The sequence below is a fragment of the Muntiacus reevesi genome, chromosome 1 (genome assembly GCF_963930625.1).
Source record: "Muntiacus reevesi chromosome 1, mMunRee1.1, whole genome shotgun sequence".
Lineage (NCBI taxonomy): Eukaryota > Metazoa > Chordata > Mammalia > Artiodactyla > Cervidae > Muntiacus > Muntiacus reevesi.
In genome coordinates, this window is record NC_089249.1 from 187,524,331 (window position 1) to 187,596,419 (window position 72,089).

Genomic DNA, 72,089 nt, shown 5'->3' on the forward strand with positions numbered 1-72,089 from the left:
ACATAAAAATATTTGAGAACTGGTTTCCAAGCCAGTTCCAGTATTCTCATCAATACACTCCACAAGGACCTGAGACTGAGCCTGACAGCTCAATAGGGTGAGACCTAAAACCAAGGGGAGAAAACGGCGGCTTTAAAATTCAAACCGCTCCCTCAGTCAGGCCTTACAAGCAGTAAAGCCTTAGTCATCTGAGCAAGCAACTTTAATGTCCTCCAACTGTTTGTAAGCTAGTAAGTTTATATTGTAAACTTACAATGTAAGTTTTCATTCAAAGTAGAACCTAAGTCCAAGTATGTTTGTCATTAATTAAAATAGAGTTAAACGGTATTAGCTGTGGAGGGATGTACAGTGATGTAGCAAGTTTTTCTAGCAGAAGCATATTTAACTATGATGAATAAGATCCAGACCTAGAATGCTGGCAAACATTTCCCTTGCAACAGCAATTGATGAGGTATACATTTCGGTGTCTCCACCCTCTTAATATACAAATTTTAAAAAAATTATTACATCAAAATTTTATGCCAAAGAGCTTACCCTGCCATTATTTAATTTCCAATAATATTAAATATATGTGTAGAATCATTCATTTCAGTTCAGTTGCTCAGTTGTGTCTGACTCTTTGTGACCACACGGACTGCAGGACACCAGGCTTCCTTGTCCATCACCAACTCGTGGAGTTTGCTCAGACTCATGTCCATCAAGTCGGTGATGGCACCCAACCATCTCATCCTCTGTCATTCCCTTCTCCTATCTTTGATCTTTCCCAGTATAGGGATCTTTTCCAGTGAGTCAGCTCTTCGCATCAGGTGGTCAAAGTAGTGGAGCTCCAGCTTCAGCATCAGTCTTTCCAATGAATATTCACAACTGATTTCCTTTAGGATTGACTGGTTTGATCTGGTAGAATCATTAGCCCATTACTGTTACCTTTTAAAACTGATCAGTCAAGTTCTTTGCTCTCATGTAGGAAATTCAGCATGTTTTTGCTCTTGTTTTTAATTATTATATGCTTTCAAATTAGGAATTGGATTTTTATGATCAAGATTGTTGTTTGCCCTTAGATATGTCATAATGTCTACAATTATTTGTGCAGAAATTCTGAGAATTTAAAATTTTGTGTGGTAAAATCTGTGTCAGTCATCTTATGCTCTCTCCAATATTTTTTTAGCTGAAGGAGTTGAGCCATCACTCAAATATTCTTCACTTGCAGATCCTTGCCTTAACAAAAATGAAAAAGAATGTTCTTCATACGTGGTGCAAATACATCACACTTTTGCATACTTTCAACTACTTTCCACATTTCCTATTCCTTATGGTCCTTTCATTCTAAATCTATTCTAAAAGTTGCACATGATGGCAGGGTTAAAGCCTCAGGGCCACATATTATGATTCTTTGATCAGATTGTGAAAATGACACTTGCTCCTTCTGCTTATTGCTTGTTATTTCCATTTCTTTGATTTAAACCTCTCTATACAATTTCAGCAACTAGCTTCATTAACTTTTTCTACTTTCCTAAATTGATTCACTATCTTAAGTGAAATATATGGAAATGCCCATGTATTTCATAAGACTGCGCACATCTGCTAAGAATAATTTCTTTGTGAAATGCTATACATAGTTCAGTTTAGAACCTTGGTCATGTGTAACTCTTTGCGACCCCATGGACTGCAGCAAGCCAGACTTCGCTGTCCATCACCAACCCCCAGAGCTTGCTCCCAGATGATGAGATGGTCAGATGGCATCACCAACTCAATGGACATGAGTTTGAGTAAATTCCAGGAGTTGCAAAAAGTCGGACACAATTGAGCGATTGAACTGAACTGAACTGAAAAGATTATCTGGGAAGGAGAATATATCAGGGTCATTTGTCCTTGGGCTGAAGAAATGCCCATGATAGCATGGCTAAAGCTTTGGGGTCACCTCTTGTGATTCTTTGATCAAACTGTGGAGATAACACTTGCTCCTTCAAATTATTACTTGCTATTTTCATTTCTTAGATTTCGACTTCTCTATGCAACTTCAGTAACTTACTTCATTAGCTTTTCTATTCTGCCATCTATGCTTCATCTTTTGCCATTTTTCTTCTCTCCCAAATTGATCTCTCCCAATCTTAAGTGAAGTAAGGTTGTGAGTATGTATCTCATAGACTTGATGTATCTCCTAAGAATGATTTCTTTGTGAAATGTTATATACAGATCAAATTGATTTCATTTTACTGAGTGAATAATCATGAGTTCTGTTACCTTTTTGGAAAAGAAAAACTACCTTGGTGACTAAACCCGGTGACATAATTTCATGAATGTAAGTATGATACCTCAGATTATCACTTTTGGTTCATCATTCCTGTGTATATCACTACTGTGATTTCTCTTCCCCTAAAATGTAGACGTTAGCATATAGTGTGTTTCCTAGCAAGGCATTCCATTTGATCCCCTCTAGGATCTCGCTCTTTAGCTCAGTGTGCATGTAGGTTACCAGTGCACGCTCAGTTGCTCAGTTGTGTCTGACTCTATGACCCCATGGACTGTATGTAGCCCACCAGACTCCTCTGCCTGTGGAGTTTTTCAGGCAACAATAGTGGAGTGGGTTGCCATTCTCTACTCCAAGGGATCTTCTTGAGCCAGGGATCCAACCTCCAGTTCCTGCATCTCCTGCACTGCAGACAGATTCTTTACCTGCTGAGCCATTGTTATCAGAGTCACTAGGAAACCTGATCATCGATGCATGTCGCCAATGCTAGTCTATGTGAAACCCAAATTTCAGTAGAAAGTTTGACATAATAATGTCTAGAGCCTAAGATGACCCTAATGAAAATGAAGCACATATTTATACCAGATTTTAACTATGAAATTTATTTTTTCTGGTGTACATTTACTTACCAATGTATGTAACATCAGTGTCCATATATAAAGGGGTTTATCATTGGTGTGAAAGATTGGTATACTTACATTTTATATTGAATTATCTTTCTTCCTCTGCTTGAAAGCTTGCATTGTTACCTATAAATATGATTCCTTCCATTGTTTTAAATGAAATATCTTCCCCTTTCTAAATTTTATCATAACCACTAAAGGATACTGAATGAGCAATATAAATATCATATATAAGTGTGTGTGTTTGTGTGAGTGTGTGATTGTGAGTGTGTGTGTTTGTATGTATATCTCCAAATTCCAGTTCACTAGGGAGTTTAAATTCCTTCTAGTCCTATGATTCAGAGTCACAGATTTTTGAACAAACAGGCACATCCTTTTAACCTGGCATGGTTACCTGCAGGAAAACCTCAATGGAATCACTTTCTAATTCAGTTATATGAAATAGACTTGAATAACTGAGTAATTATAAATGCTATTCAAATATCATAACAAATGCCTAGAATGAGAAGCCATACATGATTATAATTTCACTCAGTTCTGTTCATAACAAGTTAAAATTTCATCCTGAAAGCAAATGGTTTAACATAATGTCTTTACTCTCAAACAAGAATACACTATGGGGATCTGATCTGAGTTCTGATAGTCTCTTCTTCATGGGTCTACTGTCAGCTGTCTGGCTCTATTTTGTATTTTAAAGTCTCCTCCATGATGGTGTGTGCAGTTGTAGTACTCTTCTGTTTTGAGCCATTTTATACCAATTTATTCTTTTTATATACATAGGTCCATCTTTGGTTTACAAGAAAAAAGCTGAAATGGTGCTTCAGTGTCAAATGGTATCAAATGATAATTTCTTCATATCAGTATCACTATTCTTATATCCATATATAACACTTTTTTTGTGTGTGAGACTCAACAACATGGGCTTTCCTTGTTACCCTGAATATGCAAAGCCAGATGTTTTAAACTCTCATCCCTTGAAGAGTAATTATATACAATAAGCCACTAGGTTTTAAAGCATACTATTTGCTGAATTTCAAAAATTGGCTGTAAATTCTACCTGGTTCGTTTCTTTAATAGCTCAAAAATGCACAAGTTTTAACTTCTTTGAAAGGTTATTGTTAATAATGTGATTGACCTGAGTCTCAGGTTTAATTACTTCAGAAGAAAAGTTGAGATGACAAATCCAAACTTCACATGGATGCTGTGAAGAATGAATGAAATGTATAGAAACACTTTGCTGAGTCCTTTCTTTTAGAAAAGTCATTTCTGTTAGAAAAGTCGTTGGCTTTTCCAACCTAAGTTTAAGGTTAGATGTATATGTATGTATATATGTCCCTGCATCTGTACACACCTTTCTCCGAAACAAATACACCCACACTTGTATGCACATGCCTACATTCTCACTTGTAAGTCATTCCAAGTTGAAAGAAAACTTGAGAGGGAGTTAGAATTATTGAAGTGAACAGATGCTTGAACTAACGGAAAATAGAAAGGATTTAGAAATTTTGACAGAAAACTTTTAAGCAGAATGTGTGCCCGTAATATTAATAATGATTTACGTTTCTCATCTTCAATCCGCAGAGACCTCACAGTTAGAACTGTATTTACATTTAGGCAATGAGAAATTCTCTCTAGCAGCTCATGAGTCTGAATACCTCAAAAAGGACTCAGTTGTCTCCTTCTTTTTGAGGTAGGATTTCACCACAAAATACCTTTAGATAAGGGAAGCCCACTGATTGAATTGAAAGGTTTAAATTCAGCTCCAAGAACAATATCTGATTGGACACATATCTGTATTAGATTACTATTGCCCCTGCAAGAGACGCAGGTCCATCCCTGGTTTGGGAAGACTCCCTGGAGGAGGGCATGGCAACTCATTTCAGTATTCTTGCCTGGAGAATCATCATGGACAGAGGAGCCCTGTAGACTATAGTCCATGGGGTTTCAAAAAGTCAGACACCACTGAAGTGACTTAGCATGCATGCATGCTCTTGTAACAAATTACCACACTAGAGGCTTAAAACGAATATCTGTCTTAAAGTTCTGTAACAAATTACCATGCTTGTGTCTTAAAACTCTTCAGAAGTCTCAAGTCTCACTGAGCTAAAATTATGATGTCTGCAGGACGGTGATCCTCCTGAACACTCCAGAGGACAATGCGTTCCCTTTGCTGTTTTACTTCTAGTTGCCACCAGCATTCCGTGGTTCATGATCTTTCCTCCATCTTCAAACACAGGGGCAGAGCATTTAAAAATATCTATCTAACTCTAATTCGTCTTCCTTTCTCTTCCGTATTTAGAGGATCACTGTGATTACGTTATTCCAAGCTGAATATACATGCCTATCTGATATCAAGATCAATGATTATCCACTTTATTCCATTTACTAATATAATCTCAGGCTTCACTGGTAGCTCAGCTTGTAAAGAATATGCCTGCAACACAGAAGACCCTGGTTCAATTCTAGGGTTGGGAAGATCCCCTGGAGAAGGGATAGGCTACCCACTCGAGTATCTCCCTTGCTACGTAGATACGATATTCAAAAGGTCTTGGGAATGGTGTGTGGTTATCTTTTGAGTATCTCATTCTGCTATTAAAGTGTCTTTTCATTAGGTAGATATACTCCTAAGTATTTTATTCTTTTTGTTGCAATGGTGAATGATATTGTTTCCTTAATTTCTCTTTCTGTTTTTTCATTGTTAGTATATAGGAATGCAAGGGATTTCTGTGTGTTAATTTTATATCCTGCAACTTTACTATATTCATTGATTAGCTCTAGTAATTTTCTGGAAGAGTCTTTAGGGTTTTCTATGTAGAGGATCATGTCATCTGCAAACAGCGAGAGTTTCACTTCTTCTTTTCCTATCTGGATTCCTTTTACTTCTTTTTCTGCTCTGATTGCTGTGGCCAAAACTTCCAACACTATGTTGAATAGTAGTGGTGAGAGTGGGCATCCTTGTCTTGTTCCTGATTTCAGAGGAAATGCTTTCAATTTTTCACCATTGAGAGTGATGCTTGCTGTGGGTTTGTCATATATAGCTTTTATTATGTTGAGATATGTTCCTTCTATTCCTGCTTTCTGGAGAGTTTTAATCATAAATGAGTGTTGAATTTTGTCAAAGGCTTTCTCTGCATCTATTGAGATAATCATATGGTTTTTATCTTCCAATTTGTTAATGTGGTGTATTATGTTGATTGATTTGCGGATATTAAAGAATCCTTGCATTCCTGGGATAAAGCCCACTTGGTCATGGTGTATGATTTTTTTAATATGTTGTTGGATTCTGTTTGCTAGAATTTTGTTAAGGATTTTTGCATCTATGTTCATCAATGATATTGGCCTGTAGTTTTCTTTTTTTGTGGCATCTTTGTCTGGTTTTAGAATTAGGGTGATGGTGGCCTCATAGAATGAGTTTGGAAGTTTACCTTCATCTGCAATTTTCTGGAAGAGTTTGAGTAAGATAGGGGTTAGCTCTTCTCTAAATTTTTGGTAGAATTCAGCTGTGAAGCCATCTGGTCCTGGGCTTTTGTTTCCTGGAAGATTTTTGATTACAGTTTCGATTTCCTTGCTTGTGATGGGTCTGTTAAGATCTTCTATTTCTTCCTGGTTCAGTTTTGGAAAGTTATACTTTTCTAAGAATTTGTCCATTTCATCCAAGTTGTCCATTTTATTGGTATAGAGCTGCTGGTAGTAGTCTCTTATGATTCTTTGGATTTCAGTGTTGTCTGTTGTGATCTCACCCTTTTCATTTCTTATTTTGTTAATTTGGTTCTTCTCTCTTTGTTTCTTAGTGAGTCTTGTTAATGTAGTATACCTACCTAAAGAAACAAAAGACCTATACACAGAAAACTATAAAACATTGATGAAAGAAATCAAAGAGGACACAAACAGATGGAGAAACATACCGTGTTCATGGATTGGAAGAATCAATATTGTCAAAATGGCTATTCTACCCAAAGCAATCTTTAGATTCAACGCAATCCCTATCAAGCTACCAACGGTAGTTTTCACAGAACTAGAACAAATAATTTCACAATTAGTATGGAAATACAAAAAACCTCGAATAGCCAAAGTAATCTTGAGAAAGAAGAATGGAACTGGAGGAATCAACCTGCCTGACTTCAGACTCTACTACAAAGCCACAGTCATCAAGACAGTATGGTACTGGCACAAAGACAGAAATATAGATCAATGGAACAGAATAGAAAGCCCAGAGATAAATCCACGAACCTATGGACCCCTTATTTTTGACAAAGGAGGCAAGGATATACAATGGAAAAAAGACAACCTCTTTAACAAGTGCTGCTGGGAAAACTGGTCAACCACTTGTAAAAGAATGAAACTAGAACACTTTCTAACACCATACACAAAAATAAACTCAAAATGGATTAAAGATCTAAATGTAAGACCAGAAACTATAAAACTCCTAGAGGAGAACATAGGCAAAACACTCTCTGACATAAATCACAGCAAGATCTTCTATGACCCACTTCCCAGAATATTGCAAATAAAAGCAAAACTAAACAAATGGGACCTAATGAAGCTTAAAAGCTTTTGCACAACAAAGGAAACTATAAGTAAGGTGAAAAGACAGCCCTCAGATTGGGAGAAAATAATAGCAAATGAGGAAACAGACAAAGGATTAATCTCAAAAATATACAAGCAACTACTGAAGCTCAATTCCAGAAAAATAAATGACCCAAGCAAAAAATGGGCCAAAGAACTAAACAGACATTTCTCCAAAGAAGACATACAGATGGCTAACACACACATGAAAAGATGCTCCACATCACTCATTATCAGAGAAATGCAAATCAAAACCACAATGAGGTACCATTACACGCCAGTCAGGATGGCTGCTATCCAAAAGTCTACAAGCAATAAATGCTGGAGAGGGTGTGGAGAAAAGGGAACCCTCTTACACTGTTGGTGTGAATGCAAACTAGTACAGCCACTATGGAAAACAGTGTGGAGATTTCTTAAAAAACTGGAAATAGAACTAGCATATGACCCAGCAATACCACTCTTGGGCATACACACTGAGGAATCCAGATCTGAAAGAGACACGTGCACCCCAATGTTCATCGCAGCACTGTTCATAATAGCCAGGACATGGAAGCAGCCTAGATGCCCATCAGCAGATGAATGGATAAGGAAGCTGTGGTACATATACACCATGGAATATTACTCAGCCATTAAAAAGAATTCATTTGAATCAGTTCTAATGAGATGGATGAAACTGGAGCCCATTATACAGAGTGAGGTGAGCCAGAAAGATAAAGAACATTATAGTATACTAACACATATATACGGAATTTAGAAAGATGGTAACGATGGCCTTATATGCAGGGCAGAAGAAGAGACGCAGAAGTACAGAACAGACTTTTGAACTCTGTGGGAGAAGGGGAGGGAGGGATGTTTCGAAAGAACAGCATGTATATTATCTGTGGTGAAACAGACCACCAGCCCAGGTGGGAGGCATGAGTCAAGTGCTCAGGCCTGTTGGGCTGGGAGGATCCAGGGGAGTCGGGTGGAGAGGGAGGTGGGATCGGAGACCGGGATGGGGAATTCGTGTAACTCTGTGGCTGATTCGTGTCAATGTATGACAAAACCCATTGAAAAATTAAAAAATAAATAAATAAATAAATAAAGTGTCTTTTCAGCCTCCAACTAATGAAAATAATTGAAAAAAAAAATAAAGTGTCTTTTCTCAGATATATATCGCGATGTCACTCAAAAGTTCTTTTTAAAAAGTTATTTTAACTGGAGGATAATTACCACACAATACTTCTGATGGTTTTGCCATATATCAACATGAATGGGCCATAGGTATACACGTGTCCCCCCCATCCTGAACCTCCTCCCACCTTCCTCCCACTCTATCCCTCTGGGTTGTCCCAGAGCCCTGGCTTTGGGGGCCCTGCTTCATGAATCAATTTTGCCCTGGTCATCTGTTTTACATATGGTAATGTACATATTTCAATGTTAGTTTCTCAAACGATCCCACCCTTGGCTTCTCCCACTAAAAAAATCAAACAAAATTTACCGCTGCTTGCAAAAGTGAGTGAGATGCTCAAAATTATTTACATGGAAGATTCTTGATGAAGACCTAAAACTGTTTCTGCCTGACTCCAACAGAATCATTTTCTTGCTAACCAGACAAAGACCTGCAGCGTCAAGACCATGTAGAACATTGTCAGAAATGCAGAGTCTCTTGTACCTTGAATAAGACCTGCTGGGTCATAATTTGCATGTGAATTATAGTCCTTGGTAATTTTTAAGAACAGTCAACTTAGGAAAGTGCTATACTAGAATAAGTTCTATTCCTTTTCACTGATGGTATTTGAGGCAGTAAAATTATTTGTATTGGATGCTGTCCTATGCATTACATTTGTAGGATCCCTTTAGATACTGAAAAACATGCCCAGCTGCAAAGTCATCTCTGATTGAGAATCACTGCCACAGAACTTGTGAACTAAAAGTGTTCTGATAATCGAGACTCCCAATCAAGACTTTCTTGGTTTATAATTTTGACCAGAACATTAAACCTCCCTGTGTCTCATGTCTATAATGGAGAATGAAGAACATAGGAGACTACATCACAGAAGTAACTAGTATAAAAATTAAAGCAGACGGTCCCTGTAATGTGCTGTTAGGTTATAGTGTTTGAGCTGTGCTGTGCTTAGGTGCTCAGTCATGTCTGACTCTTTGTGACCCCCATGGACTGTAGTCTGTCAGGCTCCTGTGTCCATGGGGATTCTCCAGGCAAGTGTATACTGGAGTGGGTTGCCATGTCCTCTTCCAGGGGATCTTCCCAACCGAAGGATCAAATCCAGGTATCACAGAAGGCAGATTCTCTACTGTCTGAGCCACCAGGTGTATAAAAAAATCTAAATTTGCAGAATTAAGTAACAGAATCATGTTCTTGCTACTCAGACAAGGATATGCAGTGTTAAGAACACGTAAGATCTTGTTAGAAAAGCAGAATCTCTGGTACCTTGAATCAGACTGCTGAATCAGAGTTTTCATTTGATCTTGGTAATTTTTAAGAAGAGTCAATTTAGAAAAATGCTGGACTAGAATGAATTTTATACCTTTTCACTGATGGTATTTCAGGAAGCACAATTATAAGTATTGGATACCATCCTATGCAATACATGTGTAGAATCTCTTTAGATCCTGAAAAATATAACCAGCTGCAAAGTCATTTCTGATTGCAAATCACTGCCACAGAATTTATGAACTGAAAGCATTCTGATAATCAAGACACCTATTCAAGACTCCATCCCTTTCTTGGTCATACCTTGGAGCAGAACATTAAACCCCTCTGTGTTTTATTTCTATACTAGAGGATGAAGTCGTAATATATAAGAAGACTGTATCACAGCATGAACGTCTATAAAAATTAAAGCAGACAGTCCCTATAATGTGCTAAGTTAGGTTATAGTGTATAAAAATATCTAAATTTGTCTCAGAATTAAAAACAATTATAATGAAGTACTAAAGGACAGCTCTTTACTTCTGATATAAGCATAAAAATCCTGATTGGGTTGCCAAAAATGTCAGGAAACCAAGGAGTGTAGTGCCCAAGGTTTTATATGAAAGGACAAAGTTGTCATACTGATAAAATATTTTTTAGAACTCTCAGGAGTTATGTGTTCACCACTAGTGAAAACTTGAAAGATCTGAGGGACTAAATTAAGTGAGAATTATTAACCTTAGACTTTGAGGAAACTTTAGCTTAGACTGGGATACATTGCTGGCATGGTTTAAACCTCTGGACACAGAAGAATTAAGGAGAAGGAGGAATAAAAACAGAATTCAGCTGCCTTGTAACCTGGTCTCTTAGGAACAAAGAATGAACTGGAAAATTTTCCTTTCTGCCCTACCCCTGTCCCCCAGGGAAATCAGGTATAGAGTATGGGTGTTACAGCAGAAAGATGCCTAATGGGAAGCCAGGTCAGCTATAAAATCTCCTCTGTTGTGGTCCCCTCAGCCTGAGAAATCTTGGACGCCACAGAACATGTTTCCTTTGAAAACCTGAGTTTTGCTGGGAAATCAGTCCTTTACTCCCTCCAGCTGTCTTGTGGGGACAGAGCATCAGTCTCTATCATCAACCCTCCAGGAGGCATTTGAACTTCCACACAAAGACCTTTCTTTCAGTTTCCATCTGGGTGAGTCTGAGAGCCCAGAGACACTGTGGGAGAGAAATACAGTGCAAACCTTGAACATTTATCTGAGGTCACCTGTGATTGAGTCCAGCCCAGCTCAGACACCGGAGATTAGTGAGGAAGTTTGCACTCTTGTTTATTGGGTGTGCATGCTTATTCACTCAGTCATGTTCGACTCCTTGCAACCCCATGGACTGTAGCCTGCTAGGCTCCTCTGTCCATGAAATTTTTCAGGCAAGAATACTGGAGAGGGTTGCCAGTTCCCCCTTCAGGGGATCTTCCCAACCCAGAAACTGAACTTGAGTATCTTGCATCTCCTGCATTGGCAGTGGATTCTTTATCACTAGCACCACTCAGGAAACCCTAGTTCATAAATAAATGTATTTATTTAGGACTAAAAGAGGAGCAAGGACTTCGCAAATGGCACTAGTGGTAAAGAACCTGCTTGGCAATGCAGAAGACATAAGACACACGGATTTGATCCCTGGGCTAGGAAGATCCCCTGGAGGAGGGCATAGTAACCCACTTCAGGATTCTTGCCTGGAGAATTCCATGGACAGAGGAGCCTGGTGGGCTACAGTCCACAGGCTCGCAAAGAGTCGGACACAATTGAACGACTGAGCAGGCACAAAAAAGCGAAACAAAAACTGACCTGAGTAAGGTAAGGCTCAGTGTTGCGAATTAAATGATAAAAATGGAAGTTCAGGTAGAAGAGAGAATGGGAGGCATCAAGTGTTTCCAGTAAAATTTGAACATAAGCCTAATGACAACATGAAGTAACAAGAGTAGAAAAATAAGTTATTAGATGTGGGCAGATGTACGTTGAAGTAAGGATTTTTTAAAAAAGATGGGTCATATTTGATATTTCTATATTAATGAGTAACATATTAACCAAGAGCTTCATGAAAATATATCCCTGCAAACATATGTATGCCATGGCTGATTCATGTTGATGTAGGGCAGATACCAATACTATATTGTAACGTAATCATCCTCCAATTAAAAATAAATAAATTAAAAAAAAATCTTAATGGATAGTACCTTCTCTTTGTTATAATATTCAGTCACTCAATCTTGTCTGACTCTGTAACACCATGAACTGAAGCCTGCCATCTCCTCTGTCCATGGGATTCTCCAGGCAAGAATACTGGAGTAGGTTCCCATTTCCTCCTCCATGGGATCATCTCCATCCAGGAATCAAATCCACATTCCCCTTGTCTTCTGCATTGTGGGCAGATTCTTTACCCCCTGGGAAATTGGGAAAGACCTTTGCTGAAAAGTTTTATATGCATTCTTATATTGAAAGAGTTGGAAATGACTGAGCACACACAAACACACACATACACATATATATTTATCTCTGTTACACATTTACTCTGTTGATGAAAAATTGTCTGTGAGAACCCTTTATAAGCTGCAGTTGGAGTGTTTTTATTCCTGTCTTTGCTCAGATTACTCAAAATGAGTTGGAGACTTTATTTTCTTTCCACAAAATGCTTGCCATTTATCTATTTTATGTATATATAGATGTATTTGTGAGAATGTTTTGTAATTTATGAAATTTGTGTGGTCAGTCAGTCATATGGTATCCATTGTTTTTTACATTTTTTATTGAAATAATTGAGCTGTCACTGTTATATTCTTCACTTGACAATATTTGTTTTGAAAATATGGCAGTGATTTTTTTCCTGCGTATTTTTTAGTGTTAATTAATCACTTATTATGGGCTTCCTAGGTGATGCTAGTGGTAAAGAACCCACCTGCCAATGCAGGAGACATAAGAGAAATAGCTGGATCCCTGGACCTGGAAGATCCCCTGGAGGAGGGCATGGCAACCCACTCCAGTATTCATACCTGAAGAATCCCATAGACAGAGGAGCCTGGTGGGCTGTGGTCCATAGGGTTGCAGAGTTGGACATGACTCTAGCAACTTAACACACAGACACAGACACACACACACACAACCACTTATTAAACATATTTCTAACTTTTACTCTCTTCTTCCTTGTTGTTCCTTTTAATCTTTTGTGATTAAATGCATTTCTAAAAGTTGTATTACCATTGGACACCATGTAGAAATAATTTTAAAACCATTTGATTAAATGTCACCTTTGTCTTTCATGCACATATTTGAATCCATGTATCTTTATTTAAGAAAAAAAATTTAACTTGAATACTGCTTTCTCACTGCATTTAAACTATCTTCTCTTATTTTATTTTCAAGTCTTTGGCAATTTAACATTGAATTAGTGGTGAATGCTGTTATCATTAAATTATTACTGTTCAGGTCTTTATGAAACTTAGTTATAGATATTCATTCAATCTTGTTACATTCAGTTATTTTAAAACCGCTGTCACTTAACCCAAATTTATTCTCAGTCATATTGTCCCACATATGCTAGGTTTCTTTTAAACTTTTCTTTCTATATTAGGTACAAACACCTATTCATATACTTTCTATAGAATCTTGTGCACATCACAGATACTCTTGATTCAGGGCAGTCTTTTTTTTTTTTTTTTTCTACTGTGTCCCTTTTCCTTTATAGGTCAATAAAGCCCCAGGGATTTTCTTCCAATCAACTAGTATTCAATGTAACATGGGTTCATTATTTCAATAGATATTTAGTATTTCATAAGAGGCTGTGCTTCTCACACTGCAGACTGTCTTTCCTACTCTTTATCTTCAGGTTGCTATTATATCATTCCTACAAAAATATTTGAGATTGTTAAATTTAAAGTGTGTTTCTAAGCGAGAGCAACTTTGTTTCCCTGGGAACACTGAACGATGTTTGTAGAAATATCTGTCTGTTACTCTGGGAACAGTGGGTGGAGGTCAGGAATGCTCTAGGCATCCTGAAGACCCAGGGTAGACCCCACCACAGAGAACAGCCTGTCCGAGAATGTCAACGGTGCTGAGACTGAGACGCCTCCAGGTAAAGAGCTTCTCTGTATTTTACTATCTGTGCGATTGTTCGAATGATTTTCCCAACAGTGCAACATTTTAAATTTCTGTCTGCAAATACAGATAGTGCACCTTTGCTCCCTGTTTCAAAGTACCACTGTAAACTGTGTGGCAACTCTAAGTATTTCCCCAGATGGATGGTTGTGAAAAGTATTCTTTTCTTAACTATTACTGAGTTTGCTAAAAAATAATACCTTGAATTGTCATTTTGATGTGTCGATTTTATTATTATATGCCCATATAATATAAACCTCTTATTAGAGCACTATCAGCTTTTGAAATGATTTTTAAGAATTGTTGTTTCTCAGTTAACCTTTTGGGGATTGTTTTGCCATAAAATTCCTTTTTCATTTTACCTAGTTAAATACGTCTATCTTATGCTGGATTTCTTGCTTTAAGACAGTTCGGCACACTTGTGGATTTTAGTGTGTAGTTTTCTAGATATTCACCAGAAAGGACTGATTTTTACATTAGATAGATAATCCCTCTGATTTATTCAATAATCTAATCTTCCCAAATTGAAGTAAAATCTTATATGTATTTAATGAAATCTATAATTGAGAAGTAAATCCTGATTCATTCAATATATAATAACAGAATCTAATACATGGCATAATTTTCAGGAACATTATATAATATATTCATGTTTACACATTTCCCAATTTGATTATTATTCCATTGGATATCAGTAAATCATTGCTATTTTAATATTGTTTGAGTTAGTGTGTGAAACTCCATTCAATTTTGAAAAAATACAATTGCTTTGGAACTAATTTATTCAATTATATTCCCTGCAATCCCCTTTATTTTGTAACTTCACATGTATTTAAATACGTTTCTGATTGCCTGCACGCATGCTAAGTGACTTCAGTTGTATCTGACTCTTTGCGACCGCATGGACTGTAGCCATACATGGCTCTTCTGTCCGTGGGATTCTCCAGGCAAGAAGACTGCAGTGGGTTGCATTCCCTCCTCCAGGGGATCTTCCTGATCCAGGAATTGAACCTGCCTCCTTTATGCCTCCTGCATTGGCAGGCAGCTTCTTTACCACTAGCACCACCTGGAAAGCCCATGTTTCTATATAAGTGCACATATGTTCACATATCTTTCTGAAAGTACAATAGTGACCATAGCAGTTGAAGTCTCTGATGATTAGGATTTTGCATCATCATGGTGAAGTAACAGTACAATGAGCATCTATTATAATATAATATAACATCTTCAGGCATGAATCCTGTGAAAAAATTTATTCAGGACAAAAGGATTGATTGACATGGTGTCTGTAAAGCTTACAGAGTATAGTTTGAAAAACCTTTTGCATGTTGAACAAAGACTAGAAAAGCATTGGGGTATGCTCATCAGATTTATTTTAAAATTTGATAGTGCATAAACTCAAAGAATAAGAAACACACGATGCCCCAGAAGGAAACTGGGAAAGAGCTTGCCTCTTTCCCTATAGAACAGTAAAAAGTTCGTCAAATAAATAGAAAAGATCAGGAAAAATGTCTTCTATTGCTTTCTATAAAACATGTTTAGCTTTTGCTGTTTTCCTTTGGCTATTCATTTTTGTTGGTTTATTTTCTTTGCCCATTTTTCTGGGTACCATTTACACATTATGTAGGAGAAAGATTATCTGACATGATGACCTTGAGTTATAATGGTATATGGTGTGAGGAGGGTGGTTCTGGGTGAAAAATGTGTGGTATGAACATAGCCCAGGAGGTTATGGTGTGAGTGTGTGAGTGTGTGTGTGTGTGTGTGTGTGTGTGTGTATGTATGTACACGCGCGTGTGCTTGTGCCTTGAGAGCAGTTCTTAAAGCAGAGCCGCTTGGACTCATATATTAAGGTGCCTTATAACAGAGCCCAGACCTCAGTCAGCAGAAGGTATTAAGGATGGGAGATGCTTTAATTCACAGGATGCTTTTGCAACTAAATTCATAAAGTTCAAGGAACAAGCATTTTCCTTAGGTCTTTTGAAGTGGCCATTCTCTCACTAAGCACATATTTCTATTGATATCATTCTAGTTCCTTCTCACCCTTTCTTGAGCTATCTGTTCAATTATCACCTTGTTTTCTAGCCTTACCTGAACACTCAGTACATGAAAATACCTCCTACTACACCCTTTTATATCAGTTCTGTTTTTTTCAGAGCAACTGCTATTACTTGACATATTGTGTTATATTTGCAAATCATCTTGAACAAGCACAGGATTGTGAGAACTTCTGTTTTTCAGCACCATATATTTGTTACCTGTATTTGTTTGGAGGGACTTGCCACGTGGCTCAGTGGTAGAGAATCTGCCTGGAAATGCAAGAAAGGTGGGTTCAGTCCCTGGGTTGAGAAGATCACCTGGAGAAGGAAATGGCACCCCATTCCAGTGTTCTTGCCTGAGAAATCCCATGGACAGAGGAGCCTGGCAGGCTACATATAGTTCGGGGGTCTCAAAAGTGAGAGATCCGGCTTAGCAACTAAGCAATATGTGCTTTGAACATAGTTGACAGTCAATATACATTCTTGAAATGTATGAAAATATTTCTTATTACAACTGTAGAATGCATGATTTCTTTGGGAATATGCTGAGAACGGGTCAAAAATGCCCAAGTAGAGATGAAACAGAACTTCTCTAAGCACAAGATATTAAAATTAATTTATTGAGAGCAAAATAGAAATTGCACTATGTGAATTATGCCAATTTGTGTAAAAATCACTCATGTTATTTTCCTTTTTCCTGGTAGTCACCTCCACCACATGGAACCAGGTAACAATACACAGTGTTCTAAATTTTTCCTCCTGGGATTCTCAGAGGATCCAGAATTGCAGCCCCTCATCTTTGGGCTTTTCCTCTCCAGGTACCTGATTGCTGTGTTTGGAAACCTGCTCATTATCCTGGTCACCATCTCTGATTCCCACCTTCACACCCCCATGTACTTCTTCCTCTCCAACCTGTCCTTTGTAGACATCTGCTTCACCTCCACCACCATCCCAAAGATGCTTAAGAATATCCAGACCCAGAGCAAAGTCATAACCTATGAAGGCTATATCATCCAGGTGTATTTCTACATATTTTTTGCAGGATTAGATGACTTCCTCCTGACAGTGATGGCCTATGACCACTTTGTGACCATCTGCCGCCCCCTGCACTACACGGTCATCATGCACCCCCGGCTCTGTGCACTGCTGGTATTGGTGCCATGGATGATGAGTGCTATGAATTCCTTGTTACAAAGTTTAATGGTTTTGAAACTGACCTTCTGTAGAGAGGTGGGAATTCCCCACTTTTTGTGTGAACTCAATCAGATGGTCCAACTTGCCTGTTCTGACACCTTTCTGAATGGCGTGGTGATGTGTTTGGCATCAGTGCTTCTAGATGGGGGGCCGTTTGCTGGTATCACTTACTCTTACTCTAAGATAGTCTCTTCCATACGAAGAATCTCATCAACTCAGGGAAAATTTAAAGCATTTTCCACTTGTGCATCTCATCTCTCAGTTGTCTTATTATTTTATTGTACAGGCCTAAGAGTGTACCTTAGCTCTGCTGCTACACACAGCTCACACTCAAGTGCAACAACCTCCGTGATGTACACTGTGGTCACACCCATGTTGAACCCATTCATCTACTGTCTGAGGAACAAAGACATAAAGAGGGCTCTGAAGAGAGTCTGTGGGATAGTAGGTATAAAAAGGCCAACTGTCCTGGGGCAGATGAAGTGCCCTTGATTGCACTGCTCAAAGCCTGAGAATCAGGAATTGTGACATCCTTCTCCATGTAGAATGAAATTTGCTCCTACTACTTATTTCCTTGGATATCCATTTTTTAAAAAAATCATCTTTTCTATACAATCTCAGTTACTCACTTTATTAGACTTTTTTTTCATTCTATCATTTCGGTATTATTTTTTATTTATTTTTATTAGTTGGAGGCTAAATACTTTACAATATTGTAGTAGTTTTTGTCATATATTGACATGAATCAGCCATGGGTTTGCATGTATTCCTCATCCCTATCTCCCCTCCGACCTCCCTCTCTACCCGATTCCGCTGGGTCTTCCCAGTGCACCAGGCCCAAGCACTTGTCTCATGCATCCAGCCTGGGCTGGTGATCTGTTTCACCCTAGATAATATACATGTTTAAATGCTGTTCTCTCGAAACCTCCCACCCTTGCCTTCTTCCAGAGAGTCCAAAATTCTGTTCTGTACATCTGTGTCTCTTTTTCTGTTTTGCATATAGGGTTATTGTTACCATCTTTCTAAATTCCATATATATGCATTAGTATACTGTATTGGTGTTTATCTTTCTGGCTTACTTCACTCTGTATAATGGGCTCCAGTTTCATCCATCTTATTAGAACTGATTCAAATGAATTCTTTTTAACGGCTGAGTAATATTCCATGGGGGTGTATGTACCACAGCTTTCTTATCCATTCGTCTGCTGATGGGCATCTAGGTTGCTTCCATGTACTGGCTATTATGAACAGTGCTGCGATGAACATTGGGGCACACATGTCTCTTTCAGTTCTGGTATTTTTTTAAAGTTGTGCTTTTTTCTACTTCAAAATTTTCCAAACTTTGGATATGAAATATTTGGACATTTCTATTTTTTGTGGAGTGACATGAGGAATGATACTTTCTTAAATGACAAATGTCATCCAGAGTAATTTTTACCTTGCTTACTGGAAAAAATTGTCATGAGATATATTACTCATGTAAAAAATTGTACAAGTGAAATCCAAGGCGATTTATATAATTTTATAAAAGGGTTGACTGAATCTTAGGGTGTGGACCTATGGATAAGGAGGGTTGATTGCAATGTTACAGGCAGATTTTTCAATTGCACAAGGAGCCATTGCTCAAAACTCTGCATTATTCAAGGGTCAAATCTTTCTGTATGCATAGTATGCCTATATACCTCATGATCAAAGATGACTCACTAGAGAGCCTGACCACCTATCCAGTCATGTGGTTCAGGTCACAATTTGTGCAAACAAGTTTGCCAATGTCTTGCTTACCTGGTAGGAAATGGCAATGGAATAACTTTTTTAATATAACTATCTGTAATACAAGTAAAAAAACAGAGTAGTGAATGCTATATTTTTTTTTCCATTTACTTTTATTAGTTGGAGGCTAAATACTTTACAATATTGTAGTGGTTTTTGCCATATGTTGACATGAATCAGCCATGGATTTACATGTGTTCCCCATCCTGAACCCCCCTCCCACTTCCCACCCCATCCCATTCCTCTGGGTCATTCCAGTGCACCAGCCTTGAGCACTTCTCTCATGCATCCAACATGGACTGGCAATCTGTTTCACACTTGATAATATATATGTTTCGATGCTGTTCTATCAGATCATCCCACCCTCGCCTTCTCCCATAGAGTCCAAAAGTCTTTTCTGTACATCTGTGTCTCTTTTTCTGTCTTGCATATAGGGTTATCATTACCATGTTTCTAAATTCCATATATATGTGTTAGAATACTGTATTGGTGTTTTTTTTTTCCTTTTATTTTTATTAGTTGGAGGCTAATTACTTTACAATACTGTAGTGGGTTTTGTCATACATTGACATGAATCAGCCATGGATTTACATGTATCCCCATCCCTATCCCCCCTCCCACCTCCGTCTCTACCCGATCCCTCTGGGTCTTCCCAGTGCACCAGGCCCGAGCACTTGTCTCATGCATCCAACTTGGGGTGGTGATCTGTTTCACCCTAAATAATATACATGTTTCGATGCTGTTCTCTCAAAATATCCCACCCTCGCCTTCTCCCACAGAGTCTAAAAGTCTGTTCTGTATATCAGTGTCTCTTTTTCTGTTTTGCATATAGGATTATCATTACCACCTTTCTAAATTCCATATATATGCGTTAGTATACTGTATTGGTGTTTTTCTTTCTGGCTTACTTCACTCTGTATAATGGGCTCCAGTTTCATCCATCTCATTAGAACTGATTCCAATGAATTCTTTTTAATGGCTGAGTAATATTCCATTGGGTGTATGTACCACAGCTTCCTTATCCATTCGTCTGCTGAAGGGCATCTAGGTTGCTTCCATGTCCTGACTATTATAAACAGTGCTGTGATGAACATTGGGGTGCACGTGTGTCTTTCAGATCTGGTTTCCTCAGTGTGTATGCCCAAGAGTGGTATTGTTGGGGCATATGGCAATTCTATTTCCAGTTTTTTAAGAAATCTCCACACTGTTTTCCATAGTGGCTGTACTAGTTTGCATTCCCACCAACAGTGTAAGAGGGTTCCCTTTTCTCCACACCGTCTCCAGCATTTATTCCAATTTTAATCTTATAGCTTGGGGGAAAAGTTTATCATTGGTGACATCAGTATTATGGTGGCAGAAGACACTCCCTTTGTCTCCCCCCTTCAATCTACAACTTGTAGCTAACATCGTCCATAACTAAAGTTTTTTCTACCCAACACATCAGGCCACCAGAGATACACACGGTTGTACATGTGAAGCTGAGCAGATTTTTCACATAGAGGAGGTGGAACCAGGGGAACAGCAGAGGCAGTGATGCTGATCCCAGCCCCATGGCTGAGGCAACTGAGCCCATAGCCCCAGAACCCCTGGTAGTACCCCTGGAGGTGGTGCCTGTAACTCTGGCTCCTGGATGCAGCGGCACCTGCGGTCACAGGGAACCTGGCACCAGTGGTGGGGGGCCCTCAAGCAAGGTCACCTTGGATGTGGCAATATCACCTACCGCTCTGGGACCCTCAGCAAAGATGCCAGCACATCAGGGACACTGTCAGCACCAGGTCACCAGTGATGCTGGAGGCACAAACATTGATGGCAAGGGCAATGACAATGCCTCTGGAAGAGGTCATGAAATGTAAAACATGCAGTTCCTCAAATGTAGCCAGAAGCAGCTCATGTGAAAGAAACCAAAAACTTGTGCCACAAAGTCACTTAATTGAAAAACATAGAAGGACCTCTGTTAGCAATCTGTTGAATTGTTAGAATCAAAGCATATAAGACTTTAGCTACATAAGAAAACTGTGGTCCTTCAAATGCACAGACAGAGGAGCAACCTACTGACCACCATGAAAAACCACAACAACATGGAATCACAAAAAGAAAACAACAGTTTTCCATTAAATAATTTACAGGCATGAAAGATTGTGATCAAGCAAGTGGAGAATTCAAAATAGTGTCATGAAGAAGCTCAACAAGCTACAAGAAAACACACAAAGACACTTCAGTTAGCTGAGGAATAAAAATAATGGACATAAGGAACGGTTTCCAAAATGATGAAAGATCTTAAACACAAGTAAACATAAATTCTGGCATTGAAGAATCAGTATCTGAGATGAAGGATGAACTGCAAAGCACTGGAAGTGGAGACCATATGGAATAGAGAGAGTGAGTTCAAAGGTAGAATGATTCAGGTAGATGTGAGGACAGAACTGAGATTTTTTTTTTTTTTTTAATGAAGATATTCTCTGAGAAACTTCTGACTCTACCAACAATAAGAAGGATACTGGGTGTCTCAAAAGCAGAAGAGAGGGAGAAAGGATCAGAGAGATTATGCATAGAAACAATAGCTGAGAATTTCCCAAGTCTGGGGAAGGAATCGAATGTACACATCCACAGAGGTATTATAATACGACACATGAATGTTTCAGTGCAAAAGACCTTCTCCAACACACACATATTAAAACTGTCAAAAGTCAATGAAAGAAAAGACTTCCCTGGTGGGTCAGTAGGTAAGAATCTGCCTGCCAAGGTGGGAACAGGCGTTGGGTTGATCCCTGGTCGTGAAAGATTCCACACGCCCCAGAGTCACGAAGCCGGGGCACCGCGACTGCTGAGCCTGCAGTATGGAGCCCGCGCTCTGTGGCAGGAGAGGTCAGCGCGGTGAGAAGTGCTCCTACCGCAGTGAGGAGTAGCGCCAGCCCCTCCGCAACCAGAGAAAGCCCCTGCAGAGCAAGAAAGACTCGGGGCAGTCAGCAAAGACCTCTACAGTATTGTAAAGTAACTAGCCTCCAACTAATAAAAATAAATGGGAAAAAGAAGAAATAAAGCAAATAAATAAATAAATTCTTTTTTCAAATGTCAGTGAAAGAATGCTGTTTTTATATACTAGCATGTATATTTAAAAATAGGCAGTCAACAAGGGCCCTAGGGAATTAAATACAGGGAAATAAACTCAATATCTTGTAATAATCTATAGTGGAAAAAGAATCTAAAAAAAGAATCTATCTATATATATGCATATAATTTTGCTGTACACCTGGAACTAATATGACACTGTAAAACAATTACATTTTAATCAAAGTTATTAAAAAGAAAGAATATTAAATGTATCCAGGAAAAAAAGTGAGCACCCTGCAAAGATACCCACATTGGATTATCAACAAAGTTCTTAGCAGAGACTCCACAGGCCAAGAGAGAATGGAATATCATTCTCAAACTATCGTGATGTAAAAACTGCTAGCCAAGAATCCTCCATCCAGCAAAGGTATCCTTTGCATATGAAGAAGAAATAAAGGCTCTCCCAGATAAAGAAAAGCTGAGGGAGGTCAGCACCCAGAACTTTCTTATAAGTAAAGTTGAAGTCATCTCTTCTACTTGAAATGAGAAGGCAAAGTTACCCAAAAGATCAGGTTGATAGGCAGAAACAGAAAGCTTAAACTATATATCAGACTAAGACAACTCCATTAAATAAATAAATATACAACCACATTAAAAATGGGTAGAGGACCCTCAATAGACATTTTCTCCCAAGGAAGACATACAAATGACCAACAGACACAAGAAAAGTGGCTTAACATCATTAATCTTCAAAGAAACAGAAACCAAAATTGCAAGAGGTACACCTTCCACAGGAAGAATGGCTATTACAAAGAGACAAAAATCCATAAGTTGATGAGGGCCACTTGAGACCAGGAAATGATACACGAATTTCACAATTTCTTCTTCTGCAATTACCAGAGAAACCAGAACTGCAGCACCTTATATTTGCACATATTCTCCCATGTTCCAGATCACTGAGCTTAAAATCCTGCTCGTTATCCTGGCCACCATCTCTGACTCCCACCTCCACACACCCATGTAATTCTTTTCCAATCTGTTCTTTTAAGATATGTTTCACATTCACCACCATCCCAAAGAAAGCAAAGCCATAACCTGTGAATATACTGTTAACTACTCTTTGTAGATTTGGGAAGCATTATACTGACCACAAAGACCTATGACCTCTTCATAGCCGTCTGTCAAACTCTGCACTATCCTGTCCCCATGAACATCCACCACCCCACACAAACACACTATGTGGATTGCTGGTTCTGGTGTTAGGTTCAAGAGTGCCCTACATTCTCTATTACAAAGATTAACATTGTTGCAACTGTCCTTCTTTACCTTCTTGGAATTCTGTACGTTTCCTGTAAAAGCAAATAAGAGGTCCATCTAGTCAATTGTGACATCTTTCTTAATGACATAATGCTGTAATTTGAAACTGTTGTATTCCAGGTTTAATGGACTGGTTACAAATTGGGAAAGGAGTATGTCAAGGCTGTATATTGTCCCTCTTCTTATTTAACTTATATTCGGAGTACGTCATGAGAAATGCTGGGTTGGATGAAGCAGAAGCTGGAATGAAGATTGCCAGGAGAACTAGCAATAACCTCAGAAATGCAGATGACACCACCCTTATGGCAGAAAGTGAAGAGGAACTAAAGAGCCTCTTGATGAAAGTGAAAGAGGAGAGTGAAAAAGCATTCTTAGAACTCAACATTCAAAAAACTAAGATCATGGCATCTGGTTCCATCACTTCAAGGGAAAGAGATGGGGAAAAAATGGAAACAGTAAGAGACTCTTTTCTTAGGCTCCAAAATCACTGCAGATGGTGACTGCAGTCACGAAATTAAAAGACACTTGCTCTTTCGAAGAAAAGCTTTGACAAGCCTCGACAGTATATTAAAAAGCAGGGATTTTGCCAAAAAAAATCCATCTAGTCAAAGCTATGGTTTTTCAGGTAGTCAGGTATGGATGTGAGAGTTGAAACATAAAGAAATCTGTGCACCAAAGAAATAATACTTCTGAATTGTGATGTTGCAGAAGACTCTTGAGAGTCCTTTGGACTGAAAAGAAATCAAATGAGTCAATACTAAAGGAAACCAGTCCTGAATTTTCACTGAAAGTACTGATGCTGAAGCTCAAGCTCCAATATTTTGGCCACCTGATGTGAAGAGCTGACTTATTAAAAAAGACTTTGATGCTGGGAAATATTGAAGGCAGGAGGAGAAGGGAACAACAGAGGATGAGTTGGTTGGATGGCATCACTGACAGGATGGACATGAATTTGAGCAAGCTCCAGTACATGGTGAGGGACAGGGAAGCCTGGTGTGCTGCCGTTCATGGGGTCACAAAGAGTCAGATACAACTGAGTGACTGAACAACAAATGTCTTACCTGGCATCCTTTTCTCTAAGATAGGTTCCTCTCTATCTGCAACACCATCAGCTTGGGGGAAGTACAAAGTGCTTTACACCTGTGCATCTCACCTCTCACTTGTATCCTTGTTTCAATGGATGGGCTTTGAGTGGACCTCAGCCCTGTGGCTACTCATGCCCTTCTGCTCAGAGTCAAGTGCAATCACCTCAGTGATGTACACTGTGATCATACCCATGCTGAGCCCTTTCATCTATAGTCTAAGGTATGAAGACATACACAGGGCTCTGAAAACATTATTTGGAGTGGCAAGTATAAAGGACCACCAGGGGTAGTGTTAAAGAAGTTCCCTTTTTATCAGGGTGTAAAGAATTTGAACTGGAATCTGATATTCAGTCCCTGGACCACTAGAGACCTGAGGAATCCTAATCTGCATTTGAACCACAGACCTTGGTGATTTGTATGAATAGTGAATTTATAGATATTCTTATTTGGAATAGGATTACTCACATTCTTACACTGACTTGGGAAGGAGAAATGTTTGTATTGGGAGCTTTTCTGTGTTTATAGGAGATTGGTAGCTTCCCTTCTGATATTGCCAAGTATCTCCAGTGTCAAAACCATGTCTGGTTGAGAATCACTGGGACAGCGTTCCAGTACTGAAAGACCTCAATCCAGACTCCAGCCCTTGCTTGGTTTGTACTTTTAAGCAGAACATTAAATCCTTCTGTGTTCCAATCTGACAATGGAGAATGGAGTTCTTAAAAGTGCTACCTCAAAACCCACACTATATAAAAAATTAAATCTGACAATCACTATAACATGCTGAGATAGTTTAATGGTCATGTGTTAGTCACTCAGTTGTGTTCAACTGGTTGCAACCCCTTGGACTGTAGCCTGCCAGACTCTTCTGTCCATGGGATACTCCAGGGAAGAATACTGTAGTGGGTTGTCATTTCCTCCTCCAGGGAATCTTCCTGACCCAGGAATCAAACCTGCATCTCTAAAGTCTCCTGCATTGACAGGCATATTCTTTACCACGGAGCTACCTGGGAAGCCTGGTTTATGGTCATGTTAATATCATATCAGACTTCTCTAATAACTCAGTTAGTAAAGAATCCACATGCAATGCAGGAGACCCTGGTTCAATTCCTGTGTCAGGAAGATCCGTTGGAGAAGGGATAGGCTACCCACACCAGGATTCCTTGGCTTCCCTTGTGGCTCAGCCGGTAAATAATCTGTCTGCAATGCAGGAGACCTGTGTTTGATCCCTGGGTTGGAAAGATGCCCTGGAGAGGGGAATGGCTACCCAGTCCAGGATTCTGGCCTGGAGAATTCCATGGACTGTATTGTCCATGTGGGCCAAAGAGTCAGACATGACTGAGCGATTTTCACTTATCATATCAACATATAAATATTTTTCTTATAGTTATAAACATTTTATAGTGAGAGACTAAAGGCAGCTGTTGACTTCTGATATAACTGAGAAAATTTTAATTGGCTTGGAAAAACTAGCATAAATCCAGGGAATATAATACCCACAATTTTATTCTGAAGGAGCAATGTCGTCCTCAGTTCTCAATAGGAAAATAGTAGTTTTAAAGATTTCAGTAGTGTTTTTTTTTTCTCTACCACAAATAAACATTTTGAAGACCCAAGGGAACTTGTCAAGACAAATCCTCAGTGTTATAGTTTAAAGAAGAACTAGATCTCAGAGATGTGATGAGATTCTGGGAGTCTTAGTGCTTTGAAAGGAGGAGAATTAAAGGGGAAGGGGTGATAAAAACTGAGTCAGCCAACTTATAATGCAAACACCTAGTAACAGAGAATCAACGGAAAAATAATTGCATTGTGTCCAGCCCAGTGTCCCAAAGGGAAGTCATGTACTTGGAGGCTGGTGTAATAAAAGGAAAATATCCCTAATTAGTTGACATGTGTGCATGCTTGCTAAGTCCCTTCAGTCCTGTCCAACTCTTATGACCCATGGACTGTAGCCCTCTAGGCAACGCTGTCCATGGGATTCTCCAGGCAAGAACACTGGAGTGGGTTGCCATGCAGTCCTCCAGGGAATTTTCCTGACCCAGGGACCAAGCCCCCATCTACTGAGACGCCTGCATTGCAGGTGGATTCTTTATCACTGAGCCACCGGAGAAGCCCTGTGAGCTGACACAAGAAGCTGCAAATATCTCCTCTGCTGTAGCCCCTCCGCCTGTGCCGCTTTGGTTGGTGAGGACCTAGTTCTTAATTTAGATCCCTGAATCTGTCTGGGAGGTAATGCTTGATTTTATCCCTTCCTGTTGTCTTGTTTAGGCACAAAACTTCAGCCTGCATCATTAATCATTTAGAAAGGAACTCGGACTTCTACAGGGAAAGCCTTCTTAGTCTGCCGGCAGGTGAGAGCTCTGCACACATTTCAGGGGAGGTTCAGAGAGGACAGAAGCCAGGAGCATGTACCTGAGGTCACCTGAGGGCCAATCTAGCATATCCAGAGGCCAGAGGTCACTGTGGTTGTTTCTGGCTTTCCTAATGTTAGTGTATCTATTTAGTTCTAAAAATAAAGTGAACCCTTCACTAGTCAATGTTGATAAATGGTAACAGAGGAAGTTCAGTTAGAAGGAATGGTGGTGGTGGTTTAGTTGTTAAGTTGTGTCTGACCCTTTTGTGACCCCATGGACTGTAACCCACCAAGCTCCTCTGTCCATGGAATTTCCCAGGCCAAAATACTGGAGTGGGTTGCAATTTCCTTCTCCAGGGGATCTTCCTGATCCAGGGATTGAACCTTGGCCTCCTGGATTGCAGGCGGATTCTTTTCCGCTGAGCCTCCAAGGAAGCTCCGATAGAAGGATTGGAGGCATAAAAGGCTTCCAGTAAAAGTAGACAATAAGTCTAATCATCTTATTTATGAACTGAAGTAAGCAAGTAGGAAAACGCCTCAAGAAAAAGAAATATTCTGCATCTCCATATAAAATATATCCAACTTTTGTTGTATTTATTTCTTTTTTTTTTTCATTTATATTGCTAATTACTTTACAATATTGTAGTGGTTTTTGCCATACATTGACATGAATCAGCCATGGATTTACATGCATTCCACATGCCGATCTCCCCTCCCACCTCCCTCCCCATCCCATTCCTCTGGGTCATCCCAGTGCACCAGCCCTGAGCACTTGTCTCATGCATCCAACCTGGACTGGCCATCTGTTTCACACTTGATTATATACATGTTTCAATGCTGATCTCTCAGATCATCCCACCCTCACCTTCTCCCATAGAGCCCAAAAAGTCTGTTCTATACATTTCTGTCTCTTTTTCTGTCTTGCATATAGGGTTATCGTTACTGAGAGGGTAACAGGCAGGAAGGCCAGGGGTCTCCAAATGGAGGAAAGAGGCTGCAAGTGCCAGACATTTTTATCTCTCTTAAAAGGCAGGAAGAAACAAACCAGGGATATGTTTTTCCTTCTCTATACAAATTTAAAAGGAGGTTTCTCTTAAAATGCTGTGTTGCCATGACACCTGGTCTCACCTAAAGCTAACTATTCTCAAACCTTAAGTTAACTGATACATTTCTTTTTCTTATGGAAATGTTGTCTTAAGCTATGTTAATGTACCCCAGACTCTATCTTCAAGTTGGTTCCACCAAATGGCCTAGCTTACTTACTCAGGTATTGTTTCCCTAATCTATGTAAATGACACTATTTGTTGGTATTTTGCCCTTCTACAAGATTCAAGTCAATCGTTTTATGGCCAGAGATGAATTATCTGGTGCCATTCTAAATTTTATGACATTCCTTTATTTTCATTAACAGACTGTGAGTGACTATATAACATACAGCCAAAGACTAGGAGGGGGTGGTTCTCTTTTGCCCCCTTCTGATGCCTATGTCAGAAGCTTTCTCTATCTGCTTTATACTTTAATAAAACTTTATTACACAAAAGCTCTGAGAGCTCCAGCCTCGTCTCTGACCTCGGATTGAATTCATCTCCTCCAGAGGCCAAGAATCCTGGCGTCTTATCATTCAGCAAGAACCTTTAATTACCATCTTTCTAAATTCCGTATATATACATTAGTATACTGTGTTGGTGTTTATCTTTCTGCCTTACATCACTCTGTATAATGGGCTCCAGTTTCATCCATCTCCTTAGAACTGAAGTGGTAGTTTATATTCCATTTGCTTATTTTCTTGGGATATTTAAACTATAAGATATATCATGTCATGAATATATAATCCCTGTTTATGTCCTTGGAAAAATATACTTTTTATTATTTTTTCTGGGCGTCAAAGAGATGCCACTGGAGTTGGAATGTTGATGAAGCAAGGAAATCTTTCTTTATTGCATTGTCTCAGCTGTCACTGAATATATTGGATAAAGTTTTCCCTTCATGTCCATATATCCATTTCATTTCTCCCTGTTTCTTTCACTCTCATCCTTTTAATTATTCTCAAAATACCAAGCAGACATTGGCTATACCAAAAACGAACCTGGCATTAATTGTTCCATGAAAAGTTTATAAACTGGAATTTCATGGTAAAAATTATAAATTCCTTTGGAGAATAATTATTTGACCTGACAAGCTGAGTTGTAACCTCTCACAGCCTAAACAGGGTGAATTTTGGTGACTAGTGTATGATGGTGACACAACACAGAAAATGTGTGTGTGTGTGTGTGTGTGTGTGCTCTGTGTGTGTGCTGTGTGTGTGTGTGCTGTGTGTATGTGTGTGTGTGCTCTGTGTGTGCTGTGTGTGTATGTGCCATGTGTGTTTTGTGTGTTTGTGTGTGCTGTGTGTGTGTGTGTGCGCTCTGTGTGTGTGTGTGCTCTGTGTGTGTATTTGTGTGTGTATGTGTGTGTGAGTGCTGTGTGTGTGTGTGTGTGTGTGTGTGTGTTGTGTGTGTTGTGTGTGTATGCTTTTGTTTTGAAAGGGAGGACAGTTCTTACAGCAGAGGCACCTGGACCCAAATGCTAAATGACTTATATACACAGATCAAAGCAAAAGATAGAATCAGTAAGCGAATCTGATATAATTCATAGGATGGTTTTATAGCTAAATTGATAATGTGTAAGGAACCTCATGGAAGGAGGGATTCTCTGTGAACTGCAGGTTCAGCTGTAGCAGGAAGGCCACCTTGTTCCTCAGTAGCCCTGACACCATCTCTAATCACTCCCCCTCCTGCTTTTCCTTCTGGCCCACTGGTTTCCTTGTTTGCACTTGAACATGTGGAACCAGCATCTTCCTTAGGTCCTTAGCAGTGGCAGCTCCCTCTTCCAGGCACACAATTCTGACATCACACTATCTCCTTCTCTCTTTCATTAAGAATCTTTTCAAACATCACCTAGTTTGCTGGACTTTCCTGAACACTCAGGACAAAATAACACCTCCTACCACTTTCTTTTATACCTGGCTTTGTTTTGTCATAGCATCTATCTCATTCTGGCATATTCTATCATATTTTATGCACATAACCTCATTCTCCATCCTTGGATTGCTAGAGGTTTACTTTTCAGCATTTTCTACTTCTTGTCTCCATATTCTTGGAATATCAGTTCAGCTCAGTCACTCAGTCATGTCCGACTCCTTGGGACTCCATGAATCATAGCACACCAGGCCTCCCTGTCCATCACCAACTTCTGGAGTTTACCCAAGCTCTTGTCCATCGAGTCGGTGATGCCATCCAGCCATCTCATCCTCTGTCCTCCCCTTCTCCTCCTGTCCCCAACCCCTCCCAGCATCAGGGTATTTTCCAAGGAGTCAACTCTTTGCATGAAGTGGTCAAAGTATCTTGGAACATGGCTAGCACTAAATATGTATTTCTCAAAAGAATGAATGAATATCACATTAAAACTCTAGAATATATGACCTCTTAGCAAATGTGATGAAAATAGGTCAAAAATTCCTAGTCAGAAATGAAATGAAGTATAGCTTCAAGGAGTTCCGCAGTGACGTAGTGATTTAGAAATGCACGCAATGCAGTACCCATTCAAGAGATGCAGGATCAATATCTGTGTTGGAAATAACCGCTGGAGGAGGGCATGGCAACCCACACCAGAATTCTTTCTTGGGAAATCCCATACACAGTGGAGGCTGGTGTGCTCCGGTCCTTGGGGTTGCAGAGTCGGACACAACTGAAGCGGTTCAACATACACACATACTCTAAAAGAGAACTTATCTGCAAATAAAATATCAACATCAACTTCTTGAGGGCTAAACAGAAATTACAGTATTTCAGTTAATTAGTAGGTGTAAAAATTGTCATTATTTTCCTTTTTCCTGGTAGTCACCTCCACACCATGGAGCCAAGAAACAATACACAAATTTCAAGATTTCTTCTTCTGGGACTTTCAAAGGAAGCAGAACTAAAACCCCTCATATTTGGGCTTTTTCTCTCCATGTATCTGATCACTGTGTTTGGAAACCTGCTCATCATCTTGGCTGTCAGCTCAGACTCCCACCTCCACACACCCATGTACTTCTTCCTCTCCAACCTGTCCTTTGTAGACATCTGTTTCACCACCACCACCCTCCCAAAGATGCTGTGGAACATCCAGACACAGAGCAAAGATATCACCTATGAAGGCTGCATCACCCAGATATATTTTTACATTCTCTTTGCAGATTTAGATGACATTCTCCTGAGTGTGATGGCCTATGATCGGTATGTGGCCATCTGCCATCCCCTGCACTACACGGTCATCATGAGTCCCCGGCTCTGTGGACTGCTGGTTCTGATATCCTGGGTGCTGCTTGCCTTGCATTCCTTGCTACACAGCCTAATGGTGCTGCGACTGTCCTTCTGTCCAGAAATGCAAATCCCCCACTTTTTCTGTGAACTCAGTCAGGTGGTACAACTTTCCAGTTCTGACAACTTTCTTAATAACATAGTGATGTATTTTGCAGCTGTCCTGATGGGTGTCGGTCCTTTTGCTGGTATCCTTTACACTTACTCTAAAATAGTTTCCTGCATATGTAAAATCTCATTGTCTCAGGGGAGGTATAAAGCATTTTCTACCTGTGTGTCCCACCTCTTGGTTGTCTCCCTATTTTATTTTACAGCCTCAGGAGTTTACCTTAGCTCTGCTGCTACTCACACCTCATATTCAAGTACAATTGCCTCGGTGATGTACTCTGTGATCACACCCCTGCTGAACCCCTTCATCTACAGTCTGAGAAATCAAGATATAAAAGGGGCTCTGAAGAGATTCTACTTTATGCCAAGATTAAAAGGCCAAATACCCTAGTCCCCTGGTTTGCATAACTCAATGCCTTGGAACCAGAAACTGTGAATTTTTGATCACTGTGGAATAAAATTTTCTCCTATTTGTTTCCTGGGATTTGCATTTGTCTCTTCACCTTTGAACTCAGCATCTTTGCAATTTTAGGAATTCTCCTTATTAAGATTTTTTTCTTTTCTTATTTATAGGTAGTTTTTATTTTTTCCTACTTCAAAATTTTCCTACCTTTGGGTCAAAATATTTGGAGATTCTATTATTTGATGGAGCATCATAGATTTATTAACAATAATTACTTCTTAAATTACACATGCCATTCAAAACAATTTTTCTCCTATTTCCCAGAAGTAATAGTTATGAGTTACATTAATCATTTAAAAATACACTTAACAACCAGGAGGATTTATATTATTTTTATCACAGTTGGTTGTATCAGGGATATAGAAAAATAACTGTCAGGTTACAGGAGGATTTCAGACTGTGAAAAGTTAGAACCCTTAACTCTCTTGTTTAAGTGTCAACTTGTGAGTGTCTCTCTCTATATAGATACATGTATAAACATGTATATATATATATATATTCACACATACTCTTTTTGACAAAAAGAACTTTAGGTGACATATTGTGTGTGTGTGTGTGTGTGTGTGTGTGTGTGTGTGTAGAGTATTATATAGGTTACAGTAGTACTCTATGTTTATTTCAAGCCCAGGATGTCCAGAAGCAAGCATGAAAGCAGTCGTGATATTGCTGGTACAGCTAAAAGGCTCTGAGTAATAATGATGGAAACAATAATAACTGAGATAGTGGAGTGAGGTGAAAGGAAGGAATTGGAGGGCCAGTAAAACTAATAAGAGAGACAAGAAGAAGAAGATATAACTGAAGAACAGGAGAGATCCAGGACACAGGAAATAGTCAGGGAATTTCTTTATTTGAGAGGGCACTTCATGAGAAGAGTCAACTCATTGGAAAAGATCCCAATGCTGGGAAAGATTGAGGGCAGGAGAAGGGGCGACAGAGGATGAGATGGTTGGATGGCATCACTGACTCAATAGACAGGAGTCTGAGCAAACTGGGAGATGGTGATGGATGGGAAAGTCTGGTGTGCTGCCATCCGTGGGGTCTCACAGAGTTGGACATGACTGAGCAACTGAACAACAAGAACAAATGAGCTTTTGAGGCATGGGACCTAGGATTGCAGAATGGTACACGAAGGCTGCAGCAGCTGTTCAAAATGCAATCCAGTGCTGCCGTGTCATCTCTGATAGGAGAAAAAGCTACATCAAGACATCAGCAGATTGTTTTTTCAAGTGCTTAGTCATGCAGCTGTGTCCAGCTGTTTGTGACTGCATGGACTGTAGCCACCAGGCTCCTCTGTCCATGGAAATCTCCAGGCAAGAATACTGGAATGGGTCTCCATGCCCTCCTCCAAGGCATCTTCCCAACCCAGGGATTGAACCCAGGTCTCCTGCATTGCAGGTGGATTTTTTTTTTTTTTTTTTTTTTTTTTTTTTTTTTTACCATCTTAGCCACCAGGGAAGGCAGAGAATACTGGAATGGGTAGCCTAACCTGTCTCCTGGCCCAGGAATTGAACCAGGGTCTCTTGCATTGCGGGTGGATTATTTACTAACTGAGCTACCAGAGTAGCCCGGGAACTACTGGGAAGTTTTTCCAAGAGGGTAGGTCAAATGAATCCAGCAAGGAACCAGAACCTGTGCCATCAACATCAGGCATGAGTGAAATTTCAACTTCCATCTCGTACTGCTAATGGTCCTTCATCTCTGCCCTCGTCCATCTCCTCTCCCTCCTCCAGTCAATAATTCTGTCTATTCACTCAACACCAACCCCTATATGCCAGCTGCTGTTCTCTACCACTGTACTTTTCAAGGCACTGCACAGTAAGATTGAGAAAGTTTTCTTTATGTTTTACACTTGTTTTTTATGTGTTATTTGTGTGAAAGATAGTATTAACCTATTACAGTGACGGCTGTGGTTTAGTCACTCAGTTATGTTCGATTCTGGTGACCCAGTGGACTGTAGCCTACCAGGTATTTCTCTCCATGGGATGTCCCAGGCAAGAATACTGGAATGGGTTGCCATTTCTCCAGGGAAACTGATTATAGTACTATGTAACTGATTGTGCTAGCTGGGTACCTAGGCCAACTTTGTTGGACTTGAGAACAAATTGGACTGAAGAATACACTCTTGGAAAAGAACTCATTTATATCTAGGAGACGTGCTGTATTATATTCCTGTTTTCCCTTGAAAATTTACAGTACTTCCCACTCATGCATCTTTCCACAGCTCTAAATCAAATATCTCACTTTTTTCTAAACTTAGCCACAATAATAAAAGAATTGATGCATGTCCATTTGAATATCATCCATTATAAATTCTCATTATAATCAGAGATCTCTTCCATTGTTATGATCAAAGGGCAACTGACAAGAGCGGTTGAATTCTTGCCCAGCCTGTAATTCATGCTTACCTATTTTTCCTCCACAAGTATTTATTTTATTACAATTTCCCCTGGCTTCCTGGAAAGTAACCTCAATAGGATCACATTTTAATACAGTTTTTTGAAGTTACTTGAAAAATAGAATGAGCATGAATGCTGTCTCCAGTATTGGTGCAAATGCCCAAAAAAGAAGTAGCAGATTTTTACAATTGCCTTCACATTTGTTTATTTTGATTGTTATATCAATAAGCTTTCAATGGCTTTCTGTGCTTTGCAAAAGCTTTCAAGTCTAATTAGGTCACATTTGTTTATTTTTGCTTTTACTTCATTTGCTTTAGGAGACTGATCTAAAAATATTGCTATTATTTAGCTCAAAGACTGTTCTACCTAGTTATCTTCTATGATTTTTATGGTTTTCAGTCTTACATTTAAGTCTTTAATCCAACTGTGTTTATTTTTGCATATGGTGTGAGAAATATTTTAATCTAATTCCCTGTACGTAGCTGTCCAGTTTTACTAGCACCCTTGCTGAAAGACTCTTTTTGTTTCTCATTATTGTTCTTACCTTCTTTGTCATGGGTTAATTGGCCATAAGTGTGTGGTTTATTTCTTGGCTCTCTATGCTGCTCCATTGATTGTTTGTGCCTGTACCATGCCATTTTGATGACTGCAGCTTTGCAGTATAGCCTGAAGTTTAGGAGAATGATAAGCCCAGCTTTGTTGTCATAGGAGGGAGAGTTGTTTGGTTAGTTGTTTGATTTTGTTTTGCAATTGCTTTGGCTATTCAGGTTCTTTTGTAGTTCCATATGAATTTTAGGCGCGCATGAGTGTCAGTCCTTCAGTTGTGTCCATTGCTTTGCAACCCCATGGATGGTAGCCTGCCAGGGTTCCTCTATGCATGGGGCTCCCTAGGCATGAACACTGGAGTGGGCAGCCATTCCCTTCCCCAGAGGATCTTCCTGACCCAGGGGTTGATGAACCTGCAATACCAGCAGGCAGTCACGATTGCAGGCTGATTCTTTACCATCTGAGCCACCAGGGAAGCCCTGAATTTTAGGAATATTAATTCTATTTCTGTGGGAAATGTTGTAAGTATTTTGAAGTATTAAGAGTGAATATTGGAAGTAGAGAGAGTAGATATCCTTGTCTTGTTCCTAAATTATAGGAAGTGTTTTCAACTTTTCACTGTAGAATGTGAGGTTGGTTGTGTTTATGTCATAAGTGCCATTATTTTGTTGAGATATGTGCCCTCTATGCCCGCTTTGATGAAGATTGTTATATCATGAATGGATGTTGAATTTTCTCACATGTTTTTATTTCTGCAACTATGTTTTAAACATTTTACTGTGATATAACTTATATACATTGCTGGGTTAGTTTCAGGGGTACAGAGAAGTGAATCTGCAATACATGTAGGTATATCCGCTGTTTTTAGCTTCTTTTCCCACGTAAGCTATTACAGAGTATTGGATAGAGTTCCCTGTGCTGTACAGTAGGTCCTTGTTAGTTATCTATTTTAAACTCAGTTGTGTGCATATGTCACGTGTAGGTTACTTTTGATGTGTCTTTGGGCATGGTGGGCTCCCCATCCTCTTACTCTGCCATCTTAGTCTCCCCCTCCAAGATTCCATCATTTTTGTATAACTGTGTAGCATTACATTTTACATACATACATGACTTCTTCTTTATCCATTCATTCATTGATGGCCACTTAGGTTGTTTCCATATTTGGCTGATGAAAATAATGTTGTGATGGACTGAAGGTTGCATGTATCTTTTCACATTTGTGTTTTTGTATTTTTAGGATAAATACTCAAATTGGGATACCTGGATCATAAGGTAATTTTATACTTATTTTTTTGAGCAGTCTCCCTACTCTTTTACATGGTAGCTGCTCCAGTTTATATTCCTATCAAGATTATGGGAATAAATGGACAATTAATGTACAATATAGAAGTAACCCTCTCCAGTATTCTTGCCTGGGAAATCCCATGAACAGAGGAATCTGGCAGGCTACAGTTCATGGGGTTGCAAAGAGTCAGAAATGACTTAACAACAAAACAACAGTAATACCTTTTAATTTATTAATCCCTTTTAATTTGTCTTGAGTTTAAAATTTTAAAAAAATTGATTTTAAGTATTTGAAAATGCCAATTTTCTTTGAGAATACCAATTCAAACTTTTTCAGATATATATTATTTGGTGTGATTCATGAGTCCTTGCATAGAAATATTAAAATTGATCACACATCTGGAATGAATGCATATACTTTCGTTCAAAAGTTCAGGTGAAGGCAATTTGGTCTGCAGAAATTGTAAAGCTATATACTCTGTAACCTAAACACAGAGTATGAGCAGGAATCTTTTCCTCTGTGACCAGACCAGTGTCCCTCAGGGAAATCAGTCATTAGAGGTGGTAGTCACAAAAGGGAATCATGCTAATGAGCAGACATAAAGAGCCATCAATATTTCCTGTGCTGCAGTCCCTCTGCCTGTGCAACCTTGGACTAGATTGGGGCATGGCTGATGCTTGCAGAGTCAAAACTCTAGCTGGGGGACCAGTGCTTGACTCCATCCCACTGTCTTATCTGTAGACAGAGTTTCTATCTCCATCATCAACCATCCAAGAGGAGTTGGGGCATCTATGTTGAGACTTTCCTCTCAGAACTCCACCCAGGTGAGTCCAGGAGCCCAGTAAATACTGCAAGATATGGCCAAAGGGAATGGCAGCCAAGAATATTCACCTCAGTTCATATGAGAGCCAATGCAGACTAAACCAGAGCCACGAACACTGAGTTTGTATGTTGTCTTGACTGATAAATTAATGATTAATTAATTAGTACATGATTAATTAATCATGTATTATTTCATGATGCTGAAAAAAGAAGTGAGTACTGAGCTTGACAATGCAAGGGTCAGTGTTAGCCACTAAATGATGGCCATAGAAGCCCATTTGGAAGAAGGAGTGTGATGTGCAAAGTGTTTTCAAAGTAGAACCTAAGTCCAAGCACGTCTGCCATTAACTGAAGAAGAGTTATAGGGTATTAGCTGTGAAGGGTTGTATAGTGGTGTAGCTTATTTTTCTATCAGAAGCATATTTAACTATGAAGAATAAGATCTAGAATGCTGGCAAACTTTTCCCCTGAAACAGCCCTTGATGGGGCATACATTTCAGTGTCTCCACTCTCTCTTTTTCTGTGTGTGTGTATGTGTGTGTGTGAGAGAGAGACTTTTTATTTATTTATTTTTTCATTTATTTTTATTAGTTGGATGCTAATTACTTTACAATATTTTAGTGGTTTTGCCATATATTGACATGAATCAGCCATGGATTTACATGTGTTCCCCATCCCGATCCCCCCTCCTGCCTCTGTCCCCATCCCATCCCTCTAATATTAAAATTAAAAAATATATATTACATCAAAATTGCATGCCAAAGAGCTTATCCTGCAATTAATTCATTATGCATAATATTAAATATATGTGTTGAATAATTCAGTTCAGTTCATTTGCTCAGTTATGTCTGACTCTTTGTGACCACATGGAGTGAAGCACGCCAGGCTTCCCGGTCCATCACCAACTCCCAGAGCTTGCTCAAAATCATGCCCATCAAGTCGGTGATGCCATCCAACCAACTCATCCCCTGTCATTCCCTTCTCTTGCCGTCAATCTTTCCCAGCATAGGGGTCTTTTACAGTGAGACAGCTCTTTGCATCAGGTGGCCAAAGTAGTGGAGTTCCAGCTTCAGCATCAGTCTTTGCAGTGAATATTCAGGACTGATATCCTTTAATTCACTGATTTGATCTGGTAGAATTGTTAACCCATTACTGACACCTTTAAAAACTGACCAGTCAAGTTCTTTGCTTTCATATAGGAAGTTCAGCATATATTTGCTCCTTTTTTTTTTCAATTATTATATGCTTTCAAACTAAGAATTGGATTTTTATTATCAAGATTGCTGTTTACCCTTAGATATGTCATAATGTATAAAATTGTTTGTGCAGAATTTCTGAGAATTTTAAATTTTGTGTGGTAAAACCTGTGTCAGTCATCTCATGCTCTCTCCAATATTTTTTTAACTGAAGGAATTGAGCCATCATTCAAATATTCTTCACTTGCAAATCCTTGCTCGCTTGCAAATCCTTGCCTTAAACAAACACTGAAAAGGAATGTTCTTCTTCATACATGGTGCAAATACATCACACTTTTGCATATTTTGAACTACTTCCACATCTCTTACTCTTCATGGTCCTTTCATTCTAAATCTATTCTAAAAGTTGCATCATGTTCAGCCTTTATTTGAAAACTTCTCTTCTTTGCATTTGAATAAATGTCACCCTTATCTTCCACATGCATACTGGAATCCATATGTTTCTAAGTAAGAAGAAACTCTAACTCAGACAGTGCTTCTATTTCATATTATAACAACTTGCTGTCATAGTATCTCCTTCAATGTCTTTTGTTATAAAAATAAAAAATTGAATTAGTGATATAAATTATAACTATCATAACCTTTTCTTTAGAAATTGGTTTTGGATTTTCCATCATTTGTCTCTCAGATGGCTTTATTAATATTGAATTTCACAAAGTGAAGAAGGTAAAAAACATGGATGAAGGACCCCCTGTGACTTCAAGTTTCAGCAGCAGGAAGGAGACTGCCTTGTTCCTCAACATCCTCTGACACCATCTCTCCTCACTCTCCCTCTGGCTCATGTCCCTCACCAGACTGGCTTCCTTTCCTGGACTGGAGCATCTTAAACAAGCACCTTCCTCAGAACCTTCAAATTAGCTGCTGCCTTGCCAAGATGCACTGTCCCAGGTATGCTCATGGCCCTAGTTCTGTCATCCTTAAGATCTCTGTTCAAATATCACCTTATTCACAGGCCTTATCTAAATATACATGAAAAATCATACTCCCTTTTGACTTTCTACATCATACCTCTTTTTTTTCTCTTCATATCATTTGCCACCATCTGACATGCTATATAATTTTTGTTGGCTTATATTTTGTCACCAAAATGGGATCTTAGGAGCTTTTGTTTTCAGCACGCTGCATTCCCTGCAATGACAATATTGACACTTTGTCACTATTCAATTTATATTTTTAAGATGCATAAAAGAATTTTTCATTAAAACCTGAATACATGACATCTTGGTTGAAACACTGATAGTTACCCAAGTTTGCTAGTTAGAGATGACTCAAGTGGTTCCCCAAAGTGCACAAAATCTATGAACAAAATTTTGGAGTTAATATCTTTAGAGTGAAAGTGAAATTACTCAGTCATGTCTGACTCTTTTTGACCCCATGGACTATAGCCTACCAGGCTCCTCTGTCCATAGGATTTTCCAGGCAAGAGTACTGCAGAGGGTTGCCATTTCCTTCTCTAGGAGATCTTTCTGACCCAGGGATTAAACCTAGGTCTCCCGCATTGTAGGCAGACACTTAACCATCTGAACCATTGGGGAAGTCATTTGATAGATTGGTGAGCATAAATACCAGTGATAATTTCAAAAATCCTTGCTTTCTTAAAACATTCTAGGATGGCAAAATATAAAAGGCAGCAATTCACCCATGTGAGTACTGCACGTTTGTGAGAAAATTAGTCATGTCATCTTTCCCCCTTCCTGGTACTCTCCTTCACCAAATGGAACCAAAAAACCTAACAAGGGTTTCCGAATTTCATCTTCTGGGATTTTCAGAGGAACCAGAACTGCAGCCTCTCATATTTGGGTTTTTCCTCACCATGTACTTGATTACTGTGATTGGAAACCTGCTCATCATCCTGACCGTCAGCTCAGACTCCCAACTCCACACCCCCATGTACTTCTTCCTCTCCAACCTGTCCTTTGTAGACATCTGCTTCACCTCCACCACCATCCCAAAGATGCTATGGAATATCGAGACTCAGAGCAAACTTATAACATTTGAAGGCTGCATCACCCAGGTGTATTTTTTCACACTCTTTGTAGTACTAGACATTTTACTGCTGACCGTGATGGCCTATGACCGCTTCGTGGCCATCTGTCACCCCCTGCACTACACAGTCATCATGAACTCCCAGCTCTGCGGACTGTTGGTGCTGGTGTCCTGGGTCATCAGCGTCCTGAATTCCTTGTTAGAAAGCTTAATGGTGTTGCATCTGGCTTTCTGCACAGTCTTAGAAATCCCCCACTTTTTCTGTGAACTCAATCAGATGATCCAACTTGCCTGTTCTGACACCTTTCTCAATAACATGGTGATGTATTCTGTAGCTCTACTGCTGGCTGGTGGTCCCCTCACTGGCATCTTTTACTCCTACTCTAAGATACTTTTCTCCATACAAGGAATGTCATCAGCTCAGGGGAAGTATAAAGCATTCTCCACCTGTGCATCTCACCTCGCAGTTGTCTCCTTATTTTATTGTACGGGTTTAGGAGTGTACCTTAGCTCTGCTGTTACCCACAGCTCACACTCAAGTGCAACAGCCTCAGTGATGTATGCTGTGGTCACACCCATGCTGAACCCCTTCATCTACAGCCTGAGAAATAAAGACTTAAAGAGGGGTCTGAAAACACTCTTTGAAAAGGTGACTGTAAAATGCCCTCTTGTCCTAGGGCCCATGATAGCAGAACTCAAAGCATCAGGTCAGTGTTGTCAGTCTTTGATTAAATTGTGGAAGTAGAGCTTTCTCTCTTCTATTTGGCATTTCTATTTTGATTTTGATTTTATACAATTTATGTATTTTGTGATATTTCTGACATGCTTGATTTTTCCCTTTTTCATTTTCCTACTCTCGAAATTACATTTCCAATCTTGGAGGTGAAATATTTGAAAAATACACACATTTATTTCAGGAGTCTACATGGATCTCTTAATAATTATTTCCTATAAAATAAAATAGGCCATACTGAGTATTTTTTCCTTTTGTTTGACTAAAAGAAATAGTCATGAGATGTACCATTCCCATAAGTTGGGAAAATGCTTCCTGGCAAACGAATCTGAGACCACGGTTTCTGACTTTGGTGAAAATAGTTCTTTACATATCACTACCTTAATGCTCTCTTTGGTAATTGAAACTTAACACAGTGCTTGTTGTCACTAGTCAAGGGTATTTTTCTCACTAGGTTTTTGGTCTTCTGTATATCCTTGTGTTCACTTGGTCTACCACAGTCATTAGCAATTAGTCATTGGCAATAAAATACAACTCCAAGTGGAATCTACTCTGAAGTTACCTATAAAGGAATAAATAGATATAGTATGGCTTTAGAGTGGACTTTCCAGATGATGCTAGTTGTAAGAATCCACCTGCCAATGCAGGAGATGAGATGCAGGTTTGATTCCTGGGTCTGGAAGATCCTCTGGAGAAGTAAATGGCAAAACACTGCAATATTCATACCTGGAAAATCCCATGGACAGAGGAGCCTGGCGGGTGAGGTCCACAGGATCACAAAGAGTAGGACATGATAGAGGAACGGAGCACACAGGCTCTAGAGTAGGGTTAAACCTAAGTGTGGTGAGACAGATATTAAATCTGTGAGAAAGATGCATGTAGCAGCTCATGTATTCATTAACATGTGGACTGTCAATGTTCATTTGCAAGGTGTATTAATTGAGCTGAAGGACTGTAGGCATGTTTTGGTTTTTAATAAATTATTGTCTTGTGTCTGTTTGAAATTTCCACTGTCTCCACAAAATATGATTCCTCCCATTCCTCAAAATGAAATCTCTTCCACTCCTCAGAATTTTCTCAAAACCACTAAAGGGTAGAAAATGAATGGTATTTATATCAACCATTATATATCATCCTCAAAATTAAAGGATGAGTCCCTGGAAAGCTTGTAATCCTGTTGTGCAAGCATACATATTCTTCCACCCTCTCCACATGATCTCAAAGGGATACCAATAAAGACACTGTTTCACTTTTTTTGTTTCATATTTTATATAAAATAAAGGTGAATAGAAGTGTAGTCACGACAGTTATCTTAATATATCATAATAAATGCTTCAAACAAGCAGAGTGAGACTACTACAATTATGTTAAATTCAATTCAATTTTAATATTTTATCAGTTAGTTGTGAAACTGAGCAGGACCTTGTGGGGTCTTCCTAGAGAGAGACCCTCCTGTGTCTCCTTCATCTAGTGTGTTGAGAAGTTTAGTCTGTTAGGTCTTCCCTGAGATCCAAAGAGCAGATTTAATCACAGAAGTGTGAAAATACAGAATCAAATTCTGACTCTATTAGAAGAGGTAAGAAGGATACTGGGTGTCTCAAAAGCAGAAGAGAGGGAGACAGGAACAGAGAGATTATGTACAGAAATAACAGCTGATAATTTCCCAAGTCTGGGAAAGGAACTGAATGCACACATCCACAGAGGTACTATAATAGGACACATGAATGTTTCAGTGCAAAAGACCTTCTCCAACACACACATATTAAAACTGTCAAAAGTCAATGAAAGAAAAGACTTTCCTGGTGGGTCAGTAGGTAAGAATCTGCCTGCCAAGGCGGGAACAGGTGTTGGGTTGATCCCTGGTCTGGAAAGATTCCACACGCCCCAGAGTCACGAAGCCGGGGCATCGCGATTGCTGAGCCTGTCCTTTGGAGCCCGCGCTCTTCGGCAGGAGAGGTCAGCGGGGTGAGAAGTCCTCCTACCGCAGTGAGGAGTAGCGTCCCCACCTCCGCAACCAGAGAAAGGCCCCGCAGAGCTATGCGGTCTCGGGGCAGTCAGAAATACAGCAAATAAATAAAGACTTTTTTATAAAGTCAGTGAAAGAATGCTGCTTTTATATACTAATATATATATATATATATATATATATATATATATATATATATAATAGGCAATCAAGAAGGACCTAGGAAATTAAATACAGGGAAATAAATGCAATATCTTGTAATAATCTATACTGGAAAAAGAATCTGAAAAAGAATATATATATAATTTTGCTGTACAACTGGAACTAATATGACACTGTAAATCAATTACATTTCAATAAAAGTTATTAAAAAGAGAGAACATTAGAGGTATCCAGAAAAAAAAAGTTAGCACCCTGCAAAGATAGCTGCATTGGATTATCAACAAATTCCTTAGCAGAGACTCTACAGTCCAAGAGAGAGTGGAATGTCATTCTCAAACAATGGTGATATAATAACTGCTAGCCAAGAATCCTCCATCCAGCAAAGGTATCATTCGCATATGAAGAACAAATAAAGGCTCTCCCAGATAAAGAACAGCTGAGGGAGTTCAGCACCCAGAACTGTCTTATAAGCAAAGTTGAAGTGTTCTCTTCTACTTGAAATGAGAAGGCGAAAGTACCCAAAAGATTAAGTTGATAGGCAGAAACAGAAAACTTAAACTATATATCAGACTAAGGCAACTTAATCCAAAAAATAAATAAAGAACCATAAAAAATGGGTAGAGGACCCTCAATAGACATTTTCTCCCAAGGAAGACATACAAATTGCCAACAGACACATGAAAAGAGGCTTAACATCATTAATCTTCAGAGAAACAGAAACCAAAATGCAATGAGGCACACCTTCCACAGGAAGAACAGCTATTATCAAAGAGAAAAATCAACAAGTTGATGAGGGCCACATGAGACCAGGAAATGATACACGGATTTCAAAATTTCTTCTTCTGCATTTATCAGAGAAATCAGAACTGCAGCACTTTATATTTGCACATTTTCTCTCCATGGACCATATCACTGTGCTTAGGAACTTGCCCATTATCCTGGCCACCATCTCTGACTCCCACCTCCACACACCCATGTAATTCTTCTTTTCCAATCTGTTCTTTTAAGATATGTTTCACATTCACCACCATCCCAAAGAAAGCAAAACCATAACCTGTGCATATACTGTTACCTACTCTTTGTAGATTTGGGCAGCATTGTACTGACCACAAAGACCTATGACCACTTCATGGCCATCTGTCTAACTCTGCACTACCCTGTCCCCATGAACATCCCCCAACCACCCCACCCCCACCACACACACACACTTTGTGGATTGCTGGTTCTGGTGTTTGGTGCATGAGTGCCCTACATTCTTTGTTACAAAGATTAACAGTGTTGCAAATGTCCTTCTGTATCTTCTTGGAATTCTGTACATTTCCTGTAAAAGCAAATAATAGATCCAACTAGTCAATTGTGACACCTTTCTTAATGACACGATGATGTAATTTGAAACTGTTATATTTCAGGTTTACTGGACTGGTTCCTAATTGGGAAAGGAGTACATCAGGGCTGTATATGGTCACTCTTCTTATTTAACTATGATGCAGAGTATACCATGAGAAATGCTAGGTTGGATGAAGCACAAGCTAGAATCAAGTTTGCCAGGCAAAATAGCAATAACCTCAGAAGTGCAGATGACACCACCTTTATGGCAGAAAGTGAAGAGGAGCTAAAGAGCCTCATGATGAAAGTGAAAGAGGAGAGTGAAAAAGCATTCTTAGAACTCAACATTCAAAAAACTAAGATCATGGCATCTGGTTCCATCACTTCAAGGGAAAGAGATGGGGAAAAAATGGAAACAGTAAGAAACTATTTTCTTAAGCTAGAAAATCACTGCAGATGGTGACTGCAGTCACGAAATTAAAAGACACTTGCTCTTTGGAAGAAAAGTTTTGACAAATCTCGACAGTATATTAAAAAGCAGGGACTTTGCTGAAAAAAGTCCATCTAGTCAAAGCTATGGTTTTTCCAGTAGTCATGTATGGATGTGAGAGTTGGAACATAAAGAAGTCTGTACACTGAAGATTTGATACTTCTGAACTGTGGTGTTGGAGAAGACTCTTGAGAGTCCCTTGGACTACAAGGAGATGAAAAAAGTCAATACTAAAGGAAACCAATCCTGAATTTTCACTGGAAGTATTGATGCTGAAGCTCAAGCTCCAATATTTTGACCACCTGATGGAAAGAGCTGACTTGTTAAAAAAGACTTTGATGGTTGGAAAGATTGAATGCAGCAGGCGAACGGGACAACAGGGGATGAGATGTTTGGATGGCATCACCGACTTGATGGACATGAATTTGAGCAAGCTCCAGGATATGGTGAGGGACAGGGAAGCCTGGCATGCTGCTGTCCATGGGGTCACAAAGAGTCAGATATAACTGAGTGACAGAACAACAAATGTCTTACCTGGCATCCTTTTCTCTAAGGTAGGTTCCTCTCTATCTGGAACACCATCAGCTTGGGGGAAGTACAAAGTGCTTTCCACCTGTGCATCTCACCCCTCACTTGTATCCTTGTTTCATTGGACAGGCTTTGAGTATACCTCAGCCCTGTGGTTACTCATGCCCTTCTGCTTAGGATCAAGTGCAATCACCTAAGTGATGTACACTGTGATCACACCCATGCTTAGCCCCTTTATCTATAGTCTAAGCATGAAGACACATAAAGGGATCTGAAAAGATTATTTGGAGTGGCAAATAACAAAGTACCACCAGTGGTCGTGTTAAAGAAGTTCCCTTTTTATCAGGGTGTAAAGAATTTGAACTGGAATCTGATATTCTGACTCAAATGATCAGAGACACAGTCCCTGGACCACTAGAGACCTGAGGAATCCAAATCTGCATTGGAACCACAGACCTTGGTGATTTGTATGAACAGTGAATTTATAGATATTCTTGTCTGGACAGGATTTCTCACATTCTTACGCTGTCTTGAGCAGGAGAATTATTTGTATTGGGTGCTGTTCTGTGGTTTATAGGAGATCAGTAGCATCCCTTCTGATATTGCCAAGTATCTCCAGTGTCAAAATTGCGTCTGGTTGAGAATCACTGGGCCAGAGTTCCAGAACTAAAAGACCTCAATCCAGACTCCAGTCCTTGCTTGGTTTGTACTTTTAAGCAGAACATAAAATCGTTCTGAATTCTAATCTGACAATGGAGAATGGAGTTCATAAAAGTGTTACTTCAAAATCGCACTATTTAAAAATTAAATCTGACAATCACTATAACATGCTAAGATAGTTTAATGGTCATGTGTTAGTCACTCGGTTGTGTCCAACTGGTTTCAGCCCCATGAACTGTAGCCTGCCAGTCTCTTTTGTCCATGGGATACTCCAAGGAAGAATACTCAAGTGGGTTGCCATTTCCTCCTCTGGGGAATATTCCCTATTCAGGGATCAATTCTGCATCTCTAACATCTCCTGCATTGGCAGGCATATTCTTTACCACTGAGCTACCTGGGAAGCCTGGTTTACGGTCATGTTAATATCATATCAGGCTTCTCTGATAACTCAGTTAGTAAAGAATCCGCCTGTAATGCAGGAGACACTGGTTCAATTCCTGTGTTGGGAAGATCGGTTGGAGAAGAGATAGGCTACCCACTCCAGGATCCTGGGCTTCCCTTGTGGCTCAGCTGGTAAATAATCTGCCTGCAATGTGGAAGACTCTGTTTGATCCCTGGGTTGGGAAGATCCCCTGGAGTAGGGAATGGCTACCTACTCCAGGATTCTGGCCTGGAGAATTCCATGGACTGTATAGGTCATGTGGGGCAAACAGTCAGACAGGACTGAGCGATTTTCATGTATCATAACAACATATAAATATTTTTCTTATAGTTATAAACATTTTACAGTGAGAGACTAAAGGGAAGCTGTTGACTTCTGATATAACTGAGAAACTTGTAATTGACTTGGAAAAACTGGCATAAATCCAGGCAGTATAATACCCACACTTTTACACTGAAGGAGCAATGTCGTCTCCAGTTCTCAAGAGGGAAATAATAGTTCTTTGTTTTTTTCTCTATCACAGATCAAAACTTTGAAGACCCAGTGGAACTCATCAAGACAAATCCTCAGTGTGATAGTTTAAAGAAGAATTAGATCTTAGGGATGTGATGAGATTCTGGGAGTCTTAGTGCTTTGAAAGCAGGAGAATTAAAGGGGGAGGAGTGATAAAAGCTGAGTCAGCCAACTTATAATGCAATCATCTTGTAACAGAAAATTAATAGAAAAATAACTGCATTGTGTCCAGCCCAGTGTCCCCAAGGGAAGTCATGTACTTGGAGGCTGGAGTAACAAAAGGAAAATATGCCTAATTAGCTGACATGTGTGCATGCTTGCTAAGTCCCTTCAGTCCTGTCAAACACTTTTCGACCCATGGACTGTAGCCTTCTGTGTAACTCTGTCCATGGGATTCTCCAGGCAAGAATACTGGAGTGAGTTTCCATGCAGTCCCCCAGGGGATTTTCCTGACTCAGGGATCAAGCCCCCATCTCCTGCAACTCCTGCATTGCAGGTGGGTTCTTTATCATGAGCCACTGGAGAAGCCCTATGAGCTGACACAAGAAGCTGCAAATATCTCCTCTGCTGCAGCCCCTCCACCTGTGCCACTTTGTTTTGTGAGTACCTAGTTCTTAATTCAGATCCCTGAATCTGTCTGGGAGCCGATGCTTGATTTTATCCCTTCCTGTTGTCTTGTTTAGGCACAAAAATTCAGTCTACATTATTAATCATTTAGAAAGGATTTGGACTTCTACAGGGAGAGCCTTCTCTCTCAGTCTGCAGGCAGGTGAGAGCTCTGCACACATTTCAGGGGAGGTTCAGAGAGGACGGAAGCCAGGAGCATGTACCTGAGGTCACCTGAGGACCAATCTAGCATATCCAGAGGCCAGAGGTCACTGTGGTTATTTTTGGCTTTTCTAATATTAGTATATCTAGTTAGGTCTAAAAATAAAGTGAACCCTCCACTCCTCAATGTTGACAAATGGTAACAGAGGAAGTTCAGTTAGAAGGAACAGGTGGTGGTGGTTTTGTCTCTAATTTGTGTCTGACCCTTTTGTGACCCCATGGACTGTAGCCCACTGGGCTCCTCTGTCCATGGAATTTTCCAGGCTAGAATACTAGAATGGGTTGCAATTTCCTTCTCCAGGTGATCTTCCTGACCCAGGGATTGAACCTTGGCCTCCTGGATTGCAGGCGGATTCTTTGCCAATGAGCCACTAAGGAAGCCCCTTTAGAAGGATTGGGAGGTGTAAAAGGCTTCCAGTAAAAGTAGACAATAAGTCTAATAATCTTATTTATGAGCTGAAGTAAGCCTGTAGGAAAACGCCTCAAGAAAAGGAAGTATTCTGCATCTTGATATAAGATATATCCAACTTTTGTTGTATTTCACTTATTTCTGCTTTTGAATTGGTAGTTTCTATTTCATTTGCTTATTCTCTAGGGATATTTAAACTGTAAGATATATCACGTCATGAGTATATCCCTGTTTATGTCCTTGGAAAAATATATTTTTCTTTATTATTTTTTTCTGGGCATCAAGGAGATGCACAACTGGAGTTGGAATACTGATGAAGGAAGGAAACTTTCTTTGTTGCATTGTCTCAAGGCTCATTTGAGTTTTTGGATATTTTCCCTCTTAATTTGCCTATGTTCATTTCATTTCTCTCTCTCTTGTTTCTTTCTCTCTCATGCTTTTCATTCTTCTCTGAATACTGAGAAGAAATTGGCCATACCAATGTTGAATCCCAAATTTATTATTCTATGGGAAGTTTATAAACTGGAATTCGATGGTGGGATAGGATGGGAGACGGGAGGGGGATTCTGAAGGGAGGGGATATATGTACACCTGTGGCTGATTCATGGTGAGGTGTGACAGAAAATGAGAAAATTCTGTAAAGTTATTATCCTTCAACTAAAGACACAAAAATTAAAAAAAATATCCTGGAACCTCTGGGTAAAAATAATACATTCTTTTGGAGGATAATAATTTGATCTGACCAGCTTGATGTGTAACCATTCATGGCCTAATGAGGGTGAATCAGGGTGACCAGTTTATGATAGTAACACAAGCCAGAAGCATTGTGTGTGTGTATGTGTGTGTGTTTGCCTGTTCCTTGTGAAGAGAGACCAAACCTTAAAGAAGAGGCATCTGTACTCTTATGTTAACATGACTTATAATACAGAGGTCAGAAGTTGGTCAATAGATGGAACTAAGTAAGGAAACTGGTATAATTCACAGGATGGTTTTAAACTAAATTCATAAAGTGCAAGGAACCGCAGGGAAGGAGGGATTCTCTATGTGCTGAAGGTTGAGCTGTAGCAGGGAGGCCACCTTGTCCCTCAGCATCCTTGACACCATCTCTAATCACTCCCTCTCCTACTTATTCCTTCGCCCCACTGGCTTCCTTGTTTGCACTTAAACATGTGGAACTAGCATCTCTGTCAAGTCCTTAGCAGTGGCAGCTCCCTCTGCTAGACACACACTTCTGACATCACAAAGGCTTCTCTCTTTCTTCAGGAATCTTCAAACATCACCTAGTTTGAAACTCTTCCTTGAACACTCAGGAGAAAATAACACCTCCTGCCACTCTCTCCTTTATACCTGGTTTTGTTTTCTTCATAGCATCTGTGACACTCAGACATATTCTATCATATTTTATTTGAATATCCTCATTCACCATCCTTGGATTGTGAGAGATTTATTTTTCAGCATTGCTACTGGGTCAGCATTAAATATGTAATTCTCAAATAAATGAAGAAATACCTCATTAGAATTCTAGAATAGATGAGCTTTTTGCCAATGTGATGAAAATGGGACAAAAATTCTTTGTCAGAGATGAAATGGAGTATACGTTGGAAGAGAACTTTTCTATAAATAAGCTATTAAGATCAGTTACTTGAGGGCTAAATAGAAATTGCAGTATTTCAGCTATGTGAATTATGCCAGCTTGTGTGCAAACGAATCATATTATTTTCCTTTTTCCTGGTAGGTGCTTCCACCTCATGGAACCAGGGAATGATACACGAATTTCAGAATTTCTTCTTCTGGGACTTTCAGAAGAAGAAGAACTGCAATTCCTCATCTTTGGGCTCTTCCTCTCCATGTACCTAATCACTGTGTTTGGAAACCTACTTATCATTCTGGCCATCAGCTCAGACTCCCACCTCCACACCCCCATGTACTTCTTCCTCTCCAACCTGTCCTTTGTAGACATCTGTTTCACCTCCACCACCATCCCAAAGATGCTGTGGAACATCCAGAACATGAGCAAAGGTATCACCTATGGAGGCTGCATCACCCAGATGTATTTTTACATACTGTTTGCAGGATTGGATGACATTCTCCTGAGTGTGATGGCCTACGATCGGTATGTGGCCATCTGCCTCCCCCTGCACTACATGGTCATCATGAGCCCCCTGCTCTGTGGACTGCTGGTTCTGATATCCTGGGTGCTGATTGCCTTGTTTTCCTTGCTACACAGCTTAATGGTGTTGCGATTGTCCTTCTGTCCACTTGTGCAAATCCCCCACTTTTTCTGTGAACTCAGTCAGCTGGTACAACTTGCCAGTTCTGAGAACTTTCTTAATAACATAGTGATGTATTTTGCAGCTGTCCTGGTGGGTGGTGGCCCTTTTGCTGGTATCCTTTACTCATATTCTAAAATAGTTTCCTGCATATGTAAAATCACATCAGCTCAGGGGAAGCATAAAGCATTTTCCACCTGTGTGTCCCACCTCTCAGTTGTCTTCCTATTTTATTTTACAGCCTTAGGAGTGTTCCTTAGCTCTGGGACTACCTACACCTCACATTCAAGTACAATTGCCTCAGTGATGTACACTGTGGTCACACCCATGCTGAACACTTTCATCTACAGTCTGAGAAACCGAGATATAAAAGAGGGTCTAAAGACATTGTATTGGATGCCAAGTATAAAAGACCAATTATATTAGTGCTCTGGATTGCATAACTCAAAGTATCAAAACCAGAAATTGTTCTTTGATAATTGTGAAAGAAATTTTGCTCCTTGCCCTTATCTTCTGGGATTTCCATTTTTCTTTCCTTCTTTGAATTCAGTATCTTTGTAGAATTTTAGGAACTCTCTTTTTACGTGTTATTCTCAGTCTTATATATGGACAGTTTTTATTTTTTCCTACCCACCATTTTTCTATCTTTGTTTCAAAATTGTTTGGAAATCCATTTCTTTGAGGGAGTATCATAGAATCATGGAGACTTCATCAGGAGGAATGTCTTTTCATCAGAGCACTTAGTCTGTTGTTGGTCAGTCACACAGTTGTGCCCACCTCTTTGTGACCCCACGGATTGCAGCATGGCTGGCCTGCCTGTCCCTGCCCATCTCCCAGAGCTTGCCAAAGTTCATGTTCACTGCATCGGTGATGCCATCCAGCCGTCTCATCCTCTGATGCCCTCTTCTCCTTCTGTCCTTGGTCTTTCCCAGCAGCAGGGACTTTTCCAATGAGTCATCTGTTTGCATCAGGTGTCCAAAATTCTGGAACTTCAACTTCAGCATCAGTCCTTTCAGTGAATATTCAGGGTTGATCTCCCTTAAGACTGACTGGTTTGATCTCCTTGCTGTCCAAGGGACTCTCAGGAGTCTTCTCAAGCAGCATAGTTCAAAGGCGTCAACGATTCCACATTCTGCCTTCTTTACAGCCCAGTTCTCACAACCATATGTGACCACTGGGGAGACCATGGCCTTGACTATGTGGACCTTTGTTGGCAGAGTAATGCCTCTGATTTTCAATACACTGTCTAAATTTATCATCGGTTTCCTGCCAAGAATCAATCATCTTCTGATTCCATGGGTGCAGTCATCGTCCACAGTGATTTTGGAGCCCAAGAAGAGGAATCTGTCACTGCTTCCACCTTTTCCCCTTCTATCTGCCATGCAGTAGTGGAGCCAGATGCTATGATCTTAGTTGTTTTAATATTTAGTCTTAAGTCGGTTCTTTAGGAGATCTTTAATCTACTGGCAGTTATAGAGATTTTTGATAGGTGTTACCTATTGCCAATTTGTTAACTTGTTTTCTGTTTGTTAGTGTAGTTCTTTGTTTTTCTTTTTTCTTTGTGTTTCTCTTCTTGTGATTTGATGATTTTATTTAGTGATATGCTTGTATTCCTGTCTCTCTAGATTTTGTCTTGTGTCGATTTTTGATGTATGATAAACAAAGATGTCTACTTTTAAAAACAAGTGATCTTTTGTTTTTTCGATTTTTTTTTCATTTATTTTTATTAGTTGGAGGCTAATTACGTTACAATATTGTAGTGGATTTTGTCATACATTGACATGAATAGTTCATACACATATTAATAGCACTACATTTTCCCTCCCTGCCCTACATTTTGTGTCTTTGAAGTCACATTTGATACCTCCCTAGTTATCCCCTTCATTCTTATTGCAGCTATACTTGATATTCCAATTACTTTGCCTATTGACTTCTCACACTAGCTCAGTGATCTGACTCTCAGCTTCTCTCTGAGTCTGCCTTTACTCTCGCAGGGATTCATCTTCTCATAGTTTCTTCCCACTATTTATGCCATTTTCTTTCCTCCTTAGAGAGGGTCCTATAATGTTCTGTGTAGAGTGCATTTAGAATTGATGAATCCAACTAGTCTTTGATTGTCTGAAAAGTTCCTTATCTCTCCCTCAATTCTAAATGTTAGTCTTTCTGGGTAGAATGCCCGAGTTTGCATGTTTTCCCCTCTCAACACTTTAAACGTGTCATGCCTCCCCGTTATATTGTACAAAGCTTTTGAAAGAAGAAGAAAGAAAAAATCAGTGGATAGACTTATGTGTTTCCATCTCCATGACAATCACAGGGGCTGCAGCCCACCCAACTTCACTGTCCATAGTGTTTCCTAGGCAAGAATGCAGGATTGGGTTGCCATTTCCTTCTCCAAGGGATCTTCTCGACCCAGTAATCAAACCCACCTCTCCTGCATTTACAGGCAGATTCTTTACTTTCTGGCTACCAGGGAAATCCTGTTAGATGGAATAGGAGGCATAAAATGCTGCCAGTAAAAGTAGAAGGTAAGTATAGGGAATTTTTTTTTTTTTTTTTTTTTTTTTTTAATAAACAGGAGGAAACAAATAGGGTAAGTCCTTAAGGATAAGAAGCCTTCTACTGTTTCATATGCTTCATATACAGCATATCCAATTTCTGTTGTATTTTGCCTATTTCTGATATTGAATTAGTAATTTATATTCCAATTGTTTGCTTTCCTATAAGGATATGCAAACTGTAAGATGTTCCATGTCATATCATTTTCTATGTACTTGGACAAAAGATGTTTTTCTTTATTATTTTTCCAGACATCAAGGAGATGTCACTGGAGTTGGAATGTTGATGAAGCAAGGATATCTCTATATTGCATTGTCTCAGGGGTCATTTCCAATTTGCCTTGATTCATGGACCTAACATTCCAGATTCCTATACAATATTGCTCTTTACAGCATCAAACATTGGTTGTATCATCAGTCCCATCCACACCTGGGTGTTGTTTCTGCTTTGGCTCCATCCCTTCATTCTTTCTGGAGTTATTTCTCCACTGATCTCCAGTAGTATATTGGGCACCTACTGATCTGGGGAGTTCATCTTTCAGTGTCCTATCTTTCTGCCTTTTCACACTGTTCATGGGGTTCTCAAGGCAAGAATACTGAAGTGGTTTGCCATTTCCTTCTCCAGTGGACCACATTCTGTCAGACCTCTCCATCATGACCCATCCATCTTGGGTGGCCCCCCACAGCATGGCTTATTTTCACTGAGTTAGACAAAGCTGTGGTCCGTGTGATCAGATTGGCTAGTTGTCTGTGATTGTGGTTTCAGTCTGCCTGCCCTCTGATGCCCTCTCTCAGTGCCTACCTCTTACTTGGTTTTCTCTTACCTTGGATCTGGGGTATCTTTTCACGGCTGCTCCAGCAGCCGCTGCTCCTTACTTTTGACATGGGGTAGCTCCTCTTGGCTGCCTCCCCTGACCTCAGACCTGGGGTAGCACCTCTCAGTCACGCTTGTGCGATGTCGCAGCCACCCGAGCTTGTGCTGACTGTGGCTCAGATCATGAACTCCTTATTGCCAAATTTAAACTTAAATCAAAGAAAGTAGGGAAAACCACTAAACCATTCAGGTATGACCTAAATCAAATCCCTTTTGACTATAGAGTGGAAGTAAGAAATAGATTTAAGGGACTAGATCTTATAGACAGAGTGCCTGATCAGCTATGGACGGAGGTTCCTGACATTGTACAGGAGACAGGAATCAAGACCATCCCCAAGAAAAAGAAATGCAAAAAGCAAAATGGCTGTCTGAGGAGGCCTTGCAAATAGCTGGGAAAAGAAAGGAAGCAAAAAGCAAAGGAGAAAAGGAAAGATATACCCATTTGAATGCTGAATTCCAAAGAATAGCAAGGAGAGATAAGACAGACTTCCTGAGCAATCAATGAAAAGAAATAGAGGAAAACAATAGCATGGGCAAGACTAGAGATCTCTTTAAGAAAATTAGAGATACCAAGGGACCACTTCATGCAAAGATGGGCTCAATAAAGGACAGAAATGGTAGGAACCTAACAGATGCAGAAGATATTAAGAAGAGATGGCAAGAATACACAGAAGAACTGTACAAAAAAGATCTTCAAGACCCAGATAATCATGATGGTGTGATCAGTCAGCTAGAGCCAGACATCCTGGAAAGTGAAGTCAAGTGCCCTTTAGAAAGCCTAACTATGAAGAAAGCTGGTGGAGGTGATGGAATTCCAGTTGAGCTGTTTCAAATCCTGATAGATGATGCTGTGAAAGTCCTGCACTCAATATGCCAGCAAATTTAGAAAACTCAGCAGTGGCCACAGGGCTGGAAAAGGTCAGTTTTCATTCCATTCCCAAAGAAAGGCAATCCCAAAGAATGCTCAAACTACCACACAATTGCACTCATCTCATATGCTAATAAAGTAATGCTTAAAATTCTCCAAGCCAGGCTTCAGCAATACATGAACTGTGAACTTCGGATATTCAAGCTGGTTTTAGAAAAGGCAGAGGAACCAGAAATCAAATTGCCAACATCTGCTGGATCATCAAAAAAGCAAGAGAGTTCCAGAAAAACATCTACTTCTGCTTTATTGACTATGCTAAAGCCTTTGAGTGTGTGGATCACAACAAACTGTGGAAAATTCTGAAAGAAATGGGAATACCAGACCACCTGACATGCCTCCTGAGAAATCTGTGTGCAGGTTAGGAAGTAACAGTTAGAACTGGACATGGAACAACAGACTGGCTCCAAATAGGAAAAGGAGTACGTCAAGCCTGTATATTGTCACCTGCTTATTTAACTTATATGCAGAGTGCATCATGAGAAATGCTGGGCTGGAGGAAGCACAGGCTGGAATCAAGATTGCTGGGAGAAATATCAATAACCTCAGATATGTGGATAACACTACCCTTATGACAGAAAGTGAAGAAGATCTAAAAAGCCTCTTGATGAGAGTGAAAACGGAGAGTGAAAAAGTTGGCTTAAAGCTCAAAATTCAGAAAACTAAAATCATGGCATCCTGTCCCATCACTTCATGGCGAATAGATGGGGAAAGAGTGGAAACAATGACTGCCTTTGTTATTCTGGGCTCCAAAATCACTGTAGATGGTGATTGCAGCCATGAAATTAAAAGACAGTTACTTCTTGGAAGGAAAGTTATGACCAACATAGACAGCACATTAAAAAGCATAGACATTACTTTGTCAACAAAGGTCTGTCTAATCAAGGCTATGGCTTTTCCAGTAGCCATGTATGGATGTGAGAGTTGGACTATAAAGGAAGCTGAGCACTGAAGCATGGATTCTTTTGAACTGTGGTGTTGGAGAAAACTCTTGAGAGTCCCTTGAACTGCAAGGAGATCCAATCAGTCCATCCTAAAGGAAATTAGTCCTGGGTGTTCATTGGAATGACTGATGTTGAAGCTGAAACTCCAATATTTGGCCACCTGATTCGAAGAGCTGATTCTTTGGGAAAAAAAAACCTGAAGATGGGAAAGATTGAGGGCAGGAGGACAAGGCGACAACAGTGGATGAGATGGTTGGATGGCAACACCGACTCAATGGACATGGGTTTGGGTGGACTCTGGGAGTTGGTGATGGACAGGGAGGCCTGCCTTGTTGAGATTCATGGGGTCATAAAGCGTCAGACACGACTGAGTGACTGAACTGAACTGAACAGGGGTCATTTTAGTATATTGGATATTATTTTCCCTTAATGTCCATAGGTTCATTTCATTTCTCTCTGTTTCTATCATTCTCTTCCTTTATTCTCTAAATACCAAGCAGAATTTGGCTATACCAAAAATGAACCCCACATTTATTGTTCCATGAGAAGTTTATAAACTGGAATTTCATGGTAAAAATGATATATTCTTTGGGAGAATAATAATTCGACCTGAGCAGCTGAGCTGTAACCACTCACAGTGTAAAGAGTGTGAATCTGTGTGACCAAACATGGCAGTGACACAACCCAAAAGAACATGGTGTGTGTGTCTGTGTGCTTGTGTGCGTGTGTGTGTGTGTGCGTGCGTGTGTGCACTTATGCCTTGAAAGTGAGAATAGTTCTTAAAGCAGAGGCACCTGGAATCATATGCTAAATGACATATATACACAGGTCAGAATTCAGTCAACAGATGGAACTAAGAACGGAATCTGACATAATTCACAGTATGGATTTATAGCTAATTTGATCATGTGCAAGGAAGCATAGGGAAGGAGGGATTCTCTTGGACTGAAGGTCCAACTGTAGAAAGGAGGCCACCTTGTTCCTCAGCATCCCTGACACTATCTCTAATCACTGCCTGTCCTGCTTTTCCCTCTGCCCCACTGGTTTCCGTGTTTACTATCAAACATGTGGAACAAGCATCTTCCTCAGGTCCTTAGCAGTGGCAGCTCCCTCTTCCAGGTACACAATTCTGACATCACACTAGCTCCTTGTCTCTTTCATTAGGAATCTGTTCAAACATCACCTAGTTTGTTGGACTTTCCTAAACACTCATGACAAAATAACACCTCCTACCACTCTCCTTTATATCTGGTTTTGTTTTCTTCTTAGCAATTATCACCTTCTGACATATTCTATGATATTTTATTTGAATATCCTCATTCACTATCCTTGGATTGAGAGAGATTTACTTTACAGCACTTTATATTTCTTCCCTCCATGTGCTTTGATCATGCTTGGCACTAAATATTTCTCAAAGGAATTAAGGAATATCACATTAAAACTCTAGAATATATGACCTCTTAGCAAATGTGATGAGAATGGGACAAAAATCCCTAGTTGGAAATGAAATGAAGTATACCCTCATAGGGGATTCTTGATTCAGCGGTTTAGAATCTGCCTTCAATGCAGCAGCCATTAAGACACATGGGTTCAATCTCAGGTTTGGGAAGAACCCCTGGAAGAGGGCAAGGTAACCCACTCTAGAACTGTTTCTTGGGAAATCCTATGGACAGTGGAGGCTGGCTTGCTATGTTTCTTGGAGACGCACAGAGTTGGACAAGACTGAAGCTGCTAAATCTACACATATACGCTCAAAGAGAATTAATCTGAAAATAAAATATACACCAACTTCTTGAGAGCTAAATAGAAATTTCAGTATTTCAGCTTTGTGAATTATACCAGTAGGAGTGAAAATTATCATTATTTCCTTTTCCTGGCAGTCAACTACACCCCACGGAACCAAGTAACAATACACAGATTTCAGGATTTCTTCTTCTGGGAATTTTAAAGGAAGCCAACTGTAACCCCTCATCTTTGGGCTTTTGCTCTCCATGTACCAGGTCACTGTGCTTGGGATCCTACTCATCATCTTGACTGTCAGCTCGAACTTCCACATACACACCCCCATGACTTCTTCCTCTCCAACCTGTCCTTTGTAGACATCTGTTTCATTTCTAACACCATCCCAAAGATGCTCTGGAACATCCAGACACAGAGCAAAGGTATCACCTATGAAGGCTGCATCACTCAGATGCATTTTTGCATACTGTGTGCAGGACTAGATGACATTTTCCTGAGTGAGATAACTTATGATCAATATGTGGCCATCCGCCACCCCCTGCACTACACGGTCATCTACAGCCCCCACCTCTGTGGACTGCTTTTTCTGATATCCCGGGTGCTGATTGCCTTGTTTTCCTTGCTACACAACTTAATGGTGCTGTGATTGTCCTTCTGTCCAGAAATGCAAATCCCCCACTTTTTCTGTGAACTCAGTCAGCTGGTACAACTTGCCAGTTCTGACATCTTTCTTAACAACATAGTGATGTATTTTGCAGCTGTCCTGGTGGGTGTCAGTCCTTTTGCCAGCATCCTTTACTCTTATTCTAAAATAGTTTCCTGTGTGTGTAAAATCACATCAGCTCAAGGGAAATGTAAAGCATTTTCCACCTGTGTGTCCCACCTCTTGGTTGTCTCCCTGTTTTTTTTTTTTTTACAGTCTTAGGAGTGTTCCTTAGCTCTGCTGCTACCCACACCTCACATTCAAGTACAATTGCCTCGGTGATGTACACTGTGGTCACACCCATGCTGAACCCTTTCATCCACAGTCTGAGAAATCTAGATGTAAAGGGGGCTGTGAAGAGTTTATGTTTGACACTAAGTATAAAAGACGAATTATAATATTTCCCTGGATTGCATATCTCAAAGACCCAGAACCAGAAATTGTGATTCTTTCATGACTGTGGAATGAAATTTTCTCCTTGTACATATAATCTGGAATTTCCATTTTTCTTTCCTTCTTTGGATTCAGCATCTTTATACAATTTTGGCACTTTTTTTTATTAAGCTTTATTCTCTGTGTTATACACAGCAATTTTTATTTTTTCCTACTCCACAGTTTATGTACCTTTGAAGAAAATGTTTGGAAATTTCATTTCTTTGGTGGGCTATCACAGATTTATGAAAAATTTGTTAAGCATCATGTCTTTTTTAATAGAACATCTAGTTTGCTGACACTGATAGACATTATCCATAGGTATTGCTTATTGCCAGTGTGTTCTCTGTTTCTTGCTGCTGCAGTTCTTATTTTTTCCCTCTGTGTGTTTCTTTAGGTTTGATGTTTTATTGAGTGGTATGCTGTGAGCAAGCTCTGGGAAATGTTGAAGGACAGGGAAGCCTAACTTGTTGTAGTCCACGGGAAGGAGCAAGTCAGATACGACTGAGTGACTAGAGAGCAAAGTAATAATGATTGTGTTTCTTTCTCTCTAGTTTTTGTGTATCCAGTGTAGTGTTTTTGATGTATGTTAAACAATGGCTTTTTATATGATGACCTACAGCTGTATTTTCTTTTGAAAACAGGCTGTTTTTTAAGTTCCTGCACTTTCAAATATTCTCTACATTTTCACTTCCTGAGCTACATTTGTGTTTGTTGTCATGTTTAACACCTCACTATCTATCCTTTTAATTCTTATTGTAGCTATACTTGACTTTAGAAATTCTTTTTGTCTATGAAATTTTCATTCTAGCTTAAGTGATTTGATCCTCAGCCTTTCTACGTGTTTGCCTTTACTTGTGGGGGTTTGCCTTTTGTATAGTTTCTTCCCACTTGGTATGCCTTTTTCTTTCCTTCTTAGAGAAGATTCTAAATCATTCCTTGTTGAGTAGGCTTAGAATTGATAAATTGTTACAGTCTTTGCTTGTCTGAAAAGTTCCTTATCTCTCCTTTGATTCTAAATGGTAGTCTTGCTGGGTAGTATGCCCTAGTTTGCAGATTTTTCCCACTCATCCCTTTATATATATCAGATTTCTCCCATCTGACATGTAATGTTTCTACAAAACAAAGGGGCAGAGGAAATCATTTGATAGCCTTATGGGGCACCTTTCTACACAATGCTGCTTTTCTTTTGCTTCCTTTAGAAATCCATATCTTTAATATTGCAGTTTTCATGGATGGATTTTGGTGTGGTTCTTGTTGCTGTCATTTTTGGGGGACACTTTTATCTTCTGGTACCTGATTCTGGTTTTTTATTCATGTTTGAGAAGGTTTTCAGCCATAATTTTCTCAAATACCTTTTGACTATCTCTCCTTCTGTCTTTTACTTCCTAGACACTCCAGTCATGCCAGTGTTGGTGTTCTTAATGTAGTCAAACATCCTTCAAAATATTCTCATTTTTAATTTGCTTCTTTCTTTTCTGGCAGAGTCATTTCCATGATTCTATATTTCAGTTAACCTATGCATTCTTCTGTATTACCTGGTATACTATTAACTACTTCTAGCTGTTGGTCATTTCCTTTATTGTAGTGTTCAGTTCTAACTAGTTTTTATTTTATAGTTCCCTGTTAACATGATCACTGCTTCATCAGTCCTTTTTTTCAGAGAATTAAATATTTTATGGCCTTCCCTTTATTAACAAAATGCACAGGGTGAATGCTGGAAATAAAACTTCTTTTGGAAGATTCCTTGAATCATTTTAGCTTGAGAAAATGGAGTTTTATATCATCTTTACTAATGCATTGATTCCAAATCTGGTAAACTGTTTCTCTTTCATTAGCTGTTTTTTAGGCATGTCTTTAGGGCTTGAATCAGGTATGAGATATGGCTTCCTCTTTGATGTGTGGCCAATACTGGCCTAAAGGGAGGGAGACAGGTACCAAGTTGCTACAGCAGAAGCCCTGAGGGTCAGGTCTGAGCTGACCTTGTCCCCCCCTAAGTGTGTGCTCCCCCACTCCTGCACCAGCCTGGTTGACCCAGAGGGGAGCAGTGCTGGAGCAAGAAGTGCTAGTGTGAGGCCATCTACATGAGGTAGGGCTTGGACCTGTTGACCTGGGCAGAGCTTGAGATGCAGACTGCATATGAGGCACTGTCTCTGTAAGCACCACCAAGAGTTGGCCCTCCCCTGCTCAGAAGCATCTTTGGGTCTGAAGCTCTCTTGTCGCTACAGTAGAGCTGCTGTTCCCATTATGGTATGGGCTGCAAATCCAGGGAGGAGGGACTTGCATGGACTTCTGGTATGGATAGGGGTGTGGGCTGTGGAACACAGCTGGAGTCACTGATTGGGGTTGCTTCTGATGTGAAGCCCATGTAAGCTCCAGTAATAGAGGTCATGGCTCTGCTTAGACCTTGCTTCATGTCTGAGCCTCTGCTGTGATTCACAGCCAGGTTCCCAAGCATCCACTCATCTCAGGTTGTGGCACACACCCACACACACACAGACACACACACAATATCTATATCTATATATCTGTATATCTATATCTATATATACTGCACCTCCTGTATGCAGGCAGATACTTTACTGTCTGATCTTCATAGTGGATCTGCCTTCAATGCAGAACATGTGGGTTTGACCTCTGCATTGGGAAGATCCCAGGGGAATGGAAAGGCAACCCACTCCAGTATTCTTGATTGGCAAATCCTATAGACAGAGGAAGCCTGGCAGGCTCCAGCCCCTGGGGTCACAAAGACTCAGATGTGACTAAGCACGCACACACACATATAACGTGCTAAGATAGTTCATGGTGCATGTCAACATATAAGTGTCTCTCTTGTCAGTACAAACATTTATTAGTGAGGGGATAAAGGATAGCTCTTAACTTCTGAGATAACTGGGAAATTTCTAATCGACTGGGAGAGACTATCATGCATCCAAGGAGTATATTGACCGAGGTTTTATTTTAAAGTAACAAAGCCATCCCCATTTTTGAAGAGAAGAATGATAATGTTTAGAGATTTCAGTGATTTTGTCCCTGTCCCAAATCAAAGTGTTAAAGCCCCAAGAGACCTAGTCAAGACAAATCCTGAATGCTACAATTTAAATAAAAATTTGTACTCAGGGATGTGATGACATGCTGAGAACCTGAGGGATTTAAAATCAAGAGAATTAAGAGGAAGGAGTAATAAAAAAATAAATTCACCTAACTTATAATGCAGTGTCTTAGGAACAGAGAATTAGCAGGGGAAAAAATCCATTCTGTCCAGAAAAGTGTCCCCATGGGAAGTCATGTATTTAGAGGTTGGAGTAACTGGAGGAAACATGACTAATGAGCTGACACAGGACGCTCTACTATCTCCTCTGCTGCAGTCCCTCAGTCTCTGCCACTTTGATTAGGGAGGACCTGGTTCTTGCTTTTGAAGTTCTACATCTGTCTGGGAAACAATGCTTGCTTTTTATCAGTTCCTGTTTTCTTATTTGGGGACAAAAATGATCTCTGCGTCAGTAGTCATTTAGGGAGGAATGTTGACTTCTACAGGGAAAGCCTTTTCTCTCAATCTGCAGGCAGGTGAGTCTGAGACCTCCACAGACCCTGAAGGAGAGTGTCAGTGATGATGGAAGCCCGGAATGTGTACCTAAGGTCACCTGAGGACCAATCTTAGAGAGGTCAGAGACCAGAGGTCATTGTGGTTGTTTTCTGGTTTTCCTAATATTAATGTACTTCTTTTGGAGAAGGAAATGGCAACCCACTCCAGTATTCTTGCCTGGAGAATCCCAGGGATGGGGGAGCCTGGTGGGCTGCCGTCTGTGGGGTCGCACAGAGTCAGACATGACTGAAGCGAATTAGCAGTAGCAGCAGCAGCAGCAATGTATTCATTTATGGTCTAAAAATAAAATGAACATTGCACTTGAAATTGCAAGTGTCAATCTTGACAATTAAATGGCATAGTGGAAGCCCAGAAGGAATGATGTTAGTGGTTTAGTCCCTGAGTTGCTCCAACTTCTGTGTCCCTATGGACTGTCCTGGGGGACAGTCTGACACCTGGCTCTTCTGTCCATGGGATTTCCCAGACAAGAATGCTGGAGTGAGTTGCCATTTCCTTCTCCAGGGGATGCTGTCTACCCAGGGATTGAACCTATGTGTCCTGCATTGACAAGCAGATTCTTCACTTTCTGAGCCACCAAGAAAAGCTCTTTAGAAGGAATAGGAGGCATAAAATGCTTCCAGTAAAAGTAGAAAATAAGTATAAGGACCTTATTTATGAGCAAGAGGAAATAACTAAGTGAAGTCCTTAAGAAAAAGAAATCTACTGCTTTATATGCTTCATGTAAAACATATCCAACTTTTGTTGTATTTTGTCTATTTCTGGTATTGAATTGGTAGCTTATATTCCAATTTTTTCTTTTCCTCTTTGGGTATTCAATGATGTTCCATTGAATAAGATGTTCCATGTCGTAAGTATATCATTTTTTATAATCTTGGACAAAAGATATTTTTCTTTATTATTTTTCCAGACATCAAGGAGATGTCACTGGAGTTGGAATGTTGATGAAGCAAGGAAACCTTTCTTTATTGCATTGTCTCAGGGGTCATTGAGTATATTGGACATTATTTTCCCTTAATGTCCATATATCCATTTCATTTCTCTCTATTTTATTCCCTCTCATACATTTGATTCTTCACTAAATACCAAGCAGAGATTGACTATACCAAAAATGAATCCCACATTTATTGTTCCATGAGAAGTTTATAAACTGGAATTTCACAGTAAAAATTATATACTCTTTTGGAGAATAATTATTTGACCTGCCCAGCTGAGCTGTAACCACTCATAGCCGTAAAAGTGTGAATCTTGGTGACCAATGTGTGATGGTGAAACAACACAGAACATGTGTGTGTGTGTGTGTGTGTGTGTGTGTGTGTGTGCTGTGTGTGTGTGTGTGTGCGTTTGTCTTGAAAGGGAGGACAGTTCTCACAGCAGAGGCACCAGGACCCATGTGCTAAATGACATATACACAGATCACAGCAACAGATTGAACCAAGAGGCGAATCTGATATAATTCATAGGATAGTTTTATAGCTAAATTGATAGTGTGTAAGGAACCTCATGGAAGGAGGGACTCTCTGTGGACTGAAGGTTCAGCTGTAGCAGGAAGCCCACCTTGTTCCTCACCATCACTGACACCATCTCTAATCACTGCCCCTCCTGCTTATCCCTCTGGCCCACTGGCTTCCTTGTTTGCACTTGAACATGTGGGACAAGCATCTTCCTCAGGTCCTTAGCAGTGGCAGCTCCCTCTTCCAGGCACACAATCTGACATCAGTATATCTCCGTGTCTCTCTTTCATTAAGAATCTGTTCAAACATCACCTAGTTTGCTGGACTTTCCTGAACACTCAGGACAAAATAACACCTCCTACCTCACTTTTATACCTGACTTTGTTTCATCATAGCATCTATCACATTCTGACATATTCTATCATATTTTTTTTAGCATAACATTTATTAGCATAACCATCACTGAATTGCTAGAGGTTTGCTTTTCATCAGTTTCTACTTCTTGTCTCCATGTTCTTGGAAGGTGGTTAGCACTAAACATGTATTTCTCAAAAGAATGAAGGAATATCACATTAAAACTCTAGAATATATGACCTCTTAACAAATGTGATGAGAATGGGACAAAAATTCCTAGTCAGAAATGAAATGAAGTATAGCATCAAGGGGCTTCCACAGTGACTCAGTGGTTTAGAATCTGCATGCAATGCAGTACCCATTCAAGAGATGCAGGATCAATCCCTGTGTTGAAAATAACCGCTGGAGGAGGGCATGGCAACCCACACTGGAATTCTTTCTTGGGAAATCCCATAGACAGTGAAGGCTGGTGTGCTATGGTCCTTGGGGTCGCACATAGTCAGACACAACTGAAGTGGCTCAACATACACATATACTCTAAAAGAGAACTTATCTGCAAATAAAATATCAACATTAACTTCTTGAGAGCTAAATAGAAATTGCAGCATTTCAGCTATGTTGAGTGAAAGTTGTCGTTATTTTCCTTTTTCCTGGTAGTCGCCTCCATCCCATGGAACCAAGTAACAAAACACAAATTTCACAATTTCTTCTTCTGGGACTTTCAATGGAAGCAGAACTACAGCTCCTCATATTTGGGCTTTTTCTCTCCATGTACCTGATCACTGTGTTTGGAAACCTGCTCATCATCCTGGCTGTCAGCTCGGACTCCCACCTCCACACCCCCATGTACTTCTTCCTCTCCAACCTGTCCTTTGTAGACATCTGTTTCACCTCCACCACCATCCCAAAGATGCTGTGGAACATCCAGACACAGCACAAAGGTATCACCTATGAAGGCTGCATCACCCAGATGTATTTTTACATTCTCTTTGCCGAATTAGATGACATTCTCCTGACAGTGATGGCCTATGATCGGTATGTGGCCATCTGCCACCCCCTTCACTACACGGTCATCTACAGCACCCACCTCTGTGGACTGCTGGTTCTGATATTCTGGGTGCTGATTGCCTTGTATTCCTTGCTACACAGCTTAATGGTGCTGCGACTGTCCTTCTGTCCAGAAATGCAAATCCCCCACTTTTTCTGTGAACTCAGTCAGGTGGTACAACTTGCCAGTTCTGACAACTTTCTTAATAACATAGTGATGTATTTTACAGCTGTCCTGATGGGTGTCGGTCCTTTTGCTGGCATCCTTTACTCTTACTGAAAATAGTTTCCTGCATATGTAAAATCTCATCGTCTCAGGGGAGGTATAAAGCATTTTCTACCTGTGTGTCCCACCTCTTGGTTGTCTCCCTATTTTATTTTACAGCCTTAGGAGTTTATCTTAGCTCTGCTGCTACCCACACCTCACATTCAAGTGCAATTGCCTCGGTGATGTACTCTGTGGTCACACCCCTGTTGAACCCCTTCATCTACAGTCTGAGAAATCAAGATATAAAAGGGGCTCTGAAGAGATTCTACTTTATGCCAAGTTTAAAAGACCAAATACCCTAATCCTCTGGATTGCAAAATTCAAAGCCTCAGAACCAGAAACTGTGATTCTTTGATAATTGTGGAATAAAATTTTCTCCTATTTGTTTCCTGGGATTTCCACTTTTCTTTTCATCTTTGGATTCAGCATTTTTATGCAATTTTAGAAACTCTCTTTCTTAAGTTTTTTCCTTAGTCTTATGTATAGGCAGTTTTTATTTTTTCCTACTTCAAAATTTTCCTCCCTTTGGGTCAAAACATTTGGAGATTCTATTATTTGATGGTGCATCATAGATTTATCAACAATAATTGCTTCTTAAATGACACAAATCATCCAAAGCATTTTTCTCCTATTACCCTGAAGTAATAGTTATGAGTTGCATTAATCATTTAAAAATACACTTAACAACCAAGAGAATTTATATTACTTTTATTACAGTTGGTTGTATCAGTGATATAGAGAAATAACTGTCAGGTTACAGGAAGATTTCTGACTATGAAAAGTTTGAACCCGTAACTTCCTTGTCAAGTGTCAATTTGTGTGTGTCTCTCTCTATATATAGATACATGTATAAATGTGTGTCTGTGTGTGTGTGCTCTGTGTGTGTGTGTTCTCTGTGTGTGTGTGCTCTGTGTGCGTCTGTATGTGTGTGTGTGCTGTGTGTGTGTGGTGTGTGTCTGCGTGTGTGTGTGTGTAACTGATACACTTTGGTGTATAGCAGGAACTAACACAACATTTTAAGTTAACTACACTCAAAAATTTTTGAAAATATAAAATGACAATTTTTCAGAAACCAATCTTAATATCATGGAAGATTGCTATCAAACTAATAGAGAATTCAAGATAATGTCACAAAGTTATTCAGTAAGCTGCAGGAAAACATAGGTGACACTTCTTTGACAGTGATCTTAGCAGTGTTTCTGTGTGTATCTACTCAGGCAAGGGAAATAAAAATAAACAAATGAACTGCATTTTTTTGTGCAGTGAAGGAAACCACCGATAAAACAAACTATCCATGGGAAAGCATATTTATAATGTATGTATCCAATAATGGGTTGTTATCCAAAAACATAAAGGATTCAATTTGATATTAAAAAGCAAACAATTCTAGTGAAAACAGGCAGAAGATACTCAATAGGCATTTTCTTAAGGAAGGCATACAGATGTTCATTCAAGAATATGTGTATCCTGCTGTATTTGTGTTTGAGGGCCAGATAGTAGCTCAGCTTGTAAAGAATCTGCCTGCAATGCAGGAGACCCAGGTTTGATTCCTGGATCGGGAAGAGCCACTGGAGAAGGGGTAGGCTACCCACTCCAGTATATTTGGGCTTCCCTGGTGGCTCAGCTGGTAAAGAATCTGCCTGCAATGTAGGAGGCCTGGGTTCAATCCCTGTGTTGGGAGGATCCCCTGGAGAAGGGAAAGGCTACCCACTCCAGTATTCTGGCCTGGAGAATTCCATAGACTGTATAGTCCATGGGGTTGCAAAGAGTCAAACATGACTGAGTGACTTTCACTTTCACATTCAGATACCTCTTACATCAAATGGACTGTTCACAACTTTAGGCAGATCATTTCATTCTGCTGAGTCCCATTTCTGCAAGTGTGGAATGAGGTGTTAATACATCATAGTGCAAACATCAGTAAATAAAGCTTCATGAAAATAAAATAAGACAATCCACATAAGATTTCAGGCTCAGTGCATGGTGCACCATTATTAGATCTAAACATGTCATCTAACTGACGTTTAAAAAAAATGAAACACTAAATGACACTTCTTAACTTGTATCACTAACATGAATGTCCTAGTTGATTTATTGAAATCCTCCTGAAGCCAAGGATTATAATACTCATGTATTTAAGCAAAGGAACATACTTCTATCTCTCTCTTGTTAGAGAAGAGTATCCAGTTTACTAGAAATCTCAGGAGACTTTCCCATAACAAGACAATACTTTGGAGGCCCTTGGAACCTGCTCAACAAAGGTTCCACAGTCTCAGATTTGGAGAAACCATTAACTCAATATTGCTATAAGTTGGGGAATCCCCATGGACAGAGGAGCCTGGCGGGCTACAGGTTGCAAAGAGTCAGACACGACTGAGCGACTAAACGCAGCACAGCCTAGCAGTGAGGTTAATCTTGAGACAAGGTCTTCTCTAAATTAGTTATTAATTCATTATTAATGATTGCTGTGATTGTTCTGTTACTGCTGAAAATTGAATGGAGCGTCAAAAACCGATTGAAACATAATGGTTTTGATGTGCCATTCAGTTTTATTTAATGCTCTTATATGAAATCACTCTTTTAACTTGTTTAACATTTTTGCCATTCTTTCTATTTCATTATTTATAATTTTCTTAACTGTGTTTTTAAAATAAATGCACATGTATCCATGTACATATGGGGAAATAAGAAGTAAACAAGGGAGCTAAAATCACTGATGCTTAGAATCTTGCATTATATTGACAACATCACAGTATACTGAAATAGAACAGTGTCCTTAGGCTTAAATCATGTGAAGAAATTTATGCAGAATAAGAGAATGAATTCTCATGACCTCATGGACTCACAGAGTATGGTCTGGAAAGGTCTTTGCATGCTGTCCAAAATCAGAACTGGAATTAAGATGTTCCCAGTGGATTTACGAAAAAAGCGAAAAACATTAAACCCAAGAATGACAAATGAAATATATCTCATCAGAAAACAGAGATAAAGGCACTTCCCTGGCTGCCCAGTGGTTAGGACTTTGCCTTCCAGTGCAGGGGGTATGGGCTGATCCCTGGCTGGGAAGCTAAGATCCCACATGTCTCACAGCTAAAGGCACATAAAACATAAAACAGTAACAGTATTGTAACACTTTCAATAAAGACTTTAAAAACAGGCACAATATTGTAACACTTTCAATAAAGACTTTAAAAATGGCCCACAACCAAAAAAATTAAAAAAAGGAAAGAAAACAGAGACAGGGCAAGTTGGCATGGTTTTTCACACCCTCCAGATACCACTGCTTCTGTCTTTGAAAAAGAGATGTTTTTATTTCTGATCTTTCCTGGGTATCAAGGGATATAGCTGAAGCTGAAATGTTGCCAAACCAAGAATGCTTTCCTTCATCCCATTGTCTCAGGGACCTTTTGAATTTGTTAGATCCTTCCCTTTCACTTTATCTCTCTCTCTCCCATGCTTTTTATATTTATTCAAATATAGCGCAGAAAGTCATTGTAGCTAAAAGGAACCTCAACTGTATTATTCGCTCAGTAGCTTGTGAACTGGAATTTCTGGGTACTATTTAAACATTCTTTAGGAGAAAGTTAATCTGATCTGGCCAGCTTGAGGTGTCACCACCCATGGCTTAAAGAAGGTGGTGCTAGGTGAGAAATTCATGACAATAACACAGCCCAGGAGGCTACGGTGTGTGTACACTTGTGCCTTGTGGAATGAGAGCAGTTGTTAAAGCAAAGGCACCTGCACTCACATATTAGGGTGGTGTAATAAGGTGACAGAGGCCAAAACTCCATCAGAGATGGTGCTAAGAAGATGATCTGATATAATTTGCAGGATTCTTTTGCCACTAAATCCATAAGTTCTGGGAACAACATGGAAGGAGGGATTCTCTATGGGCTGAAGGTTCTGCTGTAGCAGGGAAGCCACCTTGTTCCACAGCATCCTTGACACCATCTCTAACCACCCCCACCTTCTGCTTATTCCTCCATCCCACCGACTTCCTTGTTTGCATTTGAACATGTGACCAGCTTCTTCCTTGGTTACTCTGCAGTGGCCATTCCCTCTGCCAGGTACACACTTCTGCTGGTATCATGCTAGGACTTTCTCTCTTTTTCTTGATGTCTCTTCATAGAACCCCTTGTTTGTAAGCCTTGCCTGAATACTTGGTACAAAATAATATTCCTACTAAATTCTCTTTTATACATATTTTTGTTTTCTTCATAACACCTGTCACCTTCTAACATATTCTATATTGATTTGAGTATCATCTTTTACCACCCTTGGATTGTGAGAGATTTGTTTTTAGGTGTCTCTATTTATCCCCTGTATGTATTTGGAACATGTTGACTGTCAGCATAATGCTTCTCAAATGCATAAAAGACTTTCTCATTAAAACTGTGAATGCATGAAATCCTTGGAAATATGCTGAGAATGAGACAAAATTATCTAATTAGAGGTAAAATGGAGTATAGCTTCAAGGAGAATTTATCTATGTACAAAATATTAACATCAATTTCTTGCCAGCAAAATAGAAATTACAGAAGGTCAGCTATGTGAGTTACACCTGTTTGAAAATTATTCATGCTATTTTCTTTTTTCCCAGTAGTTGCTTCCATCACATGGCATCAGGGAACAAGACTCAAATATCAGAATTTCTCCTTCTGGGACTTTCAGAGGAGCCGGCATTGCAGTCCCTTATATTTGGGCGTTTCCTCTTCATGTATCTGATCACTGTGATTGGAAACCTGCTCATCATCCTGGTTCTCTGCTCAGACCCCCACCTCCACACACGCATGTACTTCTTCCTCTCAAACCTGTCCTTTGTAGACATCGGTTTTACGTCCAGCATCATTCCAAAGATGCTATGGAACATCCAGACACAGAGCAAAGTCATCACTTATGAAGGCTGCATCATCCAGGTGTATTTTTACTTACTCTTTGCAGCATTAGATGACTTTCTCCTGACCGTGATGGCCTATGATCGCTTCGTGGCCATCTGTCACCCCCTGCGTTACACAGTCATCAGGAACCCCCGGCTCTGTGCACTGCTGGTTCTGGGTTCCTGGATCGTGAGTGCCCTCTTTCCCCTGTTGCACAGCTTAATGGTATTGCGACTGTCCTTCTTCTCAGACTTGGAAATCCACCACTTTTTCTGTGAAATCACATGGCTGATCAGATTGGCCTGTTCTGATCCCTTTCTCAATAACATGGCGGTGTATTTCGGATCTGGAATTCTCAGGGGTGCTCCCCTGGCTGGTATTCTTTACTCTTACTCTAAGATAGTGTCCTCTATCTGTGGAATCTCATCTGCTCAGGGGAAGTATAAAGCATTCTCCACCTGCACATCTCACCTCCCAGTTGTGGCCTTATTTTATTGTTCAGCCTTAGGAGTATATCTTAGCTTCACTGCTACCTACCGCTCACACACAAGTGCTATAGCATCGGTGATGTACACTGTGGTCACACCCGTGCTGAACCCCTTCGTCTATAGTCTGAGAAACAAAGACATAAAGAGGGCTCTAAAAAGATTCTTTGGGATGGAAATGTTTGTTAAAGGGCCACTTGCCCTTGGGCTGAATAACTGCCCATGATAGCAGGGTCAAAGACTCATGGGGGGATACGTGATTCTTTGATTAGACTGTGATAATAGCAATTGCTCCTTCAGTTTATAGTCTGGTATTTCCATTTCTTTGTTTTTAGCTTCTCTTAAAATTTAAAAGCATCCTTCTTAACTTTTCTGTTCCTTATCATCTAAGATATTTCTCTTGTTTTTTTTTCAACTCTCAAATTGATTCAAAACCATGTGTGAAACATATGTAAATTCCCATTTATCTCATGATGCTCACACATTTCTTAAGAATAAATTCTTCTGAAGTGATATACTTTATACTGATTAATTTTTCTTTCTTTTTGCTAAAAGAATAATCATGAATTGTTCTACTTCTGTGGAAAAAAAACTAACTTGGAAACCAATTACATAATTTCATATGAGAGTAAAATATGAAACTACAGTTTATCACACTTTAGTTCTTCATACCTTAGAGTATCATTGCAATAGTTGTTTTCTCTGAAAATGTAGATGTTAATAGACAGTGTATTTCATAAATGGTCATCTGATTTTACTCCCTCACAGGGTACAATCTTCTATTTAACCTAGTGTCTACATTCTCTATAGGAGTTACTGGTAAAGCTGATCATCAAATGCATGTCTCTAATTGACATCTATGTGAAACATAAATTTCAATAAAGACTTGGACATAATAAGACCTAGAGTCAGAGAGACCTTAAGTATGAAGCAGCAAAAATTTGTGTCAGATTATATCTTTGCAAATCATTTTTTCATGGTGTCCATTTATTTATTGATGTATGTGATTTAGTATCTGTGTGTAAAGGGATTTATTGTTGGGGTGAAGGAGTTTTTGGCATAATGATATCTTTCTGCTTGAAAACATCTATTGTTGCCTACAAATAATTGGCTCCTTCCATTGCTCTAGATGAAATATTTCCCCCATTCCATTTCTGTTATAATCAATGAAAGAGTGAATGAATAATATAAATATCATATTTATGTGATATGCATGATATATATATAATACCACATATAGATATCCAAATTATGGCTCATTAGACCTTAAATTCCCTTCTAGTCCTGTGATGAATGGGCTTGCCTGATAGCTCATTTGGTAAAGAATCTGCCCACAATGCAGAAGACCCAAATTTGATTCCTGGGTCAGGAAGACTCACTGTACAAGGGACAGGCTACCCACTCCAGTGTTCTTGGGCTTCCTTTATGGCTCAGCTGGTAAAGAATCCACCTGCAATGTGGGAGACCTGGGTTGGGAAGATCACCTGGAGAAGG

The 72,089-nt window shown here is 39.7% G+C and overlaps 5 protein-coding genes across 5 annotated transcripts; all 5 read left to right on the forward strand.

Annotated features, from left to right (window-relative positions):
* Nucleotides 1-16,754: 16,754 nt before the first annotated feature.
* On the forward strand, nt 16,755-17,723 carry LOC136155646 (olfactory receptor 7A17-like). The gene has a single exon (XM_065917610.1). The coding sequence runs from the start codon at nt 16,755-16,757 to the stop codon at nt 17,721-17,723; it is 969 nt and encodes a 322-aa protein (XP_065773682.1).
* A 12,972-nt stretch (nt 17,724-30,695) lies between these two features.
* Nucleotides 30,696-31,643, forward strand: LOC136155655 (olfactory receptor-like protein OLF4). The gene has a single exon (XM_065917621.1). It carries the CDS (start codon nt 30,696-30,698, stop codon nt 31,641-31,643), a length of 948 nt encoding a protein of 315 aa, XP_065773693.1.
* An 8,091-nt stretch (nt 31,644-39,734) lies between these two features.
* Nucleotides 39,735-42,812, forward strand: LOC136155662 (olfactory receptor 7A17-like). The gene is made up of 2 exons (XM_065917633.1): nt 39,735-40,713; nt 42,628-42,812. The coding sequence occupies exons 1-2, from the start codon at nt 39,735-39,737 to the stop codon at nt 42,810-42,812; spliced, it is 1,164 nt and encodes a 387-aa protein (XP_065773705.1).
* Nucleotides 42,813-49,811: 6,999 nt separating this feature from the next.
* LOC136155669 (olfactory receptor 7A5-like) lies at nt 49,812-50,759 on the forward strand. The gene has a single exon (XM_065917647.1). The coding sequence runs from the start codon at nt 49,812-49,814 to the stop codon at nt 50,757-50,759; it is 948 nt and encodes a 315-aa protein (XP_065773719.1).
* A 13,829-nt stretch (nt 50,760-64,588) lies between these two features.
* On the forward strand, nt 64,589-70,821 carry LOC136155676 (olfactory receptor 7A17-like). Its single transcript, XM_065917659.1, has 2 exons — nt 64,589-65,085; nt 69,837-70,821. Exons 1-2 carry the CDS (start codon nt 64,589-64,591, stop codon nt 70,819-70,821), a joined length of 1,482 nt encoding a protein of 493 aa, XP_065773731.1.
* The last annotated feature ends 1,268 nt before the right edge of the window (nt 70,822-72,089 follow it).

What these genes read in the sequence shown, in the direction of transcription:
- LOC136155646 (XM_065917610.1), top strand. Translation starts at nt 16,755, where the DNA reads ATGGAACCAGGTAACAATACACAGTGTTCTAAATTTTTCCTCCTGGGA.
- LOC136155655 (XM_065917621.1), top strand. Translation starts at nt 30,696, where the DNA reads ATGGAGCCAAGAAACAATACACAAATTTCAAGATTTCTTCTTCTGGGA.
- LOC136155662 (XM_065917633.1), top strand. Translation starts at nt 39,735, where the DNA reads ATGGAACCAAAAAACCTAACAAGGGTTTCCGAATTTCATCTTCTGGGA. An exon ending in AGCAGAACTCAAAGCATCAG is followed by an intron (nt 40,714 to 42,627) that starts GTCAGTGTTGTC and finishes CACACGCCCCAG; the next exon opens with AGTCACGAAGCCGGGGCATC.
- LOC136155669 (XM_065917647.1), top strand. Translation starts at nt 49,812, where the DNA reads ATGGAACCAGGGAATGATACACGAATTTCAGAATTTCTTCTTCTGGGA.
- LOC136155676 (XM_065917659.1), top strand. Translation starts at nt 64,589, where the DNA reads ATGGAACCAAGTAACAAAACACAAATTTCACAATTTCTTCTTCTGGGA. An exon ending in AGCTTAATGGTGCTGCGACT is followed by an intron (nt 65,086 to 69,836) that starts GTCCTTCTGTCC and finishes TTTTCCCAGTAG; the next exon opens with TTGCTTCCATCACATGGCAT.